General features: G+C 47.4%; 1 protein-coding gene and 1 long non-coding RNA gene across 2 annotated transcripts; both read right to left on the bottom strand.

The window, feature by feature from the left end:
• Window positions 1-47313: 47313 nt before the first annotated feature.
• LOC144160745 (uncharacterized) lies at window positions 47314-59196 on the bottom strand. The gene is made up of 5 exons (XM_077691929.1): window positions 58930-59196; window positions 58163-58278; window positions 57790-57801; window positions 48186-48405; window positions 47314-47622 (listed from the first exon to the last, which is right to left on the bottom strand). The coding sequence occupies exons 1-5, from the start codon at window positions 59111-59113 to the stop codon at window positions 47516-47518; spliced, it is 639 nt and encodes a 212-aa protein (XP_077548055.1). The 5' UTR covers window positions 59114-59196; the 3' UTR covers window positions 47314-47515.
• Window positions 50766-57572, bottom strand: LOC144160974 (uncharacterized). The gene is made up of 4 exons (XR_013320457.1): window positions 57513-57572; window positions 55458-55531; window positions 53623-53772; window positions 50766-52065 (listed from the first exon to the last, which is right to left on the bottom strand). It is a non-coding gene; the product is annotated as an uncharacterized LOC144160974 (long non-coding RNA).
• Window positions 59197-72089: the final 12893 nt, after the last annotated feature.

The raw sequence follows: 72089 nt of genomic DNA, 5'->3' as shown, positions 1-72089 counted from the left end.
CAATTATCCCTGTACTGTGGTAACTGCGTCCAAGTTATCCCCGCAGACTTCTTGATCTTATCTGCCCATCGAACTTCCCGCCACCCCCTGCCACGCTTGCCTTCTCTAGGGATCCACTCTCTTTTTCAATCCTTTATTAGGATACAGTAGGTTTCCTCTGTGATAGTATAAAGATTAATATTCCTAACTGCCTAGTTGTTACCCCCGGAGATCTGTCCCGGAAGTGTAACATTGAACATGCAGATGGCAAAACCCCTGTATCATTTGCGTATAAGCAGTCGGCGTAGGACAAACATGTATATTATATTATGAGTTTGGCACTGTCAATAACGTTCAAGTGAGCGGAACGTCAATGGGAACAAGAATGCGTTCAAACTACGCCAACGTTTCTATGGCACGTCTAATGTCAAACGTTTTCGAAACCCAAAATTTCGAACCACTGTACTACGGCATGTATATAGACGATACATTTGTAATATGGCAGCATGGTGAAATGGCCTTGTTAGCTTTCATTGAGGCGGTTAATTTTAACCTTTATTGATGATTTTCCTAGTGTATTAAGTACCTCGTTGTCCGATTCCAACTCTACGCACAGCACATATTTTCTGCATGTTATTCTCCCAATTTCTCAGGGTAGGCTTCGGACTGATGTCTACAGGAAGCAGGCAGATACGCGCCAATGTTGGTACTTCCACAGCAGCCATGTGAGCCACTGAAAGACGACGATACCTGATAGCCAAATTCACCATTTTCGGCGAGTCGTCACTGGCCAAGCTGATTTTGATTCAATGGCCATGAACTTTAAACCGCGCTCTTGATCAAACGTACCCAGAGCTGGCAATTGACGCCGCGGTCACGCGTGCTAACAAATTACACCGCATTGAAATTATCGGCACTGAAGCTTCTAACCCTACTCCGCAAACCTCGTTTTGACACTTTCAGCCTCCTCGCCCAAAGTTGCATTCATACTCAAAAATATCACAATAGCCCGGTTGAAAGTAAACGACTAAAAGAATATTTTTCCAGCCACCACGCGTTGTTTAACCACGGAGCAACAATCTGGGCTACTCTGTTTCTAAATCCAACATCATCCGACGGCAAACTGCTGGTTGCATGCCCTGTAATAAAGCCCTGTGAAAGGTATGCCCAGAAATGACCACCACTTAGCGCGCCGCCAGCACAGCTTGAAACTATTTTGGTAATGTAAAAGGTAACTCTAACTGTTACTCCGCCAACGTTGTACACCTTCTGAAATTCACCCTCTGAAGCAAACAATACATCGGCCAGACTGAAACACCCCTCCATTTGAGATTTAGTAATGACCGCTTTCATCCAAAAACCTGCCTCTTTTTGCCGCTATCAAGGCATGTGAAAAATCCTGGTCTTTCATTTGAACAGCTGAAGACCCCAATTTTCGAATCAAGTTTTAAAACCTCTCCCGATAGCCAGGTCTTTTGCGTCTGACCTTCACAATAAATTTAGGTCGGCATCGTTTACCATCAATGAAAGTTATGGAAAACTTACTTGTCGTTACTCCCATTCGAACTTTGTCTTTCTATATATTACGCTCTGTGAAGAAGGCGGGGGTACCATTGTTACCTTTGATACTATCACCATCTAATGTTTTTAAACATGTCAGCTTCTTTGGCTACATTAAACTCCCGTTTCTGTCTTCTAAAGCTTTTTTATAAAATTTTATGGTTGACCACCTTCGGTTTCTCTAACATTCACAGGGCCACCCTGAGTTGCTTCATACCTTTCCTTTTATGTCTAAATCTCGGGCCTTTATTAAATATTTTTAAGGTCAGAACACTTTATTCGTTTCTACAGCAATCATGCACGCTGCGTCAGGGAATCATATCTCATATCCAAGTTTAGAGGCCTCATCATCTGGGTTGAGCTAAAGCGTTGGCGTGTTGACGTGTTTACCCCCGTAATGTCTTTTCTTTCTTTTTAGGTCATCAATTACTAGTAACCTCGACACTCTTTCTTTGCAAGAATTCTTTTCTGTCCTTGCTTTGAAGCAGTGGGGGAATGCGAGAAGCGTACCAGCGCCGGCTTCATCCTTCGAGGTTCCTTCAGTGAGCCCTTTCTACATCATGATACTTGATTCCAGCTTCTACCGAAACAATTAGCGCCTTGCTCATGAGTGATACCTCGCATCTAAGTTTCAAAATGCGCCCCTCGGGCTGAACAAGGGCATTGGTATATCAACTTTTAGGTGTCGAATTTATCTTCCAGCTAGTTTCTAAAGAGTAAAAGCGTTTACGTGCCCAATCGCCAATTACACCCCTTTACGCTTCCCTCGCTTGGCTTCCATTCGGTCTGTCCGGGCATTGGGGTGTCCGACACTGTTGCTGTCACTCGCGTGCGTCACGCACAACCGCTGCTTGAACTTTGTGGCTGCTGGTATTGCTTAGTTGAAAGGCGTGGGCTTGCTGACGTGTTTGTGGCCAATTAACTCCTTTTTTTGTACAGCGTTGCTTCTTGCGGGACCAATCTCTAATGACTCTGACTTATCGATTGTAAGAATTTCTGGAGTTCAAGGCACCAATGGATTGCAAAGCTGGGAGAACCATACAGGTTGGAGAACTTTACAGAATAACTCTGAACGAAACTTTAGGCTGTTTGTGGTTTACGCTCGTCGACACCTGAGGCAATGCGACAAGCGCTTTGCACACTGTCAGCAACGGCAATCCAGGAGCCAAAGCGCACGGGCCGTCTGCCTGATGCTAACTCTACTTGGGAGTATCTGAACGAACAGCTGGACTGAAAGATGGCGCCGCCATAATTTCTACAGAGGGACTCTTGGAACACCCCACATCACCCAGACCATCAATATCAACCTTTCCGTCGCCTTTATAGGACTACACCCGCAACCAGTGCTTTTTGAGCTCGTCGGCTGCGCCATGGTCCAGCGGGTAACACCGTTCATGTTTATCGCGCAGACACGCCATTACGGTTTTCTTATTGTGAAGAATACTCCTGGTGCAGCTGCCGAGCACTAGCTGCCTCCCGTTTTGTTGTGTATATGTCTGAATATTGTGCATGGGCGGTTGTTGCTATCAGGTGATTTAGAAGAAAAACCTTCTCCAACCACACGTAGCATCAGTACCCAAACTCAGCAGACTGTCAATGCCTTGCTAACCACATTAGAAGCCTGCCAGGCCGCTATCCTGGGTGAATTAAAAGGCTATCAATACACGACTCACTAGCACAGCAAAGACTTTCGCCCGTTTGGTCTCGCGCATCGCGAAGGAAGTAGACCTGTGAAAATCGCTACCCGATATGCCGTCCAATGCAGACGTTCTACTCAGCTTATCAGCCCGAAATCAAATAGTACCGCCGGCACTGAGGAAAGGTTGAATGGAGGGTAGGTCGCGTCGCTGAAACTTTGTCTTCTATGGTATCAGTGAATACGAGTATGAATCCTGGTGAGATAGCGAAAAACTTGTCACGGATATTTGCAATGAAAACTTGAAGATAGCAATTTATCGTAAGGATATTCAGAGGGCACACCGTATCGGTAAAATTGCTCATGACGAAAATTGCCTATTATTGTTAATTTCACTACTTTCAAGGCTGAGAACAAGATTTTATCTAATAGCGTACTCGGTAGGCCACTACTGTCCTCTGGCTTTGAGTCGCCAGATGCCCAGGCACCTCGAAATGAGAGCGGACGACGCAGCGTAATAACTGAATGCATCGGCGATCTCGGAGCAGCTAAGGTCCCTGAAAGTACTAAGGTAGCGCCATCTTTCAATCTCGCGGCCTTTCGACCTCGCACGCCCTCCTTTCCTCTTTTGTTTTTTGACATTTACTCTTTCGCCGGCGAACGCCGCGCGCCATGGCCAACGGCCAGTGACGTAGTACCGCGTACCCACGTTATTTGTTTTTTCTTCTCTTCGCCGCCACAGTCCATTTAAATTCGCCATTTTAGGCTCAGCTGCCTCGGAGCAGGCCTTATCGAAGCCGCCAGCGTATAACAACCGATTACAACCGAAGAGTCAGCTGCTCGTTTCAAATAATTGTTGCGTTGGCGTCACTTTAGGTAGCTTTGCGATGCCGAGTTCTTGTGCCTTCGGCTGCTCGAATAAGGTCAGTGCAGTCACGGCCAGCTCGGCTGTAGCAAGCTGTAATTTATCAAAGCCCACACATGAATCAGTGTTAGCTGTACAGCATAAAAAGGATTCAGAATTGCGCCTGTTAGCGCGCTTATGGCCTTGAAATACGGTAGTTATTATAGAACTGGTCACTACAGCTATTTGTGAGCTGAGCGCATTCTTTAACTGCGCGTTCTTTGTGCCAGCCTTTTCCAGATATGCCCGATAGGTCCTTACGCGAAGTAATTGTGAACGCCAATCGCACGAACATTGCCATGCCACGGGCGCACTGCCAAAAGTACAGCCGTCATGGGCGACGCCAACGAGGAGACGGGAGAACTTTAACCCTGACAGCAGCCTACAACAACGTGAAGATGACATATATTTTGCAACAGCATCAAAGCACCGGAAAGTGCACGGAATAAAGGTGGAATGAATGTCAGTAACTAATGCGGGACGCATACTGAGCACCGCCTAATGATTGACAACTTACGCAAAAAAGGCGAACGCAAAAAAGCCAGCGCAGCGCTCGAACTGCCGCGAACCAAGGTCACCACGAACCATGCGCAAGCCTTCTGTGCAGCGCTTGTACGACCACAACATAATCACGCAACTGGAAGAACGGAATTACTGTAACAGAGCATTTTGAAACGTCCTTGTTCGATCCTTTCGCGTTCACGGACTATCCTGAGCATGCCGCACACGTAAACGAACACCGCGCTGTCCGTAAGCGCCCGCGGCATCCATCCTGCAAATATCCCCTTCTACACAAAAATATACAACAAAACAGCCTCACTTAGGGAGTGTTGGTAATACGGGGCTCTAGAAATACTATGTAACAGAGCAGTTTGAAACGTCCACGTTCGATCCTTTCGCGTTCACGAACTATCCTGAGCATGACGCACACGTAATCAAACACCGCGCTGTTCGTATGCGCCCGTGGCATCCACCCCGCAAGTATCCTCTTCTAGACAAAAATATACAACAAAACAGCCTCACTTAATGCGTGTTGGTGAAACGGGGCCCTAGAGATACTATTAATGCTACCAAAGAGCGATTGCGGCGAGAAAACAAGAGCAAACTGCACGAACAACTGCAGCGAGTGGCCCGAAGCGTTGCGAGGGCGTCTGCTCTGAGGAAGCCAACAAAAATGGCGGCCCCGCCGCAGAGGTAAAGGAACCGTGGCGCCGCGGGTGAGGGAAAAGAAAAATTCACAGCATATCCACGGGGTGAATGATGATGAGTGGGCGAAGCTCCTGAGGGGAAATCATCGGTAAAACCGTGACTCTTCAGTGAAAGTTCGCCCACTACATCTGTGTCCGAACGTAACGTCTACAAAGTCTCGCTTAAACCGCGCGTCGGCACCTTGGGGCTGAGCTCGCCTGATGCGTTTTGCAGACGCCTCACGAGCTCTCACTGCATCGGGGCCTGCCTGCCGATACGCGCGCTTTCTCGCCGCTTCCCGTTCTCTGACGTTTTGAAAATCCTCTTCGCGCCGCAGCCCTGCCGCTTCGCGTACGGCAGGGTCCTCGCGCCGTTGCCGTGACGCTTGGGCTTCTCGTTCTCGAACGCTGGGATCTTGGCGGCGTCGTCGCGCAGCCAGACGACACGCTTCGGCCTCCCGCTCTCGTACGGCAGGATCTTGGCGGCGGCGTCGCGCAGCTTCACGGAGCGCTTCTGCCTCGCGGGCTGGCACATCTGCAGCCTTATCCATCGGGCGACTCCGAGCGCGCGCCAACAGCGAACGGATTTTATTACAACGCTCCCCGCCATCTAGTAAACAATCCAAGAACTAAACTAGAGGTAGCCACGCCATCTAGTAAACAATCCAAGCGCATCTTTTCATCATATACAAGTACCGCCATCTAGTAAACAATCCAAGAACTAAACTAGAGGTAGCCACGCTATCTAGTAAACAATCCAAGAACTAAACTAGAGGTGGCTACATACATACGTCGAGGATGGACAGACCCACGCCCTAAGGAGCTTCGCCCCTAAAACGAGGAGGGCAGCGGAGAAGGTGGGAGCAGTTCGCGCTACCTTAGTAATTTTAGGGACCTTTGGAGCAGCGTCACGGTAGCGCCACCGTGCATCCAGCGCGGGAAGCCGCCGGGCAAACCGAGGCGTTTTATGCCACGTGACCCGCCCTCCTGGCCAGATCGCGCCACGCTTTCGCTCCAAAGTCAGAGCGGTGGGGACAGGCCTCTCAAGCTTGGACGTTCCTTGGTTTCCCTATAGGCGGCGTAAAAATCGACACCAACCTGCAGCGGCAGTTTTCGAAATCAAGTCCACCAGACGGCGCAACCGAGAGGTTACTTTTGGTAGAGAATACAAAACATTCATTCCGTGACTCAGAGAGCCACCAAAGTTCGCTTACCATGTGTTGTTTAAAAAGATTATTAACAAGTTCCGCATCAAACATCTGTTGATCAAAATGTACGCAACAGCCGACTGGTGCACCACCTCGCTTGTGAATTCGCAACCACAAAGCCGCCAATTCGCAACCACAAAGCCAAGCTAAGCCAAGCTGGATTGCGGTTAACTTATTCTCTGTGGTCTTGTCAAATCTAGTTTTCTTGAGTATTTCTGCGCTGTGAACATGCAGTAAGTGTGATACGTGCCACCGGGAAGGCTCAGCGACCCGCGTGAGCCTGTTGGAGCCCGTGTTAGCGGGGCCGCTGTAGCGCCGCATCGACTTGTGATGGCGCATCTAGGCCTAGAGCCAGGCTGCGACTCCTCTTGCTATTGGCATCACTCTTCGTTTTACGGACTCGCCTCGGTCCAGACCTCTCCAAACGTACGTGTTGCTCCTCACGACGGATGCGCCCGTCTGAGCATGCCCCCAAGCGCACGTCGTCACGTCCTACTTTCAGCCGCTGCGAAAAGGTTGTGTATGACAACGTCGCCGCTCTCCAATGTGATGGATGCGGAAGGTGGGCACATCGCACGTGCGAACTGATGACGCTCGGTGTATACCGCCGCCTTTAATCGTCGACTGAGTCCTGGTTGTGTGCCCTTCGTTCGAAATCTTAGCGCAAGTGAACGAGTTGTTATGGAAAAAAAAAATGTCACGAAAGCGAGGCACAATTGCAGCGATCGAAATGAAATGATGTCCTGGTCCCTGTAAAGTTGCGCATGTCAATAAACGATTTGTGCTCACTTGCTGCTCACTGTGGTCTGTGCCAGTCGAGGCCATCTGGTCACCTGGCGTAACATCACTTCACTAGCGCGGCGCAGGTAAACACGCGGCCAGCGTGCCAGCCAGCAACCAGCAGGAGCAGCGAGCCGGCGGATGCCGTGCGAGAGCAGCCATGTTATTAGGGAGCTCAAGCGGCCTGTGCAGAAAGCATCCGCCATGTTTACAAAGCCTTGTTTCAGCGGCACCAAGCGGACTCCCTACGTAGTTCACGACGCCGCCGCTACGATGTTTCTGGCACTACAGGCAAAGATAGACCTTTGCTTCTCTAAAGTCCTCCCTGTTCTGTGCTGGGGAGCGCTTCGAGTCGAAGGTTGACGCTCCGAAAGAACCAACAGAAGGTAGATCGAGCGCATAAACTGTACCAACCGAAGGAGCGGCTGCTTTTTAGAGCAGTCCAGAGCGCTCGTAAACGCCCCACCGAATGCGCCATTAGGCCTTCATGCTTAAAGGCACAACAGACATTATAGCTGAGGTTTTCTGGACCGCCACTCGTTCAATACATCGCTAGCTCATTCGTTTCGCTCAAGGTCAGAAGGCTCCTTTCAAGCTATAGTACAAAAAACTTATTATCGGCAAAAATACGTACTATAACGACGCTGCTCATAAATAGGTAAACGAACGAGCAGCGCCGGCAAGCTAGCAAGATAAAAATATATTCGAACCTTGCCCTTTCAAACCACGCCGCCGTAACACACCAAAACGTGTGTCGCTATGCAGTAATGACGTAAAATATTTGATTCTCCGAAGTAAAATACTTAGCGTAATTCGAAGCATGAAGACGTATCGGCCGTCAGCTAATCATGCATTTGTGATATTGGGGTTCTACCGAAAGATGACTTTCACCGCATATCACTAACTTTGAATTGGCTCCGTAGATGCCCGGTTTTGCAGTTTACCGCCGTGATGGCTTGCTAAACCGAGGCAGTGGTTCTTATTGGAATAAAAAATTTGATTAGTCATTTCAAACTGGTTCACGACAGCCCCCTAAAGATAATGTACGTAGCATGGCGAAGGCTGTCAGGCCTATTCCTAATTGGAGCGCGCTATTGCACACAAAAACCAGACGCCGATTTTTGCAGACACTTTAACGACTCTCTCGACTTCCTATGCAAAAAGTATCCCCTAGATAATCAAAAATAATGCGGTGATTTTAACTACCCTGCTATTGATCGGTATTGTATTCGTTCGTTTTTTACCGGCCACTAAATCCAGCTGCGCGGGCCCCTTTTCTTTGTGGCGCTGTGCACCTTCATTCTCCCTCTCTCCATCTCCCTTTACCTTCTCTGGATGCCAACGCATATAATCTTGCTTCTTACAATAAACGCGGTCGTTGACTGCCAGACCATCGCCTATGCTGCTGCTCTGCGCGCACCTGTGTTACTACAGTGGCGACGAGCACGGAAGCCGCCCATGATGCCCTTAAAGTTGAAACCGACGGCTGCCGCAACAAGCACCCACGACCATGATCAGCCTCCAGCTCCCGGTCTTCGACGACACAAGAGATAAGTGGAAAGCGTACCTTATTCGGACTGAAGCGTATTTTGAAGCAAATCAAAGACTCCAAAAGGCAGAGAGCACTTCTGGTGGCAGCACTCAGCACGCAAACTGTCCAAGTGCTAGCGGGGATAATTGCACCTCGGACGCAGAATTCTTTTCCTTACACCGAAGCGGTCGCAGCCTTCAATGACTACTACGAACCCAAGCGTCACAAGATAGCAGAAAGCTAGAAGTTTTTCACCCGGTGCAAACAAGAATGGATTCAGTGCACGCATTCCTAGTCGAAATACGCCACATAGCAGACTATTGCAACTTTGGAAGGGCGCTAGACCGGATGTTGAGGGACCGGATTGCTGCGGCGTACACTCAAATAACTTTCGCAAGCAGTTACGGGCAAAGAAAGATTTAAAACTCGAGGAGGCTGAAACAATGGCCATTGCAGCCGAGGCAACCGACAGCGATGTGAAAGATATGAGTGCAGAACCGCCGACTGTGCTAAAAATGCAAGCCCATCATCGTTCACCGTCTCGAGGTAACCGTACACGAGGCGCGTCGCTTACTGCGGCCGATGTGGAAACACGAAGCACGACGATAACGACTGCCGCTGGGCTAACGCGCGCTGCTATCGCTGTGGGCGTCGTGGTCATTTGGCAAAGAAATGCTGCACTGGTTCAACTGATGCAGAGGTTGGAAGGCGGTTAGCGACTGTAAAGGCACTGATAGTTGAAAGCCCGTCTAGCAACGACGACATGGATCGCGCACACGTTTGGACATGGATTTCAGTAAGAAAAAACGGTTTGGAACTACCCATACGCCGCACATTTCGGTGGGGCGACCTAGAACTGGCCATGGAACTGGATACTGGTTATCCGGTGCGCGTCGTATCCCGCCGAGTGTACGATCGACACCGCGCACAGTTGTCGCGCTTACAACCACCACGAATCAAGCGGTCATGTTAAGCGGGACAGCTTCCGGTGTTCCTCACTAGAACTTCCTCACTAGAACCTCCATTTTTAAACCTCACTAGAACTTCCAGTGAGGTTTAAAAATGTATCTGTGCCTTGTCCGCTGATTGTGCTTGACTGTGCAGGATCCAGCCTATGTGGCTGCGATCTCATTGGTTTGCTTGACGAGACGGGCGTTTCGATTGGAGACCTGACTGCACTGGACCTTACAACAAGTGCCGAGCCAAGCAACCATATGCTGAACCGACTGCTCGGCGAGTTTGAGGACGTTTTCTCAACAGACCTTGGACTAATCAAAGGTCCGCCAGCCAGCCTGACACTGAAGGATACGGCGACAACGAAATTCTCTGAGCCCAGATCTCTTCCTTACGCCCTCCGCGATAGGGTGTCTCGTGATATTTGGTCGGCTGGGGTCACTTGGGGTTCTATCGTCCGTGCAACATGCAGAATGGGCTACGCCTATCGTGGTCGTTTTGAAAAAGGACGGAAGCGTGATGTTATGCGGTGACTTTAAGGTCACCCTTAACCCGGCTTGTGAGGTGGAGGATTACCTTCTTCCTTTGATAGAGGACATGTTGGAAGCTTAATCGGAGGCGAATATTTCAGCATCTTGGAAATAAAAGATGGATACAATCAAGTGCCCCTTGACGAAGCGTCCTACGGTCTGTGTGTCATTACCACGCACCGCGGGCTTTTCCGGTAGAACAAACTTCCGTTTGGAATAGCTTCCGTACTGGCTATTTTTCAAAGGAAGATTGATGCAGTACTCAGCGGGCTGCCGGGTGTCCAAGCCTACCTCGACGACATGTAGTGTCAGAAGGCGCGAGTGATAACAGAGAGCAGCTCAAGAGAGTGTTGGAGCGGTTTATAAAGCACGGCGTTAAACATAGGATTGACAAATGCAAATTGACGGCTTTCTTTTTTCTCCCCGTCACCACCTTCCAGGATGCTACAAACCCGGGACAGGAGCGAGGGCTACGAACGCGCCTTATGTCCTTGACTCATTCAAACTACGTCAAGAAGCTACTGATACAACGAAGGCACGGAAAGCTGAAGGTCAACGGAAACGACGAACTGAAAACTTTACAGGAGGATGTGGAATTTCCCGTGGGAAAGCTGGGGCGGCAAGCGCCACGCGCCTTGCAGCTCAACCACCCCCGTCCGCAGCGCCTCTGATGCTGACTGTGGCAGGATGCCCCGAGTGATTGGCCAACCAAAGAATCCATCACGAGATAGGTTCGCGTTCAACCACCGTCGTCAGCTTCCCGTAGGGGAACCACCGAAAAAGAAGAAGAAGGAGAAGACAAAGCTGCGAAGAGGAGGGCGTGTACATTGCTCTCAGCCGGTGCACCAATGTCAACAACCTTTACCTCACCAACGCTAACGGAGACTACCGATTCTACCACAGAGACAACATCGACAAGAACATGATGGACGAGTTTCCGCGCCTCGAGAACCACCCCCTACTCACCGTAACACAACAGTACTTGCGTGCCTTTGCCACCGGTGTGGACCCGGACGCGGAATTCCCTCTGGCGCTAGTAAAAACCAGATCACTCAACATAACGGCAACACAATGGAACCACGCGGAACCGCCACTGTATTGGTGCCCTCTGTGGAGCGCCCGCGCACTGTGTGCGTTTGTGTTGTATTAGGTTATTACTAGATGTTGTGGTGGGACGCACGGGATGCTAATGATCCAATCACGTGCGTATGCGTGTCCGGTGGTGCCGTTGTGATGTGAAATAAATCATTCTTTGTTTGGGGTTGTAACATCGAGGTCGCACTCTTTCTTGTGGGCTTGTGCGTGGGCCGGTGCGGTGCGCCTTTGCTCCCGTCGCTGCCGAGGCCGCTCGCCGTCGCCCACGACGCATCTTTTGGCGACGACGGTGGGATCCTTTTCTTCTGCTGCGACACCGACATCGTCGACGGTTCCGACAGAATGAAAAAGTGAGTGCGTTGTTTGACCTCGCTCGAGTGTGACTGCCTGGCGCGTCTTGCGTCACGAGGCCTAGCGTTCTTTTGTGCTGACGCTCGTCGAACCATCGCCTAGGCCTCGCCCTACTTCGTTCTTCTGCTTCTGCTCCTGCATCTCTCTCCTTCCTGCTTGGCAGCATGGGCCTCTTCGATAACCTCCCTGTTTTCCTCGAATTGCCGGGGCAGCCTCCGATTCCGTGGCATAACTGGAGAAAATTGTTTCAGGCCCATCTTGAGGCGGCTGGCGGCCGCGAGTGGAGCGACGGACGGCGCGCGTCAGCGCTCGTCAGCGTTTTGGGGAGGGAGTGGCAACGGAAGTATTTTGCCGAGACGGAGCAGGAGGAAGCAAGGAGGGACGCCAGTAACGTGACCGACTCTAATGTGACCAACCCTAATGTGACCGACTCCGCATCCGACTCTAGTGTGACCGCATCATCGGCTGCGACCATTTCGAAATACGACGAACTCGTGGAGCAGCTAGACCGGCTCTTCGCCGCGTCTACAAACACGCTTCTTGAACGACACGAGTTCACAAGCCGTCGTCAATTACAGCGGGAAAGTTTTTTACAATTCGTGACCGTTCTAAAAGAGAAAGCCGTACGTTGCAAGTTCGGTCTGACGTACGCGGAGCGCGTACGAGATGAAATTATACATGGAAGGTCTAAGACCCAAGTTAGAGAAAGCTGCTCGCGCATGGCGAAAAGTTGTCTTTGGAGAAAGCTGAAGAGATTGGTCGGAGTTTTGAGTATTTGTCTTTGGCGAATCAAGCCTTCGGTTCGCACTATCATCAAGTACAAGCGGTAGGACGGCGCGGAGAAGGTGGCGTCGCAGAAGAGGGCAGTCGGGGAAGCCGGCGCGCTCAAGATGGCGGCGTAGGAATTCAAGATGGCCTGGCCAGCCGGGGAGGCCGTGAAGTCATTCCACCGGGTTCGGGAAGACAAGATGGTGGCCCCCAAGATGGAAGTTTGCATTCGCAGTCAGCTGCAGAGTTTCGTGGTACAGTCCAGCCGAAGAAGTTTGCAGGCAGGCTTCAGTTGTGCGAACGATGCGTAAATAGATGCCATAATTCAGAATTTCAAAATTGTCCAGCCCGAAATCGGCGCTGCAACTCTTGTAACAAGTGGGGACATTTCGCGTCGATAAGATCCAACGGCGGCCAGGTGTGGCTCCAGTTGCATCCAAGCTAAGACGATTGCCTCTTGCTCTCCGTGATCCAGTGTCCAGCGACCTGCGACGCCTCAAGGACAATGATGTCATTGAACGTGTCGACGCCTCGGAATAGGTTTCACCACTCGTCGTCGTCCGGAAACCGAACGGTGACATTCGGCTGTGTTGGACCTCTGGGAACCGAATAAGGCAATTATCATTGATGGCTATCCTTTGCAGCATGTCGAGGAGCAGTTGCAGATGTTTCATTGGGCTGTTTGTTTTTCGAAGCTCGACTTAGCGTCGGCTTATCATCAGTTGTTGCTGGAAGAGGGAAGTAGGGACTTAACTACCTTTGTGACTCATGAAGGCTTATTCAGGTTTAAGAGGGTGTGTTTTTGTCTGGCGTCGGCACCTGCGGTCTTTCAAAAAATGATGTCTCAGATCTTGAAGAGTTGCAAAAATGTCGTTGGCTATCTTGATGATATTCTTGTGTGTGGAAATACTCAGTCTGAGCATGACGCGAGGTTGGTTGAAGTCTTAACATGTATAGCAAACAGTGGCATGAAGTTGAACGACAAATGTCTTTTTTCGGTCAACGAACTTGGTTTTTTGGGTCACAAGATTTCGCCTGAAGGCATCTCACCTTTGGAAAGCAAAGTAAAAGCTGTAGTACATGCTCCGGCTCCTACGGACATAAAGTCACTACAATCATTTTTAGGTATTGCAGGATACTATGCCAAGTTCATTAAGAACTATGCAGAGATAGTTGAACTACTGCGCCTCATGCTCAGGAAGGGTCAGACGTTTTGTTGGTCTGATGATGCTCAGCACAGTTTCGATCAGTTGAAAGCGTGCCTCACTTGTTCTCCTGTCGTGAAGGTCTTTATTCCTGACTTGCCTGTAGTAGTTACTACCGACGCATGTGATGTGGGAATTGGCGCAGTACTACAGCAGCGGTATGATTCTAGTCTTGAAACCATAGCTTTTGCTTTTAAAACTTTGTCGGAGACTGAGAGAAAATACTTGTGGAAGAGCGCGAAGCGCTGGCTTGTTTGTTCGGGTGTGAAAAGTGGCACATTTTTCTTTGGGGTAGACGGTTCACGCTTAGGACTGACCATCAGGCTGTAGTTGCTTTGTTAGCCGCAGGAGATGCAGGTCGGAGACCTTTAACGATTTCGAGGTGGTCGGCTCGTCTGCTGTACTACAATTTTGACATCTACTACTGCAAAGGATCAGAAAATCTGGTGGCTGATGCTCTATCGAGATTACACATTCAGACCGGTCAAGAACTTGTTAAGGAGGAAGAGATAATGTCACTGGTAACATCAGTAGTCGATAAAGAAACCGTGCAGCTGGCAACGAAGGCAGATGTGACGTTGCAGAAGGTAGCAGAGGATGTGTCTAAGGGTTTGCCCGATAAGAAAAAAGTACACAGTGATTTAACAGCTTATTTTCATGTAAAGGATGAACTTTCTGTGGTGGACGGTTTACTCAGGCGTGATGACCGTGTAGTTATTCCTGGTGCACTTGTACCTACGTTCCTCCAGTTAGCACATGAAATTCATCAAGGAATAGTACGTACGAAACAACTTCTCTGGGAACGCTACTGGTGGCCTCAAATGGATCGCAATGTTGAAGAACATGTAAAGGATTGTCACGTTTGCCAGCTAGCAGACAAGTCTGGTAAGCCTCATTTAGCTCCGTTGCAGCCAGTGGAATGGCCTTAATGGCCTTGGCTAAAGTTGGGAATGGACATCGTCGGTCCGTTAGATGTGTCGTACCCCCGATTTCTTGTTACACTAGTCGATTACTACTCTAAGTGGCCTGAGGTTTTGGGCTAAAATTCCATTTCAACTGAGGATGTCATTAAGTTGTTGGACTGGTCTTTCAGTCGGGAAGGGCTCCCTGAGGTTTAAGTGACGGATAATGAACCCCAGTTTGTCTCCAAACAAATGCAAGAGTATCTAAAGGAGAAAGGTATCCGCAACGTGTTCTCGTCGAATTATTACCCTCAGGCGAACGGCCAGATTGAACGGTTTAACAGGGTTCTCAAAGAACATTTACAGATAGCCAGACTTGAAGGCAAGGATGCTTCGAAAAACATTACACAATTTCTTGGGTCGTATAGGGTCACCCCACATTCAGTGACAGGTCTTTCTCCAGCTTTTTTGCTGCATGCACGTCCGCCTCGTTCCAAAGTGGATATTAGCAACTTCAGGATACGTAAAAAGGCAGTAGAATCGGCCAATTTCCTGCCTCATGTTCGGAATCAGGTCTTCACGAAGCAGCATAAAGCCAAACAGTACTTTGACAGAAGTAAAGGTGCGCAGCAGACCCGCATAAAGGTGGGAGACGTCGTGAAAGTTAAATTCCGTAAGCAAGGATTTCTGAAGTATAGTAAGCCGTTGACAGTGCAAGCTCAAGTTGCACCTTTCACTTTTAAGCTCAGTGATGGAATGATCTGGAACGCTTCCAAACTGACCGTCATTCCGAAAGGAATTGAGGTTGGCTCGGCACCATATCCCTTTGAAAATGTTGAACTCTCTTCGAGACATAAAAAATTTTTTATACTCTTCGTCTAACTTAGACATTTGTGACAGTCAGTCCCTTAGCCTACCGTTGACAGAGGGGGCAAACCCCAGGGTCGAGACAGACTCTGATCTGTCAGAGCTTCCTTCCAGTTCAAGGTCTGGATCCGTTGTTCCTCAGGAAACGGTAGAATGTCAAGAAGAAAATAGTGAGCAAACAGATCCAAATAACCATGTAGACAACACAAGGAAAAATGAGGGGGCGTCTGGGTCGTCAGATAATTCAAGTTCATCGTCTACGCGTCCACGCCGTAAGACTAAGCAGCCTCAGTGGCTTCGCGACAATGTGCGGTAGGGGGTAGACGTAGGGTTCATGCCCTGTCGTGTTGGACGTGTCATGTCTTGTGTTGAATCGCATATCACCATTGAAAGCGTTTTTGGATGGTTTTTTCTTAATGGGTCTTTAAAAGTCTTACTCCGTTGCGTGTCGTCTGTGCAACTTACAGGAGTGTGCGCGACTTTGTTAGTCATACCTTCACTGCTCTTGCGCGAGTGATGAGTGCTTTTGTGGGACTATGTAGGACTGTCCTGAGCGACTGAGTGCTTTTGTGTGGATCATGTGCAACGTGCAGACAGTCTTTTTAAGCACGGGGGAATTGTGTGGAGTATGTATTTCACAGAGAGTGCGAACTTCTTTTGCACGGGGAGATGATGTGGTGTAGTGGCAACCTCTGGGGAGCGCCCGCGCACTGTGTGCGTTTGTGTGGTATTAGGTTATTACTAGATGTCGTTGTGGTGGGATGCACGTGAGGGTAATGATCCAATCACGTGCCTATCCGTGTCCGGTGGTGCCGTTGTGATGTGAAATAAATCATTCTTTGTCTGGGGTTGTAACATCGACGTGGCACTCTTTCTTGTGGGCTTGTGCGTGGGCCGGCGCGTTGCGCTTCGCTGCCGTCGCTGCCGAGGCCGCTCGCCGTCGCCCACGACACAACGGCCACGATGCTTCGCATCCTCATCAGGGTTCCCCAAGGGAAGATGGTGTCATGTTTTTTTCATAACTGTATGATATCTGGAATTTTATATAAACAGCCCACCATTTTTCTTATTTCAGCGGTTAATTTCCACAGATGTGTATTCCAAGACAGATAAATTTCAAACCAGACACCTAACAATTTCTGTGCGTTTGGTAGTTTGAGTCTGTTGTTTGGATATGTCCAATCTATAGAATATTTCAATGGTTTATTTATCGGCGCGAACACCACATATTTGGTCTTACCTATGTTTCATTGTAACTTATTGATATGCAGCCAGTGCGATAGAACGTGCAAGTATTGGTTAACCCTAGTTTCTAATCGTGGCAAGGCCATATCCGTAAATATTATATTGGTGTCGTCAGGTATCGCCGGTAGGTCATTTATATATAAAAATAAATAGCATTATTGAGAGTATCGATGCCTGCGGAACACCATTTCTATTCGAAGTTTAGCTGAGGGTTCACCATTTACTAGCCCACACTGATACCGATTTGCTAAGTAGTTGCGAAACAATTCAAGGGGAACACCACGAATACCGATACTCTCACGTTTTCTTACAAGGATTTGGTGGTTTAGCGAATCAAACACTTTTCTTAGATCACGAAGCTGACCAATAGCGTACAGTCTACATTCAGTGTTTTTTAGTGATCTCATTTTTAATGTCCAGCAATGCCGTTTCAGATGACCAATTTTTCCTAAACACATACTTACTCCGCATCGCAAAAAATATTATATTTACCCAAAAACTTTGTAACATTATATTTAGAATCTTTTGAAATACGTTGGAAAGCACAGGTAGCACCGATATTGGCCGATAAGTATTCGCAGAATAATAATTTCTTCCATCATGAATTGGTGTGGCGAATTTTCGGTTCATTGGGAAATATTCCAGTGTCGATACTCTTATTACCAATATTCGACTTAACATAACTGATTAGATAACTAACGTATTTTCAGGATGCTACCTGGATGTCATCAAACCCAGCAGCAGTATATGTTTGAGATAGTTTATAATATTTGCTATTTCTTCTGATGTGGTATGAAAGAATAAATAGGAATTTCTCACGTTTGCGTTTGGCAAGGATAGTGTGGCATCCACAGGGGGAGCTGGCAAAGTATATTCTCCACTTTGTATAAAATACTGAATAAGTTCGGCTACAGTGTCCACCTCAATTATCGTGAATTGGGATGTGAAAATGTTTACTCTGGTTGTTTGTGGTATTCTTCAAGTTAAATGATTTAGTTGCCAAATTTTTCTAGCGTTTTTTGCATTCGTGAAAATAGTGATTCGTAATACGCTTATTGACCTAGCTTATGTTCGGCGTTAATTTAATTTCTATATGTTTTAAATGCTCTAAACAAAGTCAGTAATATCGTGCGTTTGGACAAATAAGTGATAAACCTTGTTTTTTGTGCCTATTTGCTTGAGTAAAAAACGATTAACCCGAGGCTTTCGTATATTCCTCTCACGTGTTCTGCTCTTAGTATTTTTTTGGAAAGGCTTCTTCGTAGCAAGCTTTGACTTTGCGGAAGAAAAGACTGTAAGTCTTATTTGGGTAAGGCTCACAGAAAACCGATGTCCAATTCGAAGCAAGGATAAGAGAACGGAAGCACTGAAGCGTTTCTGGCGTATTTCATGATAAGAGGGCGTGCGTGAAATTTTTTACCTCTCTTGTCTTGTCGGCACCAAACAAAATATTGGAACGTGGTCACTAATATCGCCACTTATCAACACAGCTGACACATTGGGGGATGACACATTTGTAATGCATATGTCCAGAAGCATTGTACTTTGTGCTGTAAGGCGCGTAGCTGATGCGATGAGATTTCGGCATGTATATGTGCTAATAATTGTGTCCAGTTCTTTATTGTAGGTATTATCTGCAAGCATGTTTATGTTCATATCACCCATCAGTACAATTAATTTTCGGGCATGCATTATATTTTCAAGAAATGGAAAAACTATGTTCTGCTGCCACATGATGGCTTACACAACAGCAGTTGTGGCCGATATAAAACGCACAGCAAGGCATTCCGCATTTTGGTCAACAAACGTACATTCAGGGGTTTGCTCATGCCGCAGTGGCTGCCGTACATATGCAGCGATCCCACCACTCTCCCCGATTCCCGGGTGACAATGTGGCCGGTATAATCATTAGGTTATAGTGGACCTTTATTTTTTAAGAACCATGTTTCAGGGGCCAGAAGAACATCAAACTTCAAATCTATACTTGCACACATTTCGATTATCTGCTCAGCTTTGTTTCTTATGCTTCCCGCATTTAAATGAAGTGCTGAAGAGGCATTTAAAGAGGGGCGAAACGTTTTGTTAAACAAGTGGTCATCGTAATAGTTCATGCAAAATCCCGCTTTGAAATAGCCATACTGCGCAATCTAGCCGTATATAACGCGTCAGTTTTTTTAATGTCACCCTTTTCGGCTACGCGAAGTACCTGCGAGTTCTCGTCCTTCCTAGCATACACCTTGCCTCCGGCGGTCCATGCGAACTTCCAGCCTACTTCTTTCTTTTTCTGAACAGCGCCAAGTAGTTGATTTGTCAGTCGTTTCAGATGCTCAATAATAAATACGGTTTGGGATTCCTCAAAACCACGGTCATTTGTGGCAATCCTAGCGTTTCTGGCCTTCAGAAGAAAATAACCTGTCTTCTTCCTTCGAACGAATCTAACAACAATATTAGACTCATTGCGCTTTGCGGTCGGTACCTTGTGACAGATGTCGATGTCGTTACCATCGACTGGTTCAGCAAATATCTGCCCAATTTTTTTAAGTGCGAATGCACTTCTTAAGCGAGCCTGAAGCGTCCGCCGCCGTCCGCATAGCAACAGCAGCGGGTGCGCGCGCTCCTCGTCTTCCTTGGCTGGACTGGACTGGACTGGAAAGGACTTTATTCACATCGATCCTGCAGTGGGCGGGGGTTTGTTATGACCCTCGTCCCGACGTGGCCGGTCGTCGCATCTTCTTCGCTACCCTAATAAGCGCAGGCCCCTTTACGGAGTCCGTGCTTTTCGAGTGCAGTGAAGACCTGCTGGATGGCCCACTCTTGCTTCGTCTCGTCTCTTGATTCGACGGCTTCCTGTAGTTGTGCCGGGTAATCTTCGAAGCTGGCGCCTTCTGGGTCGGTGGCGCAGTCCCACATGATGTGCCACCGGTTGGCCGGCCCCTTTTTGCATACCTCGCATAGGCTGCTTGTGTACTCCTCTGGGTACATGCGGTGTAGTGCCGCCGGTGACGTGACCGACGCCGTCTGTAGCTGTCTGAGAATCGTCGCCTCTTCGCGGCTCAGGGCCCGATGGGGCGGGGGATATTCTCTTCTGGACAGTCGCGCGTTTTTAAATACTTCACCGTAACCTCGGGCCCTATCTTTGGTCTCTGTCCACCATTCCCACTCGGGGCGGCTTTCCACTCTGGGGGCGCGGTGTGTTAGTGCGCGCGCCTCCCTGTGGGCCGTCTCGTTGTGGTTCGGTGCGTGCGACGAGCATTCGCCCGCGTGCGCCGGAATCTACCTGACTTCCACTCGCCGGCCTTCTCGGGTACCGGAATTCTTGATGATCTTGATTGCTTTGCTGCTTACGCGTCCGTTCGCCAGGTTTCGGACGGCTTCTTGGGAGTCACTCAATATTGTGTCGCAGTCGGTTTCGGTCATTGCCAGAGCTATGGCGATTTCCTCGGCCTCCGTGGCGTTCTCGCACCTTGCGCTCGCTGCCGTGTCTATTCTTCCTGTTCTTGCATTGATCGTGACCGCGACGTATCGGCCTTTGCCGCAGTCCGCCGCGTCGACGTATCTCGTTCTCGGGTCGTCGCCGTGTTGTTCGACGATGTTTGCGCGCGTATCTGGGTCGAGTTCTTGCAGTTGTCTTCCCATGGCTCGGTGTCCTTGGCCCAGTGTCTCAAGAATGGTTCTGCCTGTCTTGGTTGACGATAGCCGCTCTCGCTGCGCCTCCAGTTGCGCCTCGATGAGCTCATCGACCGTGTTGTGGGTGCCTAGTTGCAGGAGTCTTCTTGTACTCGTTGACTCGCTCAAACCCAGCGCTCGCTTGTGCATCCTCCGTATCATGACGTCGATTTTGGCCTTTTCAGTCTGTGTCCACTGGTGGTACGCGACCGTGTAGGCGACGTGGCTTATTGCGAAGGACTGCACCAGTCTCGACAACGCCTCCTCACGCATGCCCGTATTCTTGGTGGACACTCGCTGTAGCAGTCGCATCGTGCTGGCCGTCTTGGTTGCCAGCTTTCTCATGAGGTTTTCCTTGTTGCCTTTGCCGTTGATGAACATGCCCAGCACCCTGATCTCCTGCACTTCTGGGATTCGTTGGCCCGTCTTTGTGATTATTTCTAGGCGGTCACATTCCCTCGGGGGCGGTGGTTGTTTGCCCGGCTTGCGGGGGGAGTACGTCAGGAGCTCTGACTTGGCCGGTGAGCACTCTAAGCCCGTCCCTTCCAAGCTGTTCTCGATGGCCGTGATCGCCTTCTGAATTCTTCTTTCGATGCCCGCGTCCGTACCACCGGCAGTCTATAGGGTACTATCGTCTGCATAGACGGTGTGTCGGACGCCCTTGACTTCCGCCACTGCTTTGGCTACGCGGATCATTACGATGTTGAAAAGTAGCGGCGAGATTACCGACCCCTGGGGGGTTCCCACGCCGCTCGCGTCCTGTTCTGGTATTACAATTTCTCCCGCCCGGAGCTCGATCTTGCGGCCCGTCAGGAAGTCTTCTATGTACTTGTAGCTGCGCTCTCCCATATTGAGCCTCGAAACTTGCGCCAGTATGGCCGAGTGTTTTACTCGGTCAAAGGCGCTTTGTATGTCCAGTCCCAGTATCACTTTAGTGTCTCTGGTTTCGTTTTCGATGATTTCCTGTTTCAGCTGCAGCATGGCATCTTGGGTGCTTAAGCCTCTCCGGAATCCAATCATTGAGTCCGGGTACAGCCCCTCTTCTTCTAAATAATCCTGCCACCTGTTCGCCAGCACGTGCTCGAAGACTTTCCCCACGCACGATGTCAGCGATATGGGTCGCAGGTTTTCGATGCTCGGTGGTTTGCCCGGTTTCGGGATGAGCACCGTTCTAGCCGTTTTCCACTGCATCGGTAGTTTGCCGCTCTGCCAGCACTTGTTGTAGTATTTCGTCAGTGCTTCTATCGATGAGTCGTCGAGATTCCTCAGGGCCTTGTTAGAGATCCCGTCTGGACCCGCCGCCGATCTGCTGTTCAGCTCTCGTATGGCTTGCGTTACTTCCGGCGTCGTGATCTCTCTGTCCAGATTTTCATTCGGGGCTCCTGCGTATCCAGGGTGTTTCTCGGTCTCCGTTTGCGGCATGTACTTGGTTTTGAGCTTCTTGATCAGCTCTTCCTTGCCTAGGGACTTTTCAGCTTCGTGCATGACTTGGGCCATGCGGTTCTGCTGATACGACTTAGTTTTTGTTTCGTCTAGTAGGTGTCTGATCAGGGACCAGGCTTAGCTCTGGTGCAGGCTGCCGTCGATGCGGTTGCATACTTCGTCCCATTGCTGCCTGCATAGCAGCGCACTGTGCTTCTCGATGGACCGGTTCAGCTCGGTTACCTTCTTGCGTAGTTTGCGGTTCCACCGCTGCTTTTTCCAGCGCTCCTTGATTGATTTCCTTGCGTCGATTAGGTGCGCCAAGCGACTGTCCACGCACGGGACGCTCTCGTTCGTCGCTATCTTTTTGGTCGCCTCTTGTATCCCCTTCCTTAGCTCGGTCGTCCAAGCTTCGATGTCTTCGATGTCCGTCTGTCCCGGGCCGTTTCTTCTCTGCAGACGGAAGGCGTCCCAGTCGGTCCATTTGTGTTCGATTGTGCGTCCCCCTTCGTTCTTCAGCTCGATCTCCAGTATGTGGTGGTCGCTCCCCAGGTCTTCCCTGGTGTTGCGCCACGTGACTTCCCCTACGTTTTTGACGAAAGTCAGGTCCGGTGTGGAGTCCCGCTGGGTCGACGTCGGGGCCGTTCTCGTAGGCTGTTTGTGGTTCGTGATTAGGGTGTACCCTTGCTCCGTTGCCTCGTGCATTAGGTCTCTGCCTTTGGCCGTGTCTCTGCTGTAGCCCCACGCCTGGTGCGGTGCGTTGAAATCGCCTCCCACCACCATCGGTGCGGCTCCTCTGGCCAAGTTGTTCGTCGCTCTCAGAATGATCTTGAACTTTTGGCAGTAGTCCTTTGGGTTGCTGTAGACGTTCGTTATGTAGAGTCCCCGCTTACAACCTTTTCCCGGGGCGATTTCGATGCAGACGAGTTCGCACTTGGTTTTTTTACTCAGTTTTTTTTCTATTGCGGTCAGGCCCTTTCGTACGAAGATGCAGACGCCTCGTCGACCCGTCGTGTCGGCGTGTGCTCTGTACCCCGTTAGTTTCGGGTCCTGCACCACTGTCTCCTGCAGCATGATGATGTCCGGCTTTTTTGGCGAGCTCCGAATGTGTTGCTGCAGCGCCGCCTTCTTGTTTCCGAAGCTTTGACAATTCCATTGCCAGATGATAAACGGCTCGGTTTCCAGCTTTCCTGTGCGTTCTCTTGGCATTGTTATTATTGCATCGTGGGTTGCTGCACCTATTCTTGGATGTAGGGATGATTGGCGAACTGCGCTGCGAATATCGGGTTGCGTATCATTATCTTCTGCGCCTGTTCGACGATCTCGAAGCGCTCGCACAGGTTCCTGTGGGACGCCGTCAGGGTGGAGAGCATCTCTTCCAGCCTTGCGAAGCGCTGTTCCGTTGCCGTCGCCAGGTTTTTGACTGTGGTCGTTAGGTTGCCCACCGTGGCCGTTAAGTCGCCCACCGTGGTCGTCAGCTTTTCGATTTGGGCGTCGTAATTCTTCTTCGTCGACGGTCTCGCTCGTCCTTGGCAACGGGGGGAGATGGGCGCGCGTTGCCTGGCCGCTGACATGGAACATACCAACGTGGGGGATTGGCCAGGAATCTCCTGGTCTTCCTTGGCAACGGGGGGAGATGGGCGCGCGCTGCCTGGCCGCTGACATGGCACATACCCACGTGGGGGATTGGCCAGGAATCGGGCGTGAGAAGGGCTAATGCACCCGCTTAAAGGAGTACTGACACGAAATTTCAAATCTGAGGTCCGCTCTAGCAATCAACTACAACGACAACACAAATAGGTGTCTGTGCATAGCACATACCCACGTGGGGGATTGGCCAGGAATCGGGCGTGAGAAGGGCTAATGCACCCGCTTAAAGGATTATTGACACGAAATTTCAAAGCTGAGATCCGCTCTAGCAATCAAGTACAACGACAACACAAATAGGTGTCTGTGAATAAATGCATCTTTCTTTCTTTGTAGTTGTGTGTGTGTGTGTGATCTCTCTTTCGCGAACATTACCGAACCACGCAAATTCAACTCCTGCATTCGCACTTTCACATTCTTCCCCTCGGGGAAATGCGGGGAATTTTTTTAACATAGCTGTTGGTTCAGCGTCGAAAGGGATTCCTTTAACTTCAATGTTGTTGGAGCGCAGGTATTGCTCCAGCTGCTACAGCCTTTGCGTTACCTTTTTGTTCTGATATGTGAGATTCCTGTTCCCCCGCAGCATGCTCTCCACTTTCTTACTAAGAAATTTAGACTCCTTCACTTTTTTCTTGAGGTTTCTCAATTCTTTTAGCTCATTGGGGGCTTCTTTAGGCTCCCAGTTTATCCATCAACTCATTCTTTTGCTCTTGTACTGTTTGGCGTGTGATTACAATCCCTTATAAAGCGGCACACACATGGCTTCACAGAGGAAGTTTTTATGCGACCACGCTGCACTAGCCAACACAATAATTGTGACTAAAAGGATCACTCGCTCACCTGCAAGAGCGGATACGTTAGGAGTTTGCGAAAGCGCACCGCTGTAGAACTGCAAGCGCCCGTCGCTCTGTCGTCAGTTTAAATCATCGCCCTCTCGTGCAAAGGCCATCCTATGGGCTGTCCACGCCCGGCATAGAAATCCAGTGATGCGCAGTGTGTCCAAGAAATGATTCCAGCTGTAAGATGTCCAGGCATTGTTCGGCTTACGTATTCCTTCGCTCGGCACGTCGCTTGAGCGTAGCAAATGCAAAGCGGATACGTCAGGTGTGTGCGATAGTGCACCGCTGCCGAACTGCAAACGCCCCTCGCTCTGTCGTCGCTTTAAATTCTCGCTCCTCCGGCGCCCTCTCGTGGGAAGGCCATCCTGTGCGCTGACTATGCTTGGTATTACATTTTAAGTGCGAATGCACTTCTTAAGCGAGCCTGAAGCGTCCGCCGCCGTCCGCATTCCGCCGCCGTCCGCATAGCAACAGCAGCCGGTGCGCGCGCTCCTCGTCTTCCTTGGCAACGGGGGGAGATGGGCGCGCGCTGCCTGGCCGCTGACATGGCACATACCAACGTGGGGGATTGGCCAGCAATCTCCTCGTCTTCCTTGGCAACGGGGGAAGATGGGCGCGCGCTGCCTGGCCGCTGACATGGCACATACCCACGTGGGGGATTGGCCAGGAATCGGGCGTGAGAAGGGCTAATGCACCCGCTTAAAGGAGTACTGACACGACATTTCAAAGCTGAGATCCGCTCTAGCAATCAAGTACAACGACAACACAAATAGGTGTCTGTGCATAGCACATACCCACGTGGGGGATTGGCCAGGAATCGGGCGTGAGAAGGGCTAATGCACCCGCCTAAAGGAGTACTGACACGAAATTTCAAAGCTGAGATCCGCTCTAGCAATCAAGTACAACGACAACACAAATAGGTGTATGTGAATAAATGCATCTTTCTTTCTTTGCAGTTGTGTGCGTGTGTGTGTGATCTCTCTTTCGCGAACATTACCGAACCGCGCAAATTCAACTCCTGCATTCGCACTTTCACATTCTTCCCCTCGGGAAAATGCGGGGAATTTTTTTTATTGTGTCTCACATAGCAACGTAAGCGAGATAAAGAAGAGGACAAGATTCAGGGACTCTATGGAGGAAAGGAGGGAAGGAAGACGATGAACTTTCGGATGCCATGATCGTTGTGACAAGCAATTCAGTGTGATTGAATTACAGTTATTCGTTCGTAGCGGTGGCTTCGGACTTTTCTTCCGGAGGACATCGTGGCGAAAGTCGGGAACGGAGTCGGAGCCACCAAGCCGATGGATCAGGGGCCAAGAACAGTGAAAGCGGTATCAATGTGCACAAAGCCAATGAGGCATCGTGAAGTCCTCAGCATGTAGAATCTGAAAATAAAGAGAACGGCTCGTCGCAAACAGAACACACGGCTGATGAATGAAGAGAAAGCTCTTTTGGATACGGCTGTTTTGGAGAAAGGTTGCAGTCAAACAATGGCGAAGTGGGAAAGCTGAACGTCGAGCTGAAGGGAGCCATACCGGAAGAAGAGTTCGCTGCAAAATGCGTTGCCATGCTGACACACGAAGACGCCGCCAAGGGCATGGTGGGCCAGTGAAAGGCGAAGGAGACATAACTCCGGAGGGGTCAACGCCTGCCGACATCGACAGCCCCAGCCTCTGTGGTGGATCCTCGGACTGATGATCGTCACTGCCATAGAAGCTCCGTGAAGTTCCTGACGCTGCAGCTTCAAACATTCAACGGCGAGTTTTGCCAGTGGCTGAGCTATTGGACGCAGTTTAAGTCAGCCGTCCACGACAACCCTAACCTTAGCAACGGGGAGAAAATTCAGTACCTGCGGTCACTGCTGGGTGGGCCAGTGGCGGCATCCATTGCCGGTCTGCTACCGACAGAAGACTGGTATCCAGCCGATGTAGAAATTCTTTCGCGGCGCTTCTGTGACACTCGCCGCATTAAGCAGGAACATTTGGCGCATCTTCGATCGCTTCCTTCAGTGGAATCGTCGAATGATGTCTGGATGCTACGGCGATTGCTGGATCACGTGCAATGTCATGTGCGCGGCCTCGCGGTACTGAAGGTTTTTTTCGGACACGTACTCTATGATGATGACTGACGTGCTTCTGAAAGCGTTGCCATCACACATTGTAGTTGATTACTACCGACGGATAGCGCACAGCTCGCACCGATCAATCCTGAGGGACGGAGATTTCTCCGTCTGCGGAGGAGCTGCGTCATTGGCACCCTTTGCCGGTGAGCTTGAAAAGTTTTTGTCCCCACCTCACGATTGAAGAAGAAAGTAGAGAAAGAAGTATGATCGGCATAGAGAAGACCAAGCTGACACCGAGACAGTTTATAGATCGGAAAATCTGCTCATGCTTCCAAGTGCTGCTCTTCTAAGTTTTAGCTCCTCGAATGAGTTCAGTTGTCTGTTATGTCATTCCGATCAGCACTATACAGACGAATGCAGTGAAAGCATTGGATACAAATACAGATTTAAAAAGTTGGCAAAAGACCGGCGATGCTTTTGTTGTACCATGATAGGGCATTTTTTATCGGAATGTCGGCGTAATGTCGAGTGAGCAAACTGTTACGGCAGACATGTCTCTTCGGTGTGCAATTTTGGCTGGCAGCGGAGAGGAGCAGACACACTGCGGAAGATGGACGCCAGGAGCCGGCACTGCCGCATTCTCCCTTCGCTCGGCATGGAAGTGCTGCTGCCAACGTGCAGGTTATGGATTCAATGCGCAATGTTTTTTTTTTCAAGGCGATGGGCTTGCTTTATGGTTCTGACAATGGAGTTTCTGCGATCAGGGAAGAATGTGTTATGCTTTTTCTATATTTGGCACAGTCATTTTTCTCATTTTCAGGGAGGCCGTAAACAATAAAGTTATTTTTTTCATGATAATAATTATGTCTTCGATTACGTCTACCAGTTCCTCCATGGCTTTGACAATACCCATGTTAACTTCATTTATAAATTCGTTGAGAGCATTGAGTTGGTCTTTGATTAGGGGTACGGCGCCGATGTTCAGACAACTTCAATTGATTGGTTATTCTATGTCCGCAATACGGATGGCATTGTTATTTGGCGTGGCTTTGCGCTTTCAGTCTTGGATGCCATTTTTTGTATATGCAATCTAAAAATCTTGTCTGCTCAACACACTAAGCCTTTGGCGGTCAAGCCCTGCAGTGCACATGAGAAAAGAAATTGGAGTCACTGTATCACAGCTGCAAGAAGGGAAAGATGTTTGGTTTAATTGAAAGAAATGGTGAGGTCGTCGAAAAGCTAAGTCGAGTGTCAGTAACTTCGTCCAGGCGTCTCCTCATAGCCTTCTGAATGAAGTCAATGGTTCTTTATGGCTCTTCGCTGGCCTTTAACTCGACATCCCTTATTGAATGTGGCGTCCTCGGACTCTCTCTTCAAAAAAAAAAAACAATTGACTTAAAGTGGTCAGCATTTTTTCATAAGCCAAGCGTTCGCATGAAAGGTCAACGTCGTTGATAAAGGTTGTTGACCCTCAACAGAAGGTCAGCATTGCATTGTTAAACTGTCGGAGCAAAGGGATTGGCATTCTGACAGAACATCTCATAGTTTAGAGTGGCGCGGCCTGCATACCTCAAGATCCAATGGATTGTAGTTGTCACTTAAGACATTTATATTATAAACAGCCTAACGCTTCTTTATATATCTATTAAGGGTTTGTCTAATTCGGGAAAGGATAGCTGCGAAAAGGTAATCAGGGGAGCAGTTGCTCGTCAGACAGCAGACGGCATATTTGCGGTTGTAAATACATCTAAGAGAGTGACGCTGTTCTCTAACACTTGATAGCTATGGGCGTTTCTTGTAATGTTGCTCTTAAGATTGCCGGCTTAGATTTGCGTAGTAAAACTTTTATGGGTCGCCGCTCACACATACGCAATATAATTAGTGCAGGAATGACGTGCCAATATTTACATTACCAATTAATGTCTTATAAAAAGTATCTTCTTTTTCACAGACCCGAAGGGTATGATTTTAAAATTTCCAGTTTAAGTTGGTAAAATAATTAGAACCGTAACCAAAAACTGCTTCTTGGAGGGTGCTTACAAACAATATAAAGTACAAAAGGTTCTTTAAACCACACTTTTATTCTTGTGCATGGTACACTTTAACTAAAACCTAATATTCAAATACATTGAAACAAATAAAAAAGAAGTGCCGACTGCGGACGCAAGATGCCACAAAACTGACTCGAAGTTAGAGACAATTTGCAGTTATGGCAGGGCAATAAGATGTGTGTGGAAGAAAACCGAATTTTTTTCAGAAAATTACGTATTCAGAGCTAGTATGCTTTTGTTGATGCTTTATGTGTTGAAACGCTTTTTGTTCAGAAATATGCACAAAATGGATTTCATTGTGTATTTATGCAACATATTTCACCCCTTTTCTAAAAAATTATAATGCGATTGCAATTTTTCGGAAAGGTGCGTTGTTTTGTACACAAGGTTTATCACTTTGTTTTCGTCAGACTGGATGTGTTTATTTCATTTCTATTCAGAGCGTACTCCAGTGACTCAATTTGTTAAAAACAATGCATTGAACACCTTGAGAAAGATTTAACGTGCAAAACCTGCTCGAATACATGGATTCGCTGAATTGGGTAGTCTTGGTTCAAAAGGCGGAAAATGTTAGATTTCCGTTTCTAAGCGTTAGACCTACAACCGAATGATATTTTGAAGAAGTGAAGAAGAAGTAATAGGTGATGATATGTAGGAGAGTCAAGGTTGGAGCCAGCACAAGCGAATAAAAAAAGTTCAAGAACGGTGCACTCGGTGTGACCTTGTCCTAGTATATTTGAAGGGCAATAGTATCATATTGCCCTTCAAAATGACCTAAACAGAATTTATAATTGGTGTAACACCTGGCAGATGACCCTTAACCTATCCAAGTGTAAAATAATTTCTTTCTCTCGCAAGCGAAGTAATTCTAACCACACATATTCTATCAATACCACTGACTTAATAAGGGCAACGTCCTACAAATACCTAGGAGTACACTTAACACCTAACTTGTCATGGTCGTCTCATATAACCACAGTCTGTGCCAAAGCATCTAAATCATTAGGCTACCTACGCCGAAACTTGCGCAACGCACCTACTGACATCCGTAAATTAGCCTATTTAACTTTTGTTCGTCCACAATTAGAGTTTGCTTCATCTGTATGGTCACCACATCAAGCTTATTTAATACAAGCACTAGAATCAATTCAGAATAGAGCTGCGCGCTTCATTTCTCGGAATTACGACCGCCAGTATTACTCAAATTAAAATAGATATGCCACTTCAGCTGTTAGAAACTCGCCGATCAATCGCTATTCTCAGTCCTTTTCACAAATACATCAATTCAGCTACGCCATCCCCACTGCATCTCGAAGCACCTGTCCGCATGTCAGCACGGCTTCATAATCAACTCAGTTTCAAGCGAATATTTGGTAAGACACGTTCATTCAACTTATCTGCGCTTCCACGTGCCATTTCATTGTGGAATGATCTTCCAAACGCCATCGCCTGCTTATCAAACCGTGATGCATTTCATGAGCGACTGACCAGCCATTTTTCTTGAAGCTCATTTGCACATCTAAAATTGTTGTCATATTGTCAAAATTCCTTTTTTTTCTTTCCTTTGTTTAAAATTTATATCATAGTCTACGTTGTGTAATAAATCTTGCTCAAAATTGTATAATGATGTTGCCCCATAATAATGTTTTATGCCATTTCACATTGCTTGTGTTTTAATTCTCTACCCCGCCTGATACCAAGATGTTCTTAATACCCCGTATTCCAAAACTCATGATGCTTCATTGTTGTTTCATTCTTTACCCCAATGTAATTCCAATGTATTGCGCTGTGTATTTTTGTTTTATTTTGTTCCCCCCTCACGCAATGCTCTTCGGAGCCTGTGAGGTACTGTGAAATAAATAAATAAATAAATCTCTACAAGACAACCTTGATGTGCAGTGCTGTAAGTGTACAGGGACAGTAGAATTTAGGGCAAAGGCTGTACGTACAACACCCGGAGCTTGGTAACATTTTTTTGGTTGGGCGGGAGGATATTGCATTTGTATTTTGTCTCACATAGCAACGCAAGCGAGATGAAAAAGAGAACATGATTTGGGGACTCTATGGAGGAAAGAAGACAAGAAGACGAGAAATTTTCGGACGCCATGTTAGAAGTGACAAGCAAGTAGGTGTGATTGAAATACATTTGTTCGTTCGTTGCCGCGGCTTTGGACTTCATTCTCCCTCAACATCCGGTATAGAAATTCACCGATGCGCAGTGTGTCCAGTAAATGATTCCACCTGTCCGATGTCCAGTGATGACGTGGCTTCCGTAGTCCTTCGCTCGGCACGACGTTCAGGCGCAGCAACTGCAAGAGCGCACAGGTTAGGTGCGTGCGATAGTGCACCGCTGCCTAACGCCCTTTAAAGATTTTAAAACAAACGATTAAGGATGCTTTAACGTAAGGCGGTTTTTTCTAAAGCGATTGCCTTCCTTTATGGTTCTGACATTGGTGTTTATGCGATCACGGAATAATATTTTTATTATTTTTCTATATACTGCATAATCGTTATTTTTCTTTTCAGGGAGGCCTTAATCAATAAAGTTATTTAGTTTAATGAGAATAATCATGTATTCGATTACGTCTACCAGTTCCTAGGTGGCTTTGACGATACACATTTTAACTTTGTGTATAAATTCATTGACAGCATCAAATTGGTCTTTGATTCGTTGTACGGCGCCGCTGTTCAGACCACTTGAATTGAGTGGTTATTTTATGTCCGCAATATGGATGGCATTGTTAGTTGGCGTGGCTTTCCGCATTCAGTCTTAGATGCCATTTATTTTAAATGCAATCTAAAAATCTGGTCTCCTCTGCACACTAATTCTTTGAGGGTCAAACCCTGCAGTGCGCTAGGGAAAAAAACTCGGACACTGGAACCACCATCACTACTGCAAGGAGGGAAAAATGTTTGGTTTAATTCAAACAAATGGTGAGGTCGTCGAAAAGCTAAGTGGAGTGTCAGTGCCTTCGTCCAGACGTCTGCTCATAGCCTTCTGTATAAAGACAATTGTTCTTTGTTGCTCCTCGCTTGCCTTTAACTGGACATCTCATCTTGAATGTTGCGTCCTCGGTCTCTCTCTTCAAAAAAAAACTTGTAAAGTGGTCAGCATTTTTTAATAAGCCAAGCGTTCGCATGAAAGGTTAACGTCGTTGATAAAGGTTTGTTGACCCTCAACAAAAGGTCAACATTGCATTCCTAAACATACGGAGCGAATGGATTGGTATTCTGACAGAACATCTCATAGTTTAGAGTGGCGCGGTCTGCATACCTCAAGATCCAATGGATTGTAGTTGTCACTTAAGACATTTGTACTATAAACAGGCTAAACGCTTCTTTATATATCTATTAAGGGCTTGTCTAATTCGGGAAAGGATAGCTGCGAAAAGGTAATCAGGGGAGCAGTTGCTCGTCAGACAGCAGACGGCATATTTGCGGTTGTAAATACATCTAAGAGAGTGACGCTGTTCTCTAACACTTGATAGCTATTGGCGTTTCTTGTGATGTTGCTCTTAAGATTGCCGGCTTAGATTTGGGTAATATAATTTTATGTGTCGCCGCTCACACATATGCAACATAATTAGTGCAGCAATGACGTGGCAATATTTCCATGACCAATTATATTTCTTATAAAAAATATCTTCTCTTTTTCACAAACCCGAAGGATATAATTTTAAAATTTCCAGTGTACGTTGGTAAAATAATAAGAACCATAACCTAAAACTGCTTCATGCAGGGTGCTTACAAACAATATAAAGTACAAAAGGTACTCTAAACCACACTTTTATTTTTCTGCATCAGACACTTTAACTAAAGCTTAATATTCAAATACATTGGAACAAATCAAAAAGAAGCGCCGACTGCGTACGCAAGATGCCACAAATCTGACTTGAAGTTAGAGACAATTTGCAGTTATGGCAGGGCAATAAGATGTGTGTGGAAGAAAACCGAATTTTTTTCAGAAAATTACGTATTCAGAGCTAGTATGCTTTTGTTGATGCTTTGTGTTGAAACGCTTTTTGTTCAGAAATATGCACAAAATGGATTTCATTGTGTATTTATGCAACATATTTGACCCCTTTTCTAAAAAATTCTAATGCGTTTGCAATTTTTCGGGAAAGGTGCGTTGTTGTGTACACTAGGTTTATCACTTTGCTTTCGACAGCCTGGATGTGTTTATTTCATTACTATTCAGAGCGTACTCCAATGACTCAATTTGTTAAAAACAATGCATTGAACACCTTGAGAAAGATTTAACGTGCAAAACCGGCTCGAATAAATAGATTCGCTGAATTGGGTAGTCTTGGTTCTAAAGGCGGAAAATGTTAGATTTCCGTTTCTAAGCGTTAGACCTACAACCGAATGATATTTTGAAGGAGTGAAGAAGAAGTAATAAGTGACGACATGTAGAAGAGTCAAGGTTGGAGTCAGCACAAGCGAATAAATAAAGTTCAAGAACGGTGCACTCGGTGTGACCTAGTGCCATTATCTCCACAAGACAACCTTGATGCGCAGTGCTGTAAGTGTACAGGGACAGTAGAATTTAGGGCAAAGGCTGTACGTACAACACCCGGAGCTTGGTAACATTTTTTTGGTTGGGCGGGAGGATTTGCATTTTTATTTTGTCTCACATAGCAACGTAAGCGAGATGAAAAAGAGGACATGATTTGGGGACTCTAGGGAGGAAAGAAGAGAAGCAGACGAGAAATTTTCGGACGCCATGTAGTAGTGACAAGCAAGTAGGTATGATTGAAATACATTTATTCGTTCGTTGCCGCGGCTTTGGACTCCATTTTCCCGCAACACCCGGTACAGAAATCCACCGATGCGCAGTGCGTCCAGTAAATGATTCCACCTGTCCGATGCCCAGTGATGGCGTGGCTTCCGTAGTCCTTCGCTCGGCACGTCGTTCAGGCGCAGCAACTGCAAGAGCGCACACGTTAGGTGCGTGCGATAGTGCACCGCTGCCTAACGCCCTTTAAAGCCTTTAAAACAAACGATTATGGATGCTTTAACGTAAGGCGGTTTTTTATAAAGCGATTGCCTTGCTTTATGGTTCTGACATTGGGGTTTATGCAATCACGGAAGAATTTTTGTATGATTTTTCTATATACTGCATAATCGTTATTTTTCTTTTCAGGGAGACCATGAACAATAAAGTTATTTTGTTTCATGAGAATAATTATGTCTTCGATTACGTCTACCAGTTCCTCGGAAGCTTTGACAATACCCATTTTAACTTCGTGTATAAATTCATTGACAGCATCAAATTGGTCTTTGATTCGTTGTACGGCGCCGCTGTTCAGACCACTTGAATTGAGTGGTTATTTTATGTCCGCAATATGGATGGCATTGTTAGTTGGCGTGGCTTTGCGCATTCAGTCTTAGATGCCATTTATTTTAAATGCAATCTAAAAATCTGGTCTCCTCTGCACACTAATTCTTTGAGGGTCAAACCCTGAAGTGCGCTAGGGAAAAGAAACTCGGACACTGGAACCACCATCACTACTGCAAGGACGAAAAAAAATGTTTGGTTTATTTCAAAGAAATGGTGAGGTCGTCGAAAAGCTAAGTGGAGTGTCAGTGCCTTCGTCGAGGCGTCTACTCATAGCCTTCTGAATGAAGACAATTGTTCTTTGTTGCTCTTCGCTGGCCTTTAACTCGACATCCCTTCTTGAATGTGGCGTCCCCGAACTCTCCCTTCAGAAAAAGCTTGTAAAGTTGCCAGCATTTTTTCATAGGCCAAGCGTTCGCATAAATGGTCAACGTTATTGATAAAGGTTGTTGACCCTCAACAAATGGTCACCATTGCATTGTTAAACTGACGGAGCGAATGAATAAGGCATTCAGACCGAACGTCTCATAGTTTAGAGTGGCGCGGTCGGCATACATTAACATACAATGGATTCCAGTTGTCACTTAAGACATTTATATTATAAACATGTTAAACGGTTCTTTGAACATTTCTTTAGCGTTTGTTTATTTCGGGAAAGGATAGCTGCGAAAAGGTAATCAGGGGAGCAGTTGCTGGTAAGACCGCTACACGGTATATTGGTGTTGTAAGCTCATCTATGAGAGTGCGCTGTTTTCTAGCACTTGATAGCTACTGGCATTTCTTCTAATGTTGCTCTTAAGATTGCCGGCTTAGATTTGCGTAATATAAATTTTATGCGTCGCAGCTCACACATACGCTACATAATTGCTGCAGGAATGACGTGGCAATATTTCCATTACAAATAAATGTCTTATAAAAATTATCTTCTCTTTTTCACAGACCCGAAGGGTATGATTTTAAACTTTCCAGTTTAAGATGGTAAAATAATTAGAACCGTAACCAAAAACTGCTTTACGCAGGGTCCTTACAAACAATATAAAGTATAAAAGGTTCTTTAAACCACACTATTATTCTTGGGCATAAGACACTTTAACTAAAACCTAGTATTCGTATACATTGAAACAAATAAAAAAGAAGCGTCGACTACGTACGCAAGATGCCACAAAACTGACCTGAAGTAAGAGATATTTTGCAGTTATGGCAGGGCAATAAGATGTATTTGGAAGAAAACCTAATTTTGTCAGAAAATAATGTATTCTGAGCTAGTATGCTTTTTGTTGATGCTTCATGTATTTAAAAGTTTTTTTTTAAATATCCATTAAAGGAAGGTGATTTTGTATTTATTTCTGCAAAATTTTAAAGCGTTTGCAATTTTTCGGGAAAGGTGCGTTGTTGTGCACACTAGATTTATCACTTTGTTTGGACATCCTGGATGTGTTTATTTCGTTATTATTCATAGCGTACTCCACTGACTCATTTTGGGAAAAACAATGCATACAACACCTTGCGAAAGATTTCAAGTGCAAAACCTGCTCGAATACCAGGATGCGCTAGATTGGGTAGCCTTGTTTATAAAGCTGGAAAATGTTAGATTTCCATTTCTAATTGTTACACGTACAATCGAATGATATTATGTTATCTGCATGGGAGTGGGACCGAGTGAAAACTATTGTCATGACAATGCTCACACTTTTACAGCATGGTGAAATTCTAAAACCTCTATAGCAGACATTGTTGCAATAAATTGCTTATAATTGCTCTAAACCTGCATGGCAAGAAAACCGAATTTTTCGCAGTGTATTTTTCTGTCAAAATATTTTGCAGCTTTTTCTAACCAATACCTAAAATTTGTTATATTCTTTAACCTCGGTAGGAATGTACCGGCTCCATTTGAAAAATTTAAATCGACATTGAACTCGCATGTATTTTTTAGTGTTTTCAATTTTACTTCCTAAATATTAATGCGTTTTGAGCACTTGTATTTCTGCGTATCGTATTCCAAAAGAAAAGAAAACTTTCAAGGGCACAAGAACAATTCAGAACTGTAGAATACGTCAATTTACCCCTAATCTCGCCTCCCCCCGTTGCATTTTGTTGTTTAAATTCCTTTTTCACGTATATATCCAACGCGCAAGGAAGAAAGAACGAGACAAACAGGCAGGGTCAATAAAAGAGACGTTTATTGCAAGCAAATCATACACTTCAAAAACTGAACACACACAAATAATAGATAAACTTATAAATAAACACTAATAATAAACACTATTATAAAGAACAACCTTTATCCCCGTACCTTAGAGTCACTATGAGGTCCAAGTAAAGGGTTTCTATTGTAGCGGCCACCCGCCATCGGCTGAAAGCGCCCACTATGATCGCCATGGGCCGCTGTGCCATGGTCAGCAGCGCGTGGCCCCGACACGCAGGACGAGACATGCGCCGAAGAACATCATGGCTTCCGCGCTACTCGGCCACACTCTACGCGCGCTATCCGATTCCCGGTCCCGTGTTGTCGCCCTCACGCAATTGTGAATAAATGTGGGCTAGGCCTCATCACTTCATTAGGCCGCCTACATTATTGGTGACCCGGACGTCGGCAGCATGGAACCTCACTTAGCTTGCCCTCTGCCGCCCTACCCGACCTTCGAGCGACCATAGCCCCGCGCCTGGTTCTTCAAAATGGAAGCGCACTTCCTAATTCGCCGTAGCGACTCACAGGCCGAACGCTACCGCATCACGGCCGCCCTGCTTCCGGCCGGCCAGCGCGGTGAGCACCTAAAACGCTTCGACCGGCCTTACGATACACTGCAGGCCTACGTGATGGCACGCCTCGACACCAGTCCTTCTCGCCACAATGACACTGCATCGCCTCCTGCCACTTCTTCCTCGCACGCCGTGACCCACGATGAAATGGGAACCTCGCTGCCCGGCTTGCAGCCCCCCTCGCGCCATGAAGACGACTCTCCGACCCAAGCGCGAAGACGCGTTCTACCACCACCCGGCTTCTCTGGATGTCATTTTACGGGCCACTCCAAGCCGGCTGCGCCCAGTCACTCCACTCAAACTGCTTCCACTACGGCAATCAGTGCGGCGACCTTGCCGCAACGACCACCGATCTACCGTAAGAACCCCGAGGTTTGGCTTATGCAGATGGAATGCCTTTTCGATCTGTACCTCGTCACAACGCAGAAGGACTGTTACTAGCTGATGTACGAGCTTTTACCGTCAAGCTTAGCCTCCACCCTGCCTAAGCCCATAGCCCAGCCCTACGACGAGCTCAGAGCAGTCCTGGTCGTGTGCTACCGTCGGTACCTCAATCAACCCGCCCCAGCTGTCCAGCCTTGCACCACCCCAGTCGAGGGCCTCGTTCCAAGAACCCGCATGCTGGCTTCGGCGGTACCGCCTAGGGACGACACTACTACCACGACCACGCTATGCCCAGCGGTAGGTGGCTCAGCGGCAACGACGAACGATTGCGCCTTACACCCCAGCACTCTATTGACCACTGTACTTATGCCACCTCGCTGCAGTGCGCAAGCATCGGGCTGGCGCCTGAACACACCGCTGTTACCACACTTAACCCAAGCGGTACCCGTGGACTTGAGCGCAATTTGTGCCCCCACCACGCCGGGTTCATCTTCACAACAGGAGACGCTAGTACAATACGCTGCTTCACGACGCATCTAGGCCGTTTGTGCTTTGGCTGACTCGTTTACTACGGCTCCCCTGCCGTCACCTCATATCACGCACAAGATGGGCACTGTCGCACTCGTTACTAACGGTGACGAAATCCCGAGCTCCAATGATCAGCCACCCTCCCATACCACCTACCAGTGCCAGGACACCAACGGTAAGGACGTTTTCACCGACAACCCTCTAGCCCACGCAACACACCCCGGCCACACGACTCTAAGGCGCAGCTCTTACGGGACCATCATGGCTAAGCGGACGCAAACATCACGAAACACAAGCCGTGTACCTCCAACGAACGAGCCACATCGTCAATCTGACAACAATGAACCCTCTCCCCCTTGAAGGGTCGTCAACCAGTAGTAATGAGCACCGTCAAGCTTACACGTCACCGTCGATGTCGGAAGCACCGACCACAAAGCCAATCTTTTGCGATGGCAAAATCCCAAGTTACCAGTTTGCTCCGACTACACCGACGCCCACAGTGCCTGCGTTGGACCCGTCGTCAGTTCCGGCCGAATGGTCGCATACTTTCGGTGACTTCAGCACCGCAAAAATGCCGCGGTCATCATCGGCAGCACTTCATGTTTCCAAGTCAAGCATATGCCTCGATCCAGTGTCGGACTACACCCTCTCCAGCTCAAGTTCAACGACTAAGGCGTGCTCCCCACTCATTATGTGGAACGCTGCACTTACAGCGCCCGCTCTTCCAGACCCGTCCCATCATCTACATTTATGTGGATTCCCGCGACAGCCTGACATCGGACCAGAAGGTTTGTACTCAAGCTCGCCCGCTACTCCACTCCCAGCCCAAGCCACCGGAAGTTAAATTGCGCTCTGGAGCCTCTTATTTCAACGACTTGGACTGTCACCGGACGCTATTACGGGACTGAGCCGAACCACTTTAAGATGTTAGATACATTTTCACTTAGACTACTTAAGGACCTCATACCGCGGACAAACCTTGTACATACACTTATGCAGCCTTTGTCTCTTCTCTCGCTAGGCAGTTGCTCATATTCTTCCTTTCTTTTTGTCGCGCTCCACGCTCGGGGGGGGGGGGGGGGGGGGGCTGTAGTGGCCACTTCGCCATCGGCTGAAAGCGCCCACTATCATCGCCATGGGCCGCTGTGCCATCATCAGCAGCACGTGGCCTCGACACGCAGGACGAGCCACGCGCCAGAGAACATCATGGCTTCAGCGCTGCTTGGCCGCACTCCACGGGCGCTCTCCGATTCTCGGGTCCGTGTTGCCGTCATCACGCAACTGTCAATGAATGTGGGCTAGGCCTCACCGCTTCATTCGGCCGCCTACACCATCAATTAACCCCCGTCAATGGCGATAACAAGGGGTTTTTGCGCCGTGGCCAAGACAGATTCGTGTAAGCGTGCTGTGGTTGCCAGGTAGTTGTAGTCACGTGCCGTTCCCTGAAAATGAGGCACATGGACGGTGGGTTTATAAGCAACCACTGAGTTGTGGAGGTGCTACCCGGTTGTGGAAACGTCACCGTTGTTGGTGACGTCAAAACGTGAAGACGCACCGTGGGCATTGAGCAGACAGTCGGCCCTCTTGGCTTACAGTTCAACATCTGCCCATTTCAGAGTGATTTTCGCGCTCCTCCATCCGTCAGATTGCAAGTCGCCGTTATGTGTTGGTTGAGTAATATACTCTCTAAGTCAGCCTTACACTGTGTCACGATTTAGACCCGCGTTCGTGAACCTGGGAGGGTAGGGGTACCCTCCAGCCGAGAGACGACATGCAGCGTGCTGGTGGTGACGGTGACTGACCCCCGAGCAGCCGTGCTCGGCGGTGTTTATTGCCCGGCCACACACAATGTTGCCCACCGAGCCTGGTGGGGCCACTGAACTTAGCGGCCAACAAATATCAGGGATGGGGGGCGCCACACACTTGTTACACTGTGGCGTTCCGCTTGCCTTTTCCTCCCGAACAAGTTATGGGTAACGTTTCATTGCGCGTTTTCTAGTGGGTGCATGCTTTGTACCATCGTAGTTTATCAAGGCTTCCTCACACTACGGTCTTATATTGTTTCCACGCAATCATTGCATTCGCTAAAGCTTTGGAACCCCATAACATTTCTTTAGTCGCTTATCTGTCTTAACAGCGAAGGAATCTTTGTAGGTTGATATCGAACTTTGCCATTAAATCCCCGTCCATGTCTGCATTCCGCTGCTTAAACCATAATAGGCACTTAATAGTCCGCTGGTCTGTTCACTGGTTCTCGGCTGCTAAGCAGTCTGTGTGGCTGCTCACAAATACTGCTGCCAGTAACAAGCGTAGCATTTTGTATTCTCAGATGACTTCCCGTCATGCGGCCGACATACCTTCACCCTATACTCGTCCAGTGATGCATTGCACCCTTAAAACTTCAGCTAAACTCTTCCTTGAAGCCATCTCGCGTGATTGCCTCAATTTTTCTAATCATGTAATACGTCTTTGAAGCGTTGGTAATTATTTCTATAATAAAATGACTGCATATCAGTATGAAGCTTTAATGTGTTAAAAATCCCCCATATGGGCAAGCAGTTAGTACCCTCGGTTCTGCCTTTTTATTAGCCATTATTACTCATGTTGAATGCAATACATACTACTGCAACAATAGGCTTTGTAACGGACCTCGAAGTCATCGGGCTGTCAAGCCATGGCGAGAAAGCGGAAAGCACTTGCCCCGTTAAGAGCCCATCAACAAGCCGCCGTAGACTAGACTGGCATACATTTTGTAGAAAGGTAAAGTCTTTTATATTGTTCTTGGGTAATTTTTTAAGGCATAAATATTACAACAAGACAATGTCGGGGTTTTCGTTCTTGCTCACATTTTAATCATATACTTTCAGGAGACATGGCTGGGAGTCGATTACAAATTGACGTTTTTCCAGTAGCGATCTGCGCATGCGCGGGCTGCCGGTCCGCCCTTCTTGGCAGGCGCCTCGCGCAAAATAAACAAAAGGCCGCCCCCAGTTCTCTGCTTAGGAAGCTGCTATACTGTCTAGCGCTGCAGGTTTTCTTTTCTCTCTCTCTCTTTATACAACTCGTGGGGGGTTCGTACATGCACACAATGGCTTTCTAAGAAAATGGGCAAAGACGTTTGAGGCTGACGACGCTGCCATAACATAACCGCCAGTGAGAGGGTAACGAAAATGAACAAAAAAACAGAAAATGCAGATTAGTCAGGGAACGTGCGCCTGCTTTCATGACATTCATGTGAAAGTTAGGGGTGACGGGTGGGTGCGGGAGAGACTGGAGTTTTAGGATATTTTCTGCACGGGTCCTCCGAAAGCTTAACAATGTTGGGGAAGTGCCTTACTGCCATTTTTAGTTCGAAGTGGTGGCCGCTAGAGGGACCGGTACTGGAAAAAGGTCCATTGAGCTGGTCGGTTCATCTGTTCAGTTCGCTAGCTCGTTTTATAAATAAAACATAAAACTGAAATACAAGCGTTTCCAGCGAACTCATAAAGCAGCCGTTGAGAATACAAACCTATGGTTTTCATCAAGGATGACACTGGTGCTTTTTATATACGTTCGGGTTTATTATTTGATACTTTGAGGCCTCACTTTTATTTTACCCAACGCAAACATTTTATAGCATATTATGATTTATCGTTCTTAAAGCTCACAAATATAAATAGAGCACACAGGCCAAGTTGTGAGGGATTTATTAATGACGCAAAAAACTAGAACACCTCTCCCTAAACATTTGGCTATCTAAGAGAAACATCTTTTTGCATGTTTTTCGAACGTTGTGACCACGTTATAATAAAAAATTAACATGGTAGTGGACGTATTTATCGGTTTAAAAGCTTTTTAAAAATAACCACAACATCGGTTTTTTAGCCCCAACGTCGCTGTTTTGTCTTCACCGAAGCCTCCTATTTGTAGCCCTGTCACCCGTTTCCTTAAATAAGGGTGCACCGTCAGAAGATATAGGGAGTCCACTCAAGAGAGCCAACAAACCCCACCGAATCCACAGGGCACAGGTGAAAAGGGGGTGGCCGTCAGATGTGCGGCTTTCGCCGACCAGAGCGGCAAGAATGAGCAAGAGCCCTGAACGAAAAACAGCACAAAGACTTATATTTAGACAAGCAAGTTTCAAACACAAGCACGAGGTAACGGATCGATAATGACAGACAACTTAGATGGAATTCAAATACAAGAAACAGCCCAAAATTGGACAAAATGATACAAACAGGAGCGTTAACAAATGAATGTTAGGAATCGGAGCAGTTAAAAGAAAACGAATAGTTCGATGCTTATGAGAGACAGAGTACCGGCATATTCACCGACCGGGCCAGACGATGCACCGCTGTCGGAGGCGATTCGGCTACCTGGGAAGCCTGGCTTCGTTGTAGGCCAGGCCGTCCGAGATGATCACGGTGATTCGAGTCCCGGGAGTACGTTGGAGTCCTCCAGGGCGCGGGTCACCGATGGTGTGACGCACAAACTGGCAGGTGCCGTTGTCAATCACGACTTCCAAGCGTAGCTGGTTTGCTTAGGCGCGGCTCCTCCTTTTATAACCGTGCCGGCGCGGAGAGGGAGAGCACAACACACAACGCGCCAGCCGCCGTCAGCGTATAACTTCACTCTTCTCCCTTCTAGAATCATCGACGCTCTTTAGCACTGGCAAGGCCACGCGCACCTCCTCGAAAGTACTGGAAGCTTCGACGAAACCGGAGCGGCGGAGGTTTTATTTTTGTTGTTTTCTTGCCCGCGAGCCGGTGGGTGATTGTGTTACCGCCTCTTCGTTCGCGAATGTTCCAGCCTTGTCTCGGGGCGAATTTAACCGAACTGAATGAATCAGACGAGTGTAAGAAGAATTAGGCGCTGTACAATAAAATGAAAAATTTATACGGTACTGTTAGACGTCGTACGCTCGAGTTTGTGACACAGCCCCCCAGTTTCAGAAAAATATGCAATATTATTCCCAAAACTCTCAAAGTCGTGCTTTCGCGTCGTTCACCCTTAGTGAACAAAAGAGGCTGTGCCGACTAACACAAAATCAAGTACACCCCAATGTTCTTCATACGAATAATGACAGGTACAGAATTCGCGCACAGAACAGCGGTTTGGCGCCGATTTAGGAACAATAAAGTTCTAGCGTTCGAATTAGGCCAGTGCCCATAATAAATGTCCGGCCAGTAGTCATTACAAGTGCGAAACTCATGAAAATACAGCGTGCGCTCCAGTGCGAAGGTCTCGTAGGCTCAAATACAATGAGTGTACGTCAGTACTCAGAAATACATACAATGCACTGGTACAATGAAACTCATAAGAAACATAACTAATATGTTGTTCACAAACAATAACATGCAACCGCAACGTTCACAAATGTCTCCACTAGAAATGCCAACAATACACGGCATGTGTACTGTTGAACAGTGAAAGCAAAATTTACGCACAACTCAACTAGTACGTGAATATACACTGTACAGCCAGAGTGATCAAATAAGTACAACTTTGGCGTACAATACGTCAGAGAAACTATGAATACAATGTTCAAGTATACAGTACTCGACGTCAAAACACAACTCTGTCTTACACCATTCCACTCATATCCCACGGGCATACCTAAATTTGCATTCTTCATGCTTAGCCCGTGTCTATCGGGCGCTCGCTTAACTGTGCCTGCGAAATTTTTTCTTCGGAGAAGTTCCTTCCCAAATGTCGCGCGAAGCCACAAACTCTTTCGTGACCGCCGTGATACCGGGCCCGCGAAAATCCTTCTGTGTATAGGCCTTCGTCTGGCGAACATCGGAGCGTCTAGCGACTTGCCTTTCCCTCGCCTTTCCTCGTGCAGTAGCTGACAGGTGCTTCGTTACACCTGCATGATGTGTGCAATGCCGGAACACACGTTTGCTTTTACGCTTGAGCCCACACCTGTATTCTTTGTTTCGGCAGCCCGGCTGTTTGCCGAGTTTATGAATGCCGGTTTTCAAACGTTTGTTCTTTCCACGACCTTCGGCACTTCTTTGTCTTCTGTGCGGCTCCATCGCAGCGGCCGCAGACTTTGGGCGCCGGAAATGTGCCAGCTTCGCTTTTGCCGGTGCTCGCGTTACGACGAGCACGGCTTCGCCTCTCTCCGAGGCATCGAATCGGGGTTCTTCTTTCGAAACAGCGGGTGGTTTCTCTCCCACCGCGGAAGTCACGGGGTCGTCGCCGACGCTTATGTACGGCGCGTTCCCTCCGCGGAGTGCGGCTCCACTTCGCACGGGGGTATCAAACTTCATCTTAGAGTCGGTCTCTTTGCTCCTCGAGCTGTCAGTTTCGAAAGCGACACTAGTCTGCCCAGAGAGTTCGCAGTCTCGAACTGGGTCTTCGTTCACAATGAACGTGCAATTACCCGTGTCTTTCGGAAAGACAACGGTTTCCTCGGGCACTCTCCCCGCAATATCGGGTACCCCTTCGTCTAGAGTGTTTGGCCCCGACGTCGGGATGGCATCCACAACCGGGATGTTATCTCCATCCTTAAGCTCCGCATCACCTGTAGGATCATCGTCCTTCCAGGTCTGAAGTGGTGCGCTTTTGCACAATTCTGGAGGTATTTCCTCCTTGCGGACCGCGAATGAATCCGCCTCTTTGCTTCTAGCGATATCCGGGCTTTCCATTATCGTTTCAGGGTTAGCACTTGGGCCACTATACCCTTCTCTCGCATTTTCTTCATCTGATGAGAATTCCGCCTTCAACCATTGTATCTCGAGTCGCCTTTTTCGAACCTCGAGTTCAGCTTTGCGTGCTTTCTCCTCCCGCTCCGCTTTCGCTCGCTCCCTTTCTGCCTCTGCCTTGCGGCCTTTCTCTTCTCGCTCCGCTTTCTCTCGCTCCAACTGAATTTGCTTCTGAAATTCTTTCTCTCTTTCTATTTCAGCCCTCTCCGCCTCTTCTCGTGCTGCCTGTCTCGCTCTCTCAGCTTTCTCGTTTCCTTCTTTTTCTTTCTGAGCTACCCACTTTCGTAGTTCGGCCCCTGACAGGCCCAGTTGGCAGCCCAACGTTACAATTTTTTCTAAATCCATGATTTCAAATGTATCGCAATCTAGCCACAATACTCTAGCCTCTAGCTAGGTATATCTACGCCGAGAAAGTGAACAAGAGTACCCGCTTATAAAGGCACTAGCAACCTATGGCAAAAACGTTCCGGGCTCTTTCTCCTCCACACCGCTCACATCAGACATCCTGTCGCGGACGCCAGAAATTGTCCTCCGTTTCCTTAAATTAGGGTGCACCGTCAGAAGATATGGGCAGTCGACTCAAGAGAGCCAACAAACCCCACCGAATCCACAGGGCACAGGTGACAAAGGGGGTGGCCGTCTGATGTGCGGCTTTCGCCGACCAGAGCGGCAAGAATGAGCAAGAGCCCTGAACGAAAAACAGCACAAAGACTTATATTTAGACAGGCAAGTTTCAAACACAAGCACGAGGTAACGGATCGATAATGACACACAACTTAGATGGAATTCAAATACAAGAAACAGTCCAAAATTAGACAAAATGATACAAACAGGAGCGTTAACAAATCAATGTTACGAATCGGAGAAGTTAACTAAAAACAAAACGAACAGTTCGATGCTAATGAGAGACAGAGTCCCAGCAAATTCACCGACCGTGCCGGACGATGCACCGCTGTCGGAGGCGATTCGGCTACCTGGGAAGCGTGGCTTCATTGTAGGCCAGGCCGCCCGAGACGATCACTGTGATTCGAGGCCCGGGAGTACGTTGGAGTCCTCCAGGGCGTGGGTCGCCGATGGTATGACGCACAAACTGGCAGGTGCCGTTGTGAATCACGACTTCCAAACGTAGCTGGCTTGATTAGGCGTGGCTCCTCTTTTTATAACCGTGCCGGCGCGGAGAGGGAGAGCACAACACACAACGCGCCCGCCGCCGTCAGCGAATAACTTCACTCTTCTCCCTTCTAGAATCATCGACGCTCTTTAGCACTGGCAAGGCCACACGCACCTCCTCGAAAGTACTGGAAGTTTCGACGAAACCGGAGCGGCGGACGTTTTATTTTTGTATTTTCTTGCCGGCGAGCCGGCGGGTGATCGTGTTACCGCCTCTTCGTTCGCGAAAGTTCCAGCCTTGTCTCGGGGCGAATAGAACCGAACTGAATGAATCGGACGAGTGTAAGAAGAATTATGCGCTGTACAATAAAATTTAAAATTTATACGGTACTTTTAGACGTCGTACGGTCGAGTTTGTGACAAGCCCCTAAGCCCGAGATAAAACGCAACATAGGTGATGTAATTCGAAATAAAAGTGCTTGAAGAACATTTATAAAGGAAACAAGTACTCTTCGTTCCGTTCTGTATACCCAATAGAAACTTTTATGTGGTAAAATAATTCACAGGACCAAGGGCAAAAGAAATAAAATAAGGCAGAATCGCAAATTAAAAACACTCGCATTTTGAAACCATTTTTTTTCTTTGGGTGCTAAATGCAAAAATACCTCTCCAACTCTCTGTCTGTCTCAGCCTGTATGGTATTTTTCCTGAGACTCATACCTGCACCCCCAGTCTTCAAGCCTCTCCCTACCCACTACGGACGAACTCCAGCACCGTACGTCGACCCCCGACAGGTGAGCTGGTCAGCTGTTGTCTCGCGCTCCCCTGCTGCTCACTCCTTCCCTCCTTTCCCCACGCGACCTGCACCAGCTTCTCAAACCACACTTCCCCTGCCCCCACCCCTCCCCCGCAATAGAACAACTTCTAGCCGAAATAAAAGAGCAAAGCGCCGCTATGCTGAAGCGTATTGAAGCTCTCGAAAACGCTAATCACCTTTCCCAACAAGCCCTAAAAACGCTAATTCCCCCAGAGACTTCCTGCCTACCCCCACCCGCACCCTCTCTTTCTGACGTACCAGCCCACGCCCTCATTGACGACAAGATTCGTACACAAATCATGCCGCTTGTCGAAAAACAGATCACCGATGCCTTCGCTGCTCTCAACAAAACCATTACCGACACTACCCAGACTCTCCTTCGGCTCACTGACTCCCTCACACAGCGCGTTACCGCCCTAGAACAGGCTATCCCATACAACCTTACCCAGGCTATTCTGCAACGCCTTGACGCCCTCGAAGGTGACAGGACTCCTCAACCAAAGAAGCCGAAGATATCCCAGCATCCCGATGCCCAGATAGCCGCCGCCACCCCCCTCCCGTCCGATGATGACTGATCCCTCCGCGATTAACGTCTATCAACGGAACTGCTGGCCATATAACATCAAAAAAGCCGAGCTCGGTCACTACATATGCCAAAGTACATATGTCACTACATATGCCATTTGCTCTCCAGGAAATCGATACACCAACCCCAACGCTTCGTGGCTTCGAATGTTTCACCCAGGATCCCTCTCATCGCACAGCAGTGTTCGTCTCTAAGAGGGTCACGGTGCAGCTGCATGATATCCCTTCATCCATTAACCACACTTTTGTCGTGATTCTCCCAACTCACCCGGGTCAACACAGCCTCTTTATCCTCAACGTGTACAGTCCTCCGCAACACCCGCTTAAGGATATTGGCCCCCTCCTCCTGACAACTACACAAAAAGCCGGCTCTAACCCTCGTCTTCTGCTTTGGGATTTCAATGCCCCCACCACTCATGGGGTTATAACCAAGCCACAAGGAAAGGCACTGCTTTCCTTCACTGCTTTCATTCACCCTGTGTAACGACTTAGCCCTCCCGACCCGTATAGGAAACAGTGTGTCACGCCACACCAACCCGGACCTGACTTTCGCTCAAAATGCCCCTTACCCCTACTGAAAAAAATCAAACGATATATGAACGATAACTCGTATACGAGATTATGGGATCGTAAGGTGAATGATATCATAGGCTTCAACGATATCATAGAGATATCGTAGAAGCTCATCGTCGTAGCTCATCGTATACGTTGGATCATACAAGGTCGGATCGTTGCAAGCGATGTCGTTCAAGTTTATCGTACAGATTTCCCTGGGGTGAGCGACAATATGTATTTGATGTGTGCGTGTCATACAAGCGTTCAACGTGCAGGTGTTGATATTGTGCTGCGCATGTGCTTAGATCTTTGCCCAGTTGTATACGCAAAAGAGTACTGGAAGCTGCTGCTTTTTCCCTTTTATTTCAGGTCCCGCAGCAGGTTTGCAACATATCCATTGAATGCCTTTAGGCGCTTCTCTGTGGGAGCTTCACTTTGGTGGTGTTTGACGAAGTAACCATAGGCACCTGCACAAAATGGGAAAAGAAAGGGAGCAGAGAACGTGTGTTTAGAGGGTGCACGTGAACCTTTTTGTGTGCGTGGCTGGCCCATTAATCAAGCGATATTACATACATGCTGAGCTAGTTGTACCACCTGTGAATACTTTCCATGGTCAAATGGGGCTACTCTTTACCCCTTTTCATGCCATTCTGATTATCTCGTGCTGCCTCTGTAAATGTTCATGTCCGCCTACTACTTCCGTCTCAAGCACCTGTCTCAGTTGTGTAACGCAGGTCCTGAAGACTAGCGATCACCAATAACATCCCCCACTGTTTGTGCTGTTTATAAAAGCTTTTTAGGAACTAAGTTGTAGTGGCTTCTGGATTTACTAAAGTTTTTAGCAAAGCCTTATGTGATTCACTGTAATATCTTAAGTGGGCCGGCCTACAGAACTCCGCTCCTAAACCAATCACGCTAGATGATGTACTCGGTGAACATGTTACAGCAGACAAAAATACATCGACAACCTATAAGAATTCACTTGAAGCTTGTATGGATGCGTGCTTGTAATTTAAGCCAACAGACTCACTTCGGACGGCACCAAGTTTTTCAGGCGTCAGCTCTCTCTTCCCTTGGGCACCTGCCTTCAGTTTGGCCATGCAGGGCTTCCCGGTCACACTCCTGTCTTTTAGTGCCTCTGGTTTCCAGAGCGTTCGAACGGTGTCCCGCACAAACAGCCTGTCAGTTTTGGATTTGTTGAGCCACTCCCACCGGTCAGAACTGATGGACGAACCAGGGGCAACTGGAACCTGAGTGGGGGGAAAAAAGAAAGAAAAAAAGACAATGTTTTGCATGAGCAATTACCATCAACATTAACAAGGGACCCTGCAATGTTCTTTGATCAGTGCAATAAACCTCCGCAATGTTTAGATTGCATTGCCAGGAATGCCTGAGCCAAATAATACACGTGCACGTGAAGCGGTGAGCATGCAAATAGCTGTAAAAGGTGCGAAAAAACCAACCGCGCGGTTTTGAATTTCCCTCATTATGCACCACTGCACAGCCGATGTGACGTCATTTGTGCGGTGGCTGTCCTATTGGTTTTTGCTGCTCAACTTCGTGGCTTATTTCTAGCAATTCACGTGACAATCCACCGTTGTCAGAGCTGTCCAGCAACCTCTTTTATGCCGGAACCTGTATGAACGGTTTTGACGTTTCTTTTGTCTTTTGAGTGCACGCAGAATTTCAATCAATACTTTCCTGTCAACCAGACCACTCCACAACAATTATTTATTGCTTCAGAAACACCCTACCAGCATGAACGCGCTTTCGAGCAGGCAGCAATGCCTGCTTTTTTGATGCACCAAACTAGAAATAGACCCTCCACGTTGCAGACAAAAAACGAAAACTCCTCAGCCTGTAATCTATCGAAGGCTACCGAAGAGAACGCCGCAAGCTGGCCCCCTCTCCAGGAGAGAGCGCGCAGCTTTCGTCACGTTGTCGGTCCACGGTTGAGTTGAGAGGTAACGATTATGCGCGATTTCTCATTGCATGTAGTTTTGGTGATAGCGAACAATTTTTATAATTCTTGCGGGAGGAGACTGCTGAGACTCCAGCTTACCCCAAAATAGATGTCGAGTAGTCGATGGTAAGTGCTGCAGGGTCCCTTGAACAATTATTATAGAGGCCTGAATGCTTGTGAGGTGGTTAGGAAAATTTTAATTAACGGTTTGCCAAATTCCACAATCAAGAAGTTCAGTCCTTCATGCAGGGTTAAATGAATTCTGCAATTTCTGTCAACGGGTGATAAATTAATGCCAAAAAATATATAATTACCTAAGTAGCTTCTGTTTCCTACAACAAACTTTTCAAGAAATTTCAAAGGAACGATGGCCTATCAGTGACCTGAACTACATTTAAACCTCGATGTAACGAATTCGGTAACATTCGTAATTTACTTCGTTACATCGAAATTTCACTACATTGAATTCGTGGTTATAATGAAGTGTTCATGGCGTGAAGCATTTCCTGCAAACGAAAACGTGGCCCGCATACACGGCTGGCACACTGTTTCTGTTTCTGTTGGAGCTTAATCGTTTACGCCGGCATCAGCGTGAACCACATGGGGCGTTTTCTGCACGCAAAAATGCGCCCTGCAAGCCACAGGCGCGCTGACGCAGCCGCGGAGACCACCCATGCGATGCTTCTAACCGCTCGCTGAAACGCCACTCCAGAAGCAAACTAGGGACATGCGAGAAAAAAAGCGGATAACATGGGCGAAATTTTCACTCCAATACGTCTCCTCGCCGGTTAGGAAAGCAGCCATGAAATATCCTCCGCGGTGGTAAGCCAAATCGTCTCTGGCGGGGCCAGCTGGCATCCCCGAGCGCTTCGACGTTACCGCCATAGAGTGCACACCTTCCCATTGGTGAAACTGGTCAGGTTCTTCCCACTGCCGCGCGCAGCCGTCACCCCCAAAAAATCTGCGCAATTCGAGTCGCTTTCTGGCCGAGGCAGAGTGAAAAAAAATGAGTGCGCAAGGCTCTTAAAAATTCACAAATGCTTGCTGGAACGATGGAATCCAACAAGCATGAGCGAACTCAAACGAAGGGCAAAGCAGCGGAATGTGGTGCCTGCGGCCCCGCTAGAGATGATTAGGCTTATTACCGCAGAGGATATTTGACGAGTGCTTTCGTAAGCGGGGCTCGTGAAGTTTTACAGTGAAAATGTCATCCCCGTTATAAGCTTTTTTTCTCACATGCCCCTCGAGTTGCGTTTCAGCGAGTGGTTAGAAGCGGTCGTCGCTGCAGCTGACTGCATCACGCAGGTGGTGTCCGTGCAGAAAACGCCCCATGTGGTTCATGATGATGCCCACGTAGGCGATTAAGCTTCGTCAGAAACAGAAACAGTGCACCAGCTGTGTATGCACGCCACGCAGTTTGCATGTGAGGAGCTTGCTCAGGGACTCCGTGGCTCGCTGCATCCGCGGCATTGGGCGGCCAGTGTTGCCGCTCGCATTTTATTGAGACCCCGTTTCGGCCCTTGCGTCTCCTGAAATTTACTTCTAGAACTAAAATTTTGTGCCTAGTTCTCGATGAAACTTCGTTACATTAAAATTTCGGCAAACGGGACTTCGTTACACAGGGGGTGAGAATACATGGTGTGCATACACTTGAAGTTACAAAAAATTCTGTGGTTCGATACTTCCAGGGTTTCGTTTCACTGAAGTTTGTTACATCGAGGTTTAACTGTATACAGCATGAATTTCAGAAATCTGCCTTTCAAGAAAGGAAATGGCAATTTTGACTAGCTTGCCACACAACGCACAAAACCACTTAATTATCTGAGCAGTGAGCTTTATCACTGAAATGAATTTACTGGACAATACTATGATTGTGTGCTTCATATGCATTGGTACAACCTCAGTCCTTCAATTTCTTTCTGGTCATGAAACTTCGACATCACGCTATGGGAGAGCTTCGTACGCAGCCGCGCCGCGCGCTGGTGTTGATCGGAGGGCAGCCAGGGGCGTTGGTCAGAGCCCGTTTGGCCGGGAACAGACCACGGAGTAAGATAAAACAGATGCTCGCCGCCTTATCAGCAGTGCACTTTCGGTTTACGTGTCGTGGGCTGCTCAAATGGACTTGTCATTTTGTGAGTGGCGAAAAAATTCGGTGCGAACGGGCATGCTGCTACTGCATTCCTGCCTGCCGGTCTGGCTGCAGAGTAGCGGCGGCCGCCCGATGCCCTCCGATGTGCGGTGGCGCCCCTCACGGTAGCCTTTGTCCACGTACGAAACTTGGCTAGGAGTTTCATGACCAGAGAAGCATTAAAGGACTCTGGTACAGCTTACTTCATTTCAGCATGTCTCAAGGGTAAACTAGATGAACTTTTACTAATGATTATGCAACAGGTCTAGTTTAAGACACTACAGTTAGCTAATTAACAATGACGCGATTATTAGAGCAAGTAAAGCACCAAAAATAAGGTAGTGTTCCGTCACTTCAACAGTTAACACAGTCCTCTACTGGTGCATTGTGCTGGTTGATTTCTAATTAAACAATGAGAACTTTAGCCGCACCTGTAACACTTTATTGTGCTAGCTAACCTACATGACTGTAGCCGTGCACCGTTCAAAAAGATTTTATATCCTATAATTTTTTATAAATATATTTACACTTTATTGATGTTAAACAAAATCTTTTAGAAAAATTAGTTTGCCACACAACTGAACTTTGCAAGAATACAAAACATCCACAGGCATTTGTAAGAGCACCCATTTAAAAAATGCTGTCCACGCAAAATTAGAAGAGTACGAAATATTCAGAATAAATCATATTTGGGGCCAAACAGCTTGCCTTTCCATTGCTGACTACAAAAAGTTCCTCAGTGTTCTCCGGATGGAGTGGCTCAGTGGCTGGTGCAGCCTCAAGATGAGATGTTGCAGTGGCTGGTGGCACCTCCTCTGGCTGAAATGCAGTAACACGAAACACGAATCTCAATTTGTTCAATACTGAATGTCCTTTGTAAGCAAGACACCTCTTGCTAAACAATTGCAAAGGTCCCAAATCATTCTGGTCTCTTTTTAAATTTTAATTTTAATTTACAGTTTAACCCTTTCACTGTCACTGACACACTGGTACGTTTTCACATTTCCCCTCTGCAGTGTCACTGACGTACCAGTACATTCTCTATTGTGTGTTCAAGAATTCGCGCCATAACGCACAGCTGGTGCGCCTGGATTGTTCGCGCCATCTGTCGAATCTTTCTAGTAGCTCGCATTTTCTGTCGCTAACTCTCTCACCATATATCGAAGAGCATGGAGCGACCGCATCCACCCTCTGTTGCAGGGAGGGCTTGGTCGCTCCGTCCGCTGTACTGTCTGGATGAGTGACCAAGCGGCACACGTGCGAGGGCTGTTGTGCAATCCGTAATGGGTTCCTACGTTTTTTTTATTATTAGTCTGTTCCCGCATCTGCTACGTTGCGCCAGGTTTTTCCAGTGCACCGCTGCCTCTCCAATATACCGAAACATGACTCAATTGCGGCTTTTGCTCGCTCGCCGTGCCCTCAATTGTCGCTGTCAGCGGCAAGTGAGGTGGTTGTATCAATGTTGTATCCTCTTTTTATCTCTATCTGCCATCATAATTTTGCAACGCGTCAGTTCTGCACATTTGTGGGCTGCTGAAAGTGCTCCCTCCATGAGTGCGACTGCAAACAAGAGCAATCATTCTCCTGCACAGCAAACTGAAAATATCTGAAAGACAGGCGATTTCTTACCCACACACTCTCCTTTTCACGCGTTACGTTCGAGACACTATCATAGTCAAATAAATCACTATGCTGCTTCCCCGATATTCCAGAAACCAAGCCGACACTGGTGGTGCGTCACAGCCAGAAACACCCGACAGAGAAAGGGTTAAAAATATTTTGCACAGACTACCATCCCCATATTCAAATCCAAGGAAGAACTTTGATAGTACTCAAACATGTTATTTTTTGTTTTTTTGCTCCTACTATGTCCACTGACAGTGTCTAACGATAAACCAAGCCACATTTATACACCACCTGCCATTGATAGGGGCTTTTTCAACTGTGCCCCAGTTTCTGAAAATGCAACTTAACCAGCTACAATTTGCCACTGCACAGATACCAAGGCAATCTCTTATTGTAGTGAAGGACTGGTGCGGAGTGGTGGCCAATCTGTTGAGCCAATTGTCTACTCTCTCTTCCCATTTTGACCGTTTGGATTCTCTCTTCAATATAATGCGCGAGTTGTTAAGAAGCCGAAGGGTGGCTCATGATGTTCCTTTCGCACAATTCTGCCCATTTTATCACAACGGTTATTAGTATCCCCGAGGTCTGTTATTCTGACAAGCTCATAGTTAATTCATGTTATTAGCCTCTAAAAATGACACAAGGCTATTGATAATCTTCTGTATACTGTGTGCCACGGTATGTTTCATATAGGAGTACAGGAGTACACCATTTCACAAACTTTTAAAATGTAAATAAGACATTCCTTACTTGCATGGACAGCTCCACTTGGGCAGCCATCAATATCGTAGTTGGCTGCTGATTCTGGTCAGAAGAGGTAGCGCAACCTGGTCCTGGCTGCACCGGGCTGCACGAGATGTGACTGGTTTCCGGCTTTGGAGGGGCTTCTTCTGGCAAGGGCTGGAAGATGATTGAAGATGTGAACACAAAATGAAGTATCAGTTCACACACTTTAATGATAAAATGCAATTCACCAATATCCCATTCCACCAAAAAGAAAAAAGAAAGAATTCTCGCTTGCACATTAAAAATATCCTAGGCATGACTCTTAAAAAGCTCTTAATCATTTAAGCAGATTGTATGCAAGTAACACCATTTTGAAAATTCTGTATTTCAAATACGCTTGAAACATGGAGCAAGTACAGAGCAAGGGCAGCTGCTCCTACGTCGTGCGTAGCCAAACAAAAACACCAGGAACAAAAACAGGAGGAATGGAACAAGCTATTTGTTTGGATATCAAAGTTTTATGTTTTAACTTGAGTGGCTACGTCCTGCCATCATTGCGGCTTTCAGCATGTACGACATTTATCTGCCGGAAAAAGCAGTTTCGACTCTTCCAAGTGTTTTTTTTTTTTTTTTTGCAGTGTGATAGATTTTTTCAGGTGAAAGCTTTAAACACCCCATTTGCTAAAAAGCTGGTGTCCAACGTCTTTGCCCATAGCAGAAAAATCCCTTCTTCAGAAGTAATCCATAGCATGTAGAAGGCATTCCACAATGCAAAAAAACTTAGCACCAGAGAGGGGGAGCTTGTCCCCTCCAGTTCACTACAGATTAATCGAATTAAAAAAAAAGGTAGAGAAATTCACTATTGTCACAGACTCTCCCATCGCAGGGTGGCGTAAACTAGCAGTGGCACAACACGTAGGAGACATACCAAACCCATTTCAAAGCATAAAGCAGGTTACAAAGCAAAGCTTCTGAAGTGGAAAGTTTAGAAAGCCCTTTGGCAATGAGATGGAAGCAAAGTGTCTCAGGCACTCAACTCGCCATTTATGCCTTCATATACACAGCCCAAAAGAACTGCTTAGCTGCTTAGGTACTCCTGCCGTGTGCATGTACTGTAATCAAGCAATTACACATTTTTATTACGTGAAAATTTTGAGCAAATGCCTCCCTGTAGGCAAGTGGAGATAACTGGCAAAGGGCAAAGTGGGGAGGGGGCACTATCCAAAAATGACAACAAAATTCAAGATGGCGGTGACGTAGATCCCCTGCCGGGAAGAATAAACAGAATGCACATGCACCTAAAATTTTGCCAAAGAATGTTAGTCATCGCTTGCAAAACCATCAAAAGAAAAGTTCGGACAAGTCCGCTTAAAGTCTGGCCCGGTATCCTGGCACCCCAGCTCTGCTAGTTGACCACGCCGGTCGCCTTCCTCCGAGCCAACCAGTGCGTTGCTTATACCACAGCCCCTGAAGGACCACGCCACAGTATCCTCGGGTAGAGGCCCACAGCTTAGCAAAAATATCGAGCGCATGTTGTCGCCAAAAGAAACCGAGTCCACGAAAAGAAAAATGAGAAATGGCACCTAGAGATTCGGCTATTGGGCTGCTATGATTGAACTGGACTGGGCGAGGTAATAAACCAGCCAGCCGTCGCAGGCCGGTTCAGGTGCGATGAATCTTGAGGCTTAGAGTGAAGGGGGCCTTACAAAGGTGGGGGAAGTTCGAAATGTTACGGTACAACATACTTTTTTTTCCATGCAAAACAGTTGTGAGGACCTTTAACTTTTAAGAAATGAAAGCGACCGTACCATCCTAAAAACATGCAAAAAGTAAAACAAAGCATTTTTAAATTTACACACCTCAAAATGCAAAGCTGGCGTTGCTGCTCCCTTCAATGCCAGCAGTGCCTGGTTCACACTGGCCGCCAAGGTGCCTGCATATCACTCCGACATGTCACATTATTGGGCAAGAAGCCCATCACTTTCACTTGTAAAATGAGTTCAGCTGCCATGCTTGCCATGCTTGTACATGGGCTTTTGCTGCCCCAAAGATCAGGTAATATATTGCTGATAACTTCCAATCTATAAATATTTATGCCACAGGCATGTGAAACGTCACAATTCAAACTACTACGGGCTGTTTAATATATGGCCGTGCCATTTATTCCACTCTTAGTAATGTGGATGCACCGACAAAAAGAATTGAAAAGTAGCCGCCTAAACCAACATTACGGTTAATTCCATAGCAACAATAGAATGTCATAAATGAAAACGGTTTAAAAAACTTCTTATTGACCAACGACATTAGCTCAAAACATAAGCAGTTTAAAACCATCACCCTCTTCCATGTTTTGGGATAAAAATGTTTATTTCGAGAAATGCAAATAAGGTGCCCCAGTGGAGGTTTGCTATACGCCTCAGCCTATGCAATAGCTATGCAATATGCAAAAGCTATGCAATATGCCCTAAAGGAGTACTGACATGAAATTTCAAAGCTCAGATCACTGTGCAGAACGCTTCCTTTGTGTATGGAGACACCCCCTTGGAAGTTGTAAAGTAACCATTCAGTGGAACACATCTTAAATGAATTTTAATCCTTGCGTGCACGAGAAAGCTTTTCCGCGCAACTGAGATCATCTGCACTTCGACACAAACGGCCGACGTCAGAGCTCCCGTGACGTATCGAGGCAGCCGCGGTGCTGTTGCAGCGTGCTTTTCCGCCTTGTGTATCACACCACAGTTTTTGGGACTCACGTCGCCTACGACTACGGCCGGTCGGGGCAGTCTGGCGCGTGAGTGTGTGCCCAGACCGGCATCGGCTGTGGTGCAAAGAGAACAGTGACGTGAAATGTGCCTTCCTGTCTTGGAGGCTGCTTTGGTGTTCGCTTCACCGAAACCGAAACTGACAAGGATGAATGGAGCTGCAAGTAATTATTTCTACTGCGTTCGATAATCTACCGTAAAATACTGAGCAACCGCCCCCCTGAAAGTGCAGATAGTTCACGGAATTTTGGGGAGGGGGCCCTTGTTTGGAACTGCCCCACAATTCAAAATGGCAGTGTGTAAATTTTGGCCAACCTTACCTCCCCCCTCCCCTTGAAAAAGAAAAAAAAATAATGTAGTTCACTAAGGAGAAACATTTTTAGTAAAGAAGCAGTGTATGAAGCCCCTCTTGGCACAACCAGTGTTAGCAATTTACACGGTGTTCCTGCCAACCGCGTTGTTGGTCCTTTTAGCCAGAGAATCCATTCTTGCCTCTTGCCATCATCTGTCCATTTCTGAGATGTTGAACAAGGTGTACTCGTGATGTGTTTGGAGGGCGTTCACGGTAGAGCTAAATGGCCTAGGTGCCTCTCAGAAATTTTCAAGTGTCCTCCAGCTTTCGTTACGAATGCTTGTCACGAACCACCGTTGTCACAGTCACAACCACATTCGGCTATGTCAGATGACAACAAAATGGCAAGCGTGTACAGAATTAACGGCTACCCTATGTTCTCGAATTAAAATCTGGTTTAGCCAAGACATAGTCAGAAGTGTCCCTGGGCAGTTTCATTGGTTTGGGCCATCAACGGTGGTTGGGAGAGGGGGGGAGGAGGGGCACTTCTTCAATAATGTGTGAAAACTCAAAATACTCGGATAATGAGAGGGGGGGCGCTTGCATGGGTGGGGGCGCTTGATCGGTATTTTACGGTAATGTACCATTCTGCGATTAGTGGGCTCGTAGGCACCTATAGCCGCGAAAAAAACGAAACACAAAAATTTTGGGTCAGTACTTCTTTAAGCATGCGCAATGCACAAGGACCTTGTGTTGTCAAATGGATTCTAAAGGCTTGCAATGCCATGCGCAGCGGTACTGCCATCTGCAACACATGTAAGTGCTTACTTATAAAAGGTCAACAAAAGAATTGAACTAACTCAGTTGGGTGCACAAGGACGTCCTTTCCTCAAGGAATTCCTCCAGCCTTCTGCTCCGCCTCCAGCCGCCTCCTCTCAGAAAGCTGTAGCTTCGCCTCCAGCTCGCCTACACGGTTCTTTGCCAACCGCAAGAGTTTTTTTGGCACCAACTCGTCATCATCGTCCGAGTCCCTTTCGTCCTCCGACTCAGGCAGGGTGGCCTTGCGCTTTTGCGACAAGATCCGCTTGGTCATGTGTTTTTTTGCGGATGCCTTTTTGTTTTTTTTTTCTCTTTTGCTGTTGGGGCACCCTGGTAGGCAGAAAAAAGAAGCCGAGGTCACACAAGGCAAACCATGGGTCCGCTCGCTTCACCCTGCACCTCCTGGACCAGTTTACAGAGGTGCAAAGCCAGTTGACAACCAGATTTGCAGTTCTTTCATCTGTTTCTGCACCTCAACAGGGAGTGCAGGCAAAGCCATGAATTTGTCCTGCACCCGTCAGCACCACCAGTGTATCGAGCAGCACAGCTCAGGTGCTGCGAGCCGGACCATTGAAAGGAATGGCAGAGTGCTGCACCACTTCAACTGGTTCACGTGGTGCAGGTGAATTGAACAGACCCCATGTATTAGTTATAAATGATTTCAAGGTTATGCAAGCCCCACTGTATTCACCTCGGCCGATGTCTTGGTGTGGCTGGAACCGCTGATGGAAGGGACCGCGTCAAAAATTGCATCCGGGACAGGCTTGTGCCCCTTTCTCATTCTTGTGACGAGGTCAGCTTTGTTTACTATACAGAGAAAAGGGAAACAAAGGCTAATTTTTATAGAAATTTACGAACTGCGAAATTGGCCAGTCAAAAAATTTCACACTATTTCACAGTGCTTCTGTGATGTTTCCTGCATCAATTTCGCACTGATGGGTCCATGAAGACAAAATACTCGGGTCGTTCATTCAAGACAGTTTTTTTGCGCCAAAAATTATAGCAACTTTTAACGCAAACTATCAACGAATATGCCCAATACTAAAAAACGAACCCTCAGTGGCTGTGGCGGTTTCTCACCCAGCCTGGTCTCCGTTTCCATTTTTCTCTCTTCCATCCTACCATCCTTGCCCATCGTCCTCATGCGTAACGCCTTTTCGAACACTAAGCTATCCGTTACAACTTGCCGATGCTCGGTGCGTAGAGCGAAGTCGGCGGCCAGGCCGGGACTTGTAATACAAGAGCTCCACTAAGTGCAAACCCAGCAGCATTTGTAAACGGCGCGCACCTGCAACTGTAGAATTAAGTACTGAAACCCCATCCTAGTAAAAAAGGTAGCAGGTTCCATATTGGACCAACTGCGCCCATTTGGGAATTTATAACCAAAAGCCAGCTGGTAACAGCTATACCATTTTCTCTAGACACTTTCAAGTACAAATTCATGCAATATGTACTTACGGCCAAGTAAAACAATGTCGCCAGGGTAGAAGCCCTCCTCTTGACGCACTTCCGAGCGCCAGTACACCCTCTTGTTTTGGGCGGTATCCTCCAAAGTCGCTGGCTCAAAATCCTTAATCAAAGAGACGGCGACGATCGCCCTACCACCGTCTTTGTACTCCACGTACGCGTAAGTAGGTGGCATACTTGCGTGGTGGAAATTACACAACAATGTTAAAAATCAGCAGACTACACAACTTAACACCCTTCGATGGAATGCGCACACGGTGGAATGGCCGATGGAATGGTCACGGAGACAAGGCAGGCGCAGACTTGTCTTGTCCCTGCCTGAGCAAACCCGGATCAAGAGGAATGTCCCCGAACAGGGAGGATTGGAATGTTGGGGAGCAACACAAAGGGCAACGTCGCGAGCCTGAGTGCAAAGCTGGGCGAGTCCCGTCTTTGTCAGCCTTTCTCGTCCTGCCCCTTGCGCTGTTGTAATCATGGATATTTGTGAACCTGCACAGGGTACACCGAGTGTAGCGTCTTTATTTAAAAAAAAGTTATTATTATAATATTTTTATTTATAAAATTATAAAAATAATACTACACTTGTTGTATTAGTGCAAATAACTATATTATTTGTTTTTTTATTCACACCTGGTACACTAGACACGCTTTGTAAGTGCACTAATTGTACACCAATTGCACTAGTGTAGTCACCTGCTCAGAGCAGTTCGGAGCAGTTCTGGGAAGCAAAAGCGAAACTGCTCGCGCTGGAGGGGGCGGAGCCGATGCGTCGCCCTTTCGGCTGTTTCTGCTTGTTGCGTTTTCTTTCTATGCTCACGCCGAATTCCTTTGGATCCTCCTTGCAGCCACCATCCGCGCCGTACTGCTGGGTTGCGCTGTGCAGGCGCTGCGCGGCTTTGTTGCATCTTTGTTTGTTTGCTCAATCGGCCTGCGCTGGCTGAATCGGTGGGGGCTATGCAGCAGCAAACTAAAAAGCGCAAATGTTACCTCTACGAATCAAGCGAATTTCGCGTACCTTCGGCGACACGGTGGCATCGACGGGAAGAAAGACATCAAAGTGAAGCCGAAACATCAGGAACCAGCGACTCATCGGCCACTCCTGGTACATCAAGCATCGCAGCCGACGCCCCGTCTTGCGCAACGAGTTCCGAGGAGGATGTAAACATGGAAGAGAACTTCTTTTACTGTTCCGAAGGCATAGAGGGAAGCGAAGAAAACTCTGCGCCCGTGCCGCCGGAAGACACGCACGAAGCCCTCAAAGCAGTCCTGGACGAGTACGGTGATGAAACCCTGCCCGGCTCCACTACAACGAAGGCAGCAGCGATCGTCATGATATTGGCGTTTGTTGTTGCCCATGGGCTGCCGTGGGACACTGTCGACGGCTTACTGCGTCTGATTAACGCGCTGTTCGGGTTCAGGGGCAACGTCTTGCCCCGGAGCAAGTACTTGCTGAGGAAGATGTGGAGCTCCCAGATTGACCGTTATGTAAAGCACCACTACTATTGCAACGTTTGTGGCAGTTGCGTTAAGGAGTGCGGACCTGGTAGCGCGCGATGCGAAAGTTGCGAGAAAGATTTCCAACTGTCTGCGCTAAAGGCAATGGGCTGCTTCTTTAGCATCATGGATTTAAAGCGGCAAATACGTCAAGTCATCAACAGGTGCAAGGAGGAGCTCTTTATTAAGATGGCGTTGATGAATTCCACACTGAATGAGCCCGCAATCAGCGACATTACATCTGCTGCCGTTTACAAGAGCCTCAGAAGCAGTTCTAATATTTCAGCTGGAGACCTTACTCTAACCTTCAACACAGACGGCAGCCCTGTGTACAAATCTTCGAAAACATCTGTATGGCCAATTCAATTTGTCATTAACGAACTTCCACCAAGACTACGCCAACAAAACACTGTCCTAGCTGGACTATGGTTTGGGCCCACGCACCCTGACATGTGTGTCTTCCTGGAAAAGTTTGTCAGTGCGGTTCAGGGAATTGGGCAGATCGTGTGGACGGTGGGAACGCAGACTGTGACGTCGAGCATCCATGCCATATGCTGCTCGGTGGATGCCCCGGCACGTGCTGAAGTGTGCAATCAAACACGGTACAACGGACACTTTGGCTGCCCCTGGTGCCTTACATGTGGGGAAAAACTTGCAGGTATGACCAGCTGCGTGCAAGTAAAACTGATTGTTTTGCTGCCCTAGTACAACATGCATGAAAGATGGTTTCTAGACATTTATGTACAGGTGCTGTCAAAAGTAATTGGAGCATGGGAACTGTGGCCGAACCGCATAGGAGCGCCGTGTAGCTTAACCGGAGGCAAACGGGAGGAGCAGAACGCACATGCGCGCCATCCAACGCTGATAGCCCATCTGTACTTCTCAACCCACTTATTTTAACGTGGCTTCTAGTATTATTCACAGCATACTGGTCTCGGCGATGGCGCTAATAGCGGAGGCGGTATCTGCCAGCGTCGCTCACACAAGCTTTCAGTGCACGTGAGCTGCTAAAGAAGCGTTGCAATCGCAGAGATATACTGTGACAATTTTTCTTTTCTAATATTTTTAGGTGGGTCTGCTATCAGCACCAACGATGAGGCCAGTATGCCACGAACAACGATCGAAGCCGCATTAAAAGAAGTGGGTTGAGATTCATAGAGGGGCTATCTGCGTCGGCAGGCACGCATGCGTGTTCTGCTCGTATAGTTTACCGCCGGTGCAGCTACACAGCGCTCCTATGCGGTTCGGCCACAGCTCCCGTGCTCCACTTACTTCTGACGGCACCTGTACCTTTAATGAAGAGAGCATGGACAACAAGTTGTAGACCCCTTTTCAAGTACAGTAAACGCTTGTTAATTCAAACTGCTAGGGGATGCTGTGTCATTTGGAATTAATGAAAGCTCGAACTAACTAAAGTTAACAGTACACAGTGAATGTGAAGCCGTAGGGCATACCAAGGATTCAATGCTTTAAAAGAGCATATGATTTAGGCGACAGCCAGCTCCTTTTGCTTTATCAAGCAAAAGTGGTGGAAGGCCACCTCTACACCTTCTTCAAAACTATAGTTTTGCCTCCCGTCTCTTTGCTGACAAGTTTTGCATTTTACAGATAAATGATCTCATCTGTCACCGCCCCACACAGCATTGCACCCATGTTCACACCAATGTAGTCCGCAAACATTACATCCTCGAAAACACCCGCCATGGGGATTTTAATTTATTTTGCCCAATTTTACTTTTCTATTTGTTTTTCACTACTGGAGGTTTTTTGACATTTTTCACATTCTGGAGGTGACCCAGCATTGTGTGTAGACAGGATGTGCATTTGTGTGGCCGTACCCACACCAAGCTGCCGGGTCAGGGCCTCGCAGTTTGAATACTTGCATTCGAATTAACTGGCCTTTTTATACATAGGCTTCTATGTGAGCTTGGCCGCACGAAATCATACAGTTCGCATTATCCATAAATTCAAGTTATTGAAGTTCGAATTAACGAGCTTTTACTGTACGTAGTTCAGCTTCAGAAAATGGAAGTTATTAATAACTGAAGCTGATTGGAGTGAACGTACACTGTACTTTTCAACTTAAAACGTGCAAAATTTGTGCCACATGCTGAATATCATGACTAAGGCGTATAGGTTTGCGTGGCATTTAGCATCACAAATTGTGTGGATGGCCTTGACAGCTCAGTTATAAGGCATGCATAAATATGGGCAAAATATGCTAGGGCTTGTGCAACAAAGGACAACACAGCCAGTTGCTGACGTTATGCACAGGTGTTGGCTAGAAACGAGTCTTGTTGCTAAGCGTAATATTGGGAACTACAAGAGAGATTTATGAGCTCATCCCAGACCAATCATTGCAGGTGCCTTGCGTTATCGGCGGACGGATAGAGAAGTTGAAAGAACACCAGCTGGTGTGTTTCGGGACATGAAACTTGCTGCAGAGCTTGGTGTTGCAGTGAACGGCATGAATGGACTTTCACCCCTAATCAACCTCAAGAACTTCGACATCGTCCGAGGCCAAGCTGTCGACTACATGCACTGTGTCCTCTTGGGTGTCACCCGACAGCTGGCGGGGTTTTGGATGGACTCTCCAACAAGTCCAACAACTAAGGAAGTCTCGAAGAAGAGCTCATCCGCATCAAAGAAAAAGAACTCATCAACCTTGAAGAAAAAGAAGAACTCATCGACCTCGAAGAAAAAGAAGGACTCATCAGCCTCTAAGAACCTCTTTTACATTGGTGAGTCTTACTCAAAATTACTGCCAGGAAAGCTAGCTCTCGAGATTTTGTTCACAGCTTTGTAAAATAAGTATGCAGCAAAATCAGTGTTGTGAAGTCATATGGTTCCAAGTAAACTAAGGAACAGATTGATTGATTGGTTGATTGATTGTGAGGTTTAATGCGCCAACGCAACTCAGGTGATGAGGCGCACCGTAGTGGAGGTCTCCGGATTAATTTTGTCCGCCTGGGGATCTATAACGTGTGCCGAAATCTCATACACATGGGCGTTTTTGCTTTTTGCCTCCACCAGAAAAGTGGCCGCCGCGGCCGAGAATCGAAACCGCGTCCTTGTGCTCAGCAGCGCATTGCCTTAGCAACTGAGCCACCGTGGCGGGTAAAAACTAAGGAACTATGAATGAAACAGGAAAATGAACCAATCTGGCCATTCATTGCATGACATGGGGGTGTTCTGCTCGGCTTGAAGTGGTGAAAATATTTAATGATACCGTGAACAATCTGCTTGCAAAATTCATGCATTACCAATTACCAAAAAAAAAAAAACTTCATTTGAACGTGTCCCATTAGGATAGCTACTTGAAAAGGAAGGTACTGTGATTCGTAATCACCACAATATCACATTCCCTAAGTTATTCTGTGTTGCCTTTTGTGTGTGTGTGTGTGTATGTATGTGCGTGTGTGTTTTTTTTGCTGATGTATGCATATTTATTTTTTTGGTTTTTAACTAAACCTTCTGGGTGGGGGTCAGCGTACTCTGTTTTGTCTCCCTCATTGCTTTGTCCCTCTGCCCTTGGAAAGTGACAGCCGTCATAAAACTTGTAAATTATATGAATGAAAGCTTCAATTGAGAAATTTCTTTTTTGCGCATGCAGGTGCTCCTTCTACAGTCGACAAGTTGGACAGGCGCCTCCTGAGCATTTGCCCACAACACAGTTTTACACGCTTGCCTCGGTCATTGCATGAGAGGAGTTTCTGAAAAGCCAGCGAGTGGAGAAACTGGCTTCTTTTCTTCTCCCTGCCAACACTGCTTGGAGTGCTACGAGACCGCTACTGGAAGCATGCAGCCCTGCTAGTGGAAGCAGTGTACACCCTACTACTCGCTGAAATTTCCCCAAGACAACTCCAACATGCAAGTAAGTTCTTGTTGTTTTTCACCTAACTTCAGCTGGATTAATTTAAGGAACCCGTCATAAGTAATGCAGACTAGAAAAATAACATGAAAGCAGCAAATAATAGTACTAATACTGTGTACTTTTATCCATACTCAGGATAGGTACAACCAGGCATAAAGGGCCATGAAAGGCAGAACTGCCCATACAAATGAGGCTTGCATACCCAGCCTGACCCCAATTTATAGTCATGGGGAAGAAAGGAAGGGAGAAAGTGAGAAAAAAAATGCTTGAGCTGAAGTTTAGAAACACCATCACATTATTGAGCCACCTCAAATGCTAGGTAAAAACAAATGTATGAATATTTCCTGAACAGCCTTGGCACGCAAATTTAGAGGGGCATTAAAATACCACAGCTTCGACGCACTAAAAAGATTGCCCTTCTTCATAATTGAACTCACGCGAGTTTTACAATAAATTGCATATTGAGAGGACTCTGACTCATTATCACCTTGGGCACCTATAATGGAACTTATTAAACTTGCAATATTGGCTGATTCCAACCTAACTACCTAATCAGTTATGTGAGATTGCAGCATTCATAGCACTTAGAAAAATTTTGTGGCCTTAACGCAATTCACAAAAACAGCAACAGTGAAATAATGGGAGGCAAAACACACACGAATCCGAGGCAAGAACCCGATATATGAGCCTAATGTCTGCAGCGACTTCTCGCTGGAATAAGTTGAACGAGTATGTGATGACACTAGATGGTGGCTGAAACAAACCATTGCAGTCTCGAAGACATCAAATAACTTTGCATTTAAAATAGGAATCTGTTGCTAGGAATTTGTCACAGCTATCAAAAATAAAGGAATTGCATCACTTATGACCCTCCTTTTCATGAAATTTTGGATCGCGTTTAAGCTTATAATCTATAGCTATGTGTATGTATTGTTCTTCCAGGGCACCTGCTTCAAGTGTTCGTGGCAAGAGCCGAAGGATTGTACGGAGAATGTTTCATGACGTTTAACGTGCACCAGTTGTTGCATCTCGGCAACTGTGTAGAAAATTTAGGTCCGCTATGGGCTTGCTCCGCCTTTCCCGTTGAGACGGGCAATGGAAGAATAACAAAAATGGTGAAGGCAGCAAAAGGGGCTCCTTATGAAATTGTGGAAAGAGTTGTTGTTCAGCAGGAGCTAGAGGCTATTCTTCATTCGTCACCTCTAGGCTCAATGTGCAGTTCTTCTGCGAGCAACAACTGGGAAATGCTCTAACCAAAAAGGTTACAACAGTTGATAACATACGCCTATTCGGAAAACCAATGGATGCATGCCTGAATTCACAGCAAAAAGATGCCATTGCACATTTCTTAACGTATGAGGGCAAAATTGTGAACGAATTTTTGAGAATGGCATTTCAGGGAACAATTATCCACAGCAGGCAGTAGAAAAAAGCAAAAAAAAAGTGACAGCTCTTCTATTAAGACCTTTGAGGGGCTTTTTTTTGTCGTCCAACATATTCTTCATGTTCGAGAGCATGCCGATGATGCTGGTGTGGTGCTGCTTGTGTGCCAAAAACTAGTCACCGATGAAGAAGAGGATTTTCCTCCCCACATCAAGGAGTGCTCTTTTTCTCCTAGGGACACTTGTGTTGTGCTCACACCCTGCAAAATAGCCACTCCCTGTCTGCTGATGAACGTGTCGTCTGAGCACAAGTGTTATGTGAGCACGTTGCCAAATTTAATTGAACGGGACTAAATGAGTTCCGCAAGGCAAAAATGCACCACAAAAATTTTGTCAGTACTTCGTTAACTTTGAGTTTTGACTTTAATTCGAGTTCGCATAAAGAAATCTACTTGTTTAGCCGTCTTTCTTTAAGAAAGGGGATTAGATTTTTTGTGCTTTCAAAGAGTACTGACACAAAACTGCAAAGCTGAGCTATGTAAAAAGCTTCCTTCGGACCGTATTTACTCGATTCTAAGCACCCTTTTTTTTCCAATACCGCAATGCCCAAAGTCAGAGGGGGGGGGGGGGTGCTTCACTTTTCGCGGCAGTAGCTAAATGAGACCGGCGCAAGGAATAATTCTTTAATTAGCAAATATTAAAAAAAGTAGGCACAGACCATGAACTTAACGTTTACGACTGATATTCAGTCACTTTAGATACCACTCGAGTGAGTAGCACCGCTCGAGCCGCTGCTCTCAGTATCCCACAGCGTGTTAATCTTTTGTTCAGTCAAACATTTCTTTTAACTGACTCAAATGCAGTGAAAGGCTAACAACATCAAAAAAGCACTGTTGAAGGCCTGAGCTGTATAAATCTATAGCCTGAGCACGGCGCACTTCCTCGTAGAAAAGGGGGTGTTCTCTTGCAAACTTTTCCTTTTTTCTTCTTTGGAAGTAGGGTGGGGGCTTAGAATCGGGGGGGTGGGGGGGGGCTTAGAATTGTTAAAATACGGTATATGAAGATATTTGATTGATTGATTGTAGGGTTTAACGCACCGACGCAACGCAGGCGATGAGGCGCGCCGTAGTGAAGGGCTCCGCATTAATTTTGACCACCTGGGGATCTTTAACGTGCGCCGAAATGTCGAACACACGGGCGTTTTTGCTTTTCGCCTCCATCAGAAAAGCGGCCGCTGCGGCCGGGAATCGAACCCGCGACCCCGTGCTCAGCAGCGCAACGCCTTAGCCACTGAGCCACCACGGCGGGTATGAAGATATTTCCCAGGAATTTTAAATGCCAACCGTTCAGTATCAGAGATCGTAAATTTTAATTTTTGCATGCGCAAGAAAGCTCAGAATGGATACCCTTTTGATATCGGCACCAGCACGACACGTTGAGTACCTCGCCATGTGCCAGGCCCCAAACTGCTGAAGTCAGGGCTCCCGTGACGTAGCCAAAGCATTGGCTGCTGTTGGCACGTGCAGCTCTGCCTTGCCTAACCTGTCAGAATCACTCGCTGTAGTTTGTGCGTAAAGACCAGCCGTGTTGCAATGAGAACAGCAATGTCCTGATCTCCCTCCTGTCATACATGGTGGCCACCTCGGCATTTGTTTCATCAAAACTGAAACTGACATGAATAAACAAGGCTGTAAATAATTACCTACATTTTTATCGACCGTCTAATGCTTCATTCTATTATTAGTGGGCTGACAGGCACCCATAGTAATGAAAAAAAATGTAACACAATTTTGCGTCAGTACTTTGTCAAGTTTGGACTTTGATTCAGTTTGTATGGGATAAATCTTCACAATCAACCATCTTTCTTTAAGGAAGCGTGCATGCCTCCAGTGCTTACGAGGCAGAAGCTTGGTGTCTTATTATTTGGAAGAAAGAGTTCGGTCAGTTAGAATGAGCCACAATAAAAGTGTTGATGGGATAAAGCAACAGCATGCAGATGGTTGTGAGTCACTTTTCTAGTACAGAAGCAAAAAAAGACGAGTCGTACCTGCAGTGCATTGACATATCTGTGTCCTTAGGGTGGGCTAGCGTTAAAAGCAACAAGTGCAGTTGCTTGTTATTTTGAATGCTTTGATTGTAAATGAAAAAAAAAATTGCTTGTTGACTCCGCCTTGTACATATTTTGGAGGTGTTGCCCATTAAGATTAGATGATTGCTATAATAAAGTGATTTTTGGCCTGTCAGTTTGTTTTTGATTTACGAACAATTACATGGTGCATGCAGTTACCCAATAGCTGTAAGCAAAATTTTCCAGGTTTACATGTTCAGCTATGGTTAAATCAATCGTACTGCCATCCCCAAGTGCGAAACGGCTGCTGTATGCTTGCTCCATGTTGTTTTTTTTTTGTACAATATTTCGCATGATGTGTGTTGCATGCTGCACTTAATTTGCATGCATACTTCAACGGCAAGTCGTAGATGTTTTGTGATATGGAGGAAGTTTTATAACATCCATTGTCCGTGATATGTTGCACAAACCGCAGGGCATGCCAGGCTGATTTGTCCAATACGTCACACGTAAAAATACCTTGGAGACATTGCACAACTTCTATGACTGCTGGTTGAAATCTTTGTCGAGAACAGGTCATCAATATTTTTCGACATGTCGTTCGACTGTTTGCGATATCAGACCTTTACGATATTTGAGGATATCGATAGGTCGTAGAAGTTTTGACGATATCAAAGACATGCTGTTGAAGTCATTGCGATATCGTACCGTAACGATGTTTGAGGACAACGACGTGTCGTTGAAGTCATTACGATATCGGACCACAACGATGTTGCAGGAGAACGACGTGTCGTTCAAGTCATAATAATATCAACGACAAATCATAAAACTCCTTCGTCGTACCGTTGAAATCTTTATGATGTCGAAGACATGTCGTTCAAATGTTTATGATATCATGCATGTCGTAAGGATATCGTTGCCATATTTTCAGTAGGGACCTCGAAAGGCAGTGACTACCGGATACTTTGGGGAGTGACCATCACATTCTGGCGCTCACTATTCGCCACCTTTCTCTCAAGCGTAAAATCGGTCACGCTACTCTCACCGATTGGTCCTCGTTCCGCAAGGATCCCACCTCCCTGCCAGATGACATCACTGACTTCGAAGAATAGACATCCCTCTGTGGACGCCCATCTCGCACATTTGTGGGCAGCCCGACGAGGCTTAGTAAACCGCTGGAAGACGCGCAAGCACAATCGCTCGATAAAGCGCAGCATCGCTGAAGTCACCCAGCGTGCTGCGGAATACGCTCGAACGCTACAAACCCAAAATTGGCGCTCATTCTGCGACAACCTGCAGGGTACGCTTAGCACCAAGCGTGCATGGCGTATTCTGAGACATCTGCTGGGCTCAAAACAGTCCAAGACGGCCACGTATCACCAAATTGAAGGCGTGATTCATAACTATCCCCATCCCCCTGCCCGCCTTCTAGACAACCTACGCACGAAGTTTTTTGTTTCCCCGCAAACCCCGCCACCTCCTCCATCTAACAACTACATGGGTACACCAAACCCTGCGCTTGATGCCCCCTTCTCGATTCAAGAATTGAAGCAGGCCCTCGTCCTCATCACGCGCAATACCACTCCTGGAAAAGATGGAATCACCAACAATACCTTACGAAACCTCGATTAAGACACCTTCAACTCCCGCCTTGCCCTGTTCAACAAGCACTGGGTAGCCGGAACTCTTCCTCCTCAGTGGCGCCACGCCGACATGACACTCATCCCGAAACCGCCCAAACCAATCTCCATTGAAAACCTTCGCCCTATTTCCCTTACATCATGTCTGGGTAAACTGTTCGAGCACCTCGTTCACTCCCGACTTACGGCATTCCTGTAGTATAATGACCTCTATCCTCATACCATCTTTAGATTTTGAGCACACCTGTCTACCCAAGATGTGCTTTTATAACTTAAAGATCAAATCATCGACAATTTAAGCAAAACGCATCCCAGTTCCATACTTGCATTAGATGTACAAGGAGCATTTGATAATGTCACGCATGCAGCAACACTCCAAGGACTCCAAGCAACCAATTGCAAGGAGGCCACATACAACTTCGTCCGGGCCTTTCTCAAGAACCGCACCACAACGCTCCGTATTAGCCCCCTCTAGTCTGACCCTTTCCACACTCGGCCGAAAGGAACACCACAGGGTTCTGTAATCTCCCCATTCCTTTTTAACATAGCCCTTCTTCAACACCCAGCCCAGCTTTCTGCCATCCCCAACCTTCAGCACGCTTTCTTTGTGGATGACCTCACGTTCTGGACTAACACAGGATCCCCCGGAGATCAACAAGACATTCTTCAGCAAGCCGTTGATTGCACACTCAGGTACCTGCAACAGCGTGGTCTGACATGTGCACCACATAAATCCGCCCTCCTCGTTCTTCGAGCCCGCACCCGAGGCCGACCTCCAAACCCCACTCCGGACCCGTCAGTCACGATCGATTCCACGCCTGTTCCCAAAGTGCCCTCGCTCCGTATACTTGGTGTAACGTTCCAAGCAGATGGCTCTGCGGCGGCGATTCTCCCACAACTTCATGTCACAGTCACCCAGATCACACATCTCATCAGAACAATCTGCACCCAGCGCCATGGCCTAAAAGAATCAGACACCTGCAGTCTTGTTCGAGCCCTGCTGATCAGCCGCATTACATATGGTACTCCTTATGTCAACCTCAAACCAAAGGAACATGTCAAATTAGACGCCCTTATCAGAAAATCATACAAAATCGCCCTCGGCCTCCCTGCCTTCACGCCTACTGCCGGCTTCTGCAATTAGGTGTCCACAATTCCCTTTCTGAGCTCATCGAAGCACAGCGGGTCCAGCAACTCACTAGCCTTGCCCTCACTCCTACTGGCCGCACGGTACTGCATAAACTAGGCTACCCCACTCGTCTGCCTTTAGACACCCCCCAGCGTATCCCTCCGTCACTTCGCGCTCACATCTTCGTGTCTCCCATCCCCAAACACATGAACCCTTCCTTCAATCAGGGCAGAAGACAGGCCTGCGTCACTCGCCTCCGAGCCGAATACCCCAGCAAACCGGACACCCGATACACGGACGTCGCTCCGTATATATCCCGCCCTGCTCACGCACTGGTTATCGTCGACTCGAAATTGGTCAATATTACCTTCCTCAGCCTTCTCCACGCAAGCACCACGACGGCTGAAGAGACAGCCATCGTTCTATCAGCGACCACGGCTTCCTCCAACTACGTGGCAACCCTCAGATTCACAACAGGCTTGCAGCAACTACTGTACAGGATGCATCTCTCCCTCAGCGCTGAAGATACTATCATCAATTAAGGGTCCCCCCACATCCAGCTTGTGTGGACACCAGGCCATTCTTCCCTCGAGGGAAACGAGGGGCACACGCCGCTGCCCGCGCTCTTACATACCAGGCGTTTTCGTCGACGGAAGAGTACCTTTCCGAACCATCCATCTTTCTCCCGGTCCCTTCCCGATACACTGAAATCCTGTATCGTTATCACCAAGTGCAGCTTCAATACCCTCCTCCTTACCCATCCCTCAGCACACAGGCGGCTCGCATTTAGCGTCGACTACAAACCAACACATTCTACAACACCTCGATACTCCACCACATCTCTCCCTCTACTTACCCCTACTACTGCCCCTCTTGCTCCGTCGCGAACACCACCTACCACCTGGTCTGGGAATGCCCCTACGCGCCAACCCCCCTCCGTTCCCCATCCCCTGAGCAGTGGGAGCGCGAGCTGGCCAGCTTAAGATGCGAGAACCAAGAAGGCCTAATCGCTCGCGCCCAAGCAGCTGCGCTAGCCGCGGCTATCTGGACTAAGAAAGCCACCCACTTTTATGCTCAATAAACGTTTTCCAAACCAATCTTCAGCATAATTTGCACATGCAGTGCTGCTATAACCGAGATTGTGTGTAAAAATAGGTTTTCTAAGTCAGTAAAATAATGTTGTACAAATATAGGTGCAAATTTCAAACAAATGTGAATTCGATGTACACACTATAGGCTCATTTTAGGTTAAAAAGACCAAAAAATTTACTGCTCATGTTTTGAGTTTGATGGAATCGGGCTAATATGGCTCCGGTCTGTCTGTCCGGTAAGTGCTGCCGGGCTAGGGCCGCGCTCGGGCTCATATTTTTAAACTGTGTCGGGCTGTGGGCTCAGGGAGAAGGAAGACTTTTATCTCAATGTTTTGTCGGGCTCGGCCCGGCCCGGGCGTGTCCTACCGGGACCAGTCGGGGAAGGCCTCGAAATACAGGGCCGTAGTGCTCTATATCGTATTAAGGTTTGCTGCTCTCTCCCACTCGACGCACGAATTACGCAGGCGTTCGAG

The sequence above is a fragment of the Haemaphysalis longicornis genome, unplaced genomic scaffold, assembly GCF_048455015.1.
Source record: "Haemaphysalis longicornis isolate Haplotype H1 unplaced genomic scaffold, Haemaphysalis longicornis Haplotype H1 scaffold_11, whole genome shotgun sequence".
In the NCBI taxonomy this organism is placed as follows: Eukaryota; Metazoa; Arthropoda; class Arachnida; order Ixodida; family Ixodidae; genus Haemaphysalis; species Haemaphysalis longicornis.
Note: the sequence above shows the minus strand (reverse complement) of the source record. Positions and strands in the feature narration are given on the sequence as shown.

Bases quoted from the DNA above. Each gene is read 5' to 3' on its own strand.
- LOC144160745 (XM_077691929.1), bottom strand. From the start codon at position 59,113: ATGCCACCTACTTACGCGTACGTGGAGTACAAAGACGGTGGTAGGGCG. The intron at 58,279-58,929 runs GTAAGTACATAT...TTCTCTGTATAG, and splicing joins CGACATTGTTTTACTTGGCC to TAAACAAAGCTGACCTCGTC. The intron at 47,623-48,185 runs GTGAGTCTGTTG...CATTTTGTGCAG, and splicing joins AAAACTTGGTGCCGTCCGAA to GTGCCTATGGTTACTTCGTC.